We start from the raw sequence: 72,089 nt of genomic DNA, 5'->3' as shown, positions 1-72,089 counted from the left end.
ATTGTATAAGCGTCTAAAAGAAATTTTACTCTCATACTCCTTTTACTAATAAGATTATCAAAATTATCTCAGAATTAACAGTTTTCATCTTAAAGACATATTTATTATTCTGATTATATTTATCAGTATAGAATATTTAATAATATTTTACTAAAATCTCTATTTACTTACTTATACATATTTTAAATAGATATTATACGTACATGTATGAAGCAAGTTATAAGTACCTATGTCTTCAAATTTCATGAGCGTATTCCTGGATAAGAAGTAAGAACAATGTTTCTACAAATACTTTACTATTGAATTAATAGAATTAAATAAAGTCATTATTTTTTTATTACTGTATTTGTATTAATTATTTTGAAGCATTTGTGACCTAATGTTTATAGAAACATTTGTTCTTTTTTTTTATTCAGAATGACGCTCACGAAATTTTAACAGTCATCATGTATGCTTTCATGTTTCTCATTAAAATAAATGTTGCACAATTTCGATATAAGGTATGAAGACGGAAGTGCTTTTTGTTCCTTCCTTTTCTTGCTTTAAAAGTTGATCATTTTAAGTTATGCCAGTGTACATACATATTATGCACATTTACTATGCGTGAAGTAAATGAGAAACACGAACCTCTCTCTGCCTGAAAACACGGGCAAGGAAAAAGTGTGAGGTAAAAAGAGGTGAAAAGGGGTGAAGAGAACAATGTACTGCTTTTACCCGTAATTTATCTCAATTTGATTGTAGGAGACATCATAGCTTGGTTTAATCCCTACCTCTGTGAAGCTGGCTTCACCTTTTCAAAATTAAAAAAAAATAAGCAGAATTGTGGTTGGTCCCCAAAAAAAGTTCTGAAGTTCTGTATATCGATTTTTAACAAAATAAAAGATAAAGAAGTATAAGTCAAAGTTTCGGAATTGTGAAATTAGCGCCTCCGATACTTTGAAGTGTTTTCATCGACGCTTTAATCGACGGAACGTTTGTTAAAAACCGATGTATGTAGAACTGTAGAACTCTTAAGGGGGCAACCAGAGAACTTTACTTATATTTTCCAAATTTTGAAAAAGTGGGTTTGGCTTCACACAGAGGTTTAATCTTCCGTCTCTCTCTCTTCTTGCATGTAGCCGTCAAGTAAAATTATGATTTCCGTTACGAATATGCAGGTGTGTTGCGATATTGGCAGGACACCATTGGTAGCCCGATTAATTCGATTGATTGAGACATGCGTTAAATTATATCGCGGTTAATTCTACCTACCATGTTCTGCGGTGGTGCAATTTGCAATTTTCCCCGCGCAATCATGTGGATATGTGCACTTAATGGCAATGGGAAAATTAATGCGGTCGCATTGATCAATATACATTTCGATCAACTCCGCGTTACATTTCAATAATATAATTGAACTTATGGAAATGCTTAATTAGTTTAATTCTACAATTTTGTATTTTTATTCATTTCTTGTGCATCTTTTTTGACATTACACTGTGTTCCACTATGTAAGATAGTTGTTCAAACGCAGTTTATAATCGTTTCACAATGTAACATTAGAATTCATTGTTGTCTTCTATTCTTCTTCTTATGATTATATTTAGCATATCGATAATAGATTTATGATTTTAATTTACACTTGAGCTATAAATGTTTCAGAATTGACAGCTTTTGACGGTTTTACCACTAAATAAGTATGGCTATATCAAATAACTTTTTGAAAAGTTTGGTAACATTGACATGTTTTATATGCTCGTACTTAGCTTTTTACTGTTTCGAGCAGTGTGTAACACTGTATTACAGCTAAAACACTGTGTAAGATACACTGTGTCATCTGTGTACGTTGTGATTCTGCTTAGAATTGAGCCGTCAGATTTAGTATTTCCTAATCGACTGTGATTGGTTAATTTCTTACTCTTATACAGCCTAATCTGTTACTGCAGCTGTCATTGTAGACGGCTCATCAAACAGGAAATAGGAACCGGGAAGTAGGCGACTTGAGCCATTGTAGACGGCCCATGAAATAGGAAATAGGAACCGGGAAGGAGGCGACTAAGGATAAATCTTATAAAAAAAACTCGAGATATGTTTGAGATAATCGCGGGATTGCCGCGGGATTTTCCGTCGGGCTCGTTGTTGACGTCGTTCTTTCCCTCTCGATTTTGCTTGCGGCAGTCGCGGCACGCAACAAACGCGCGTAAGGAACCGCATACCAAGGCGCATCCGCTACGGTGACTTTGACGCGCGCATAAATCCAGGGGAGTCGTCCCGAGTGAGAGTATTGTGAGGCTCTTGTCAGACGCTCGTCTCGCGCCTTCTTTAGAAACGCCATTTCTCTGCGTCACGCGTTCCTCGTTTCGCGATGCGCTGAGCCCTCTCCGCGTTCCTTCCGCTCTCTTTCCACTTCTGATTATTCTGATCTCATTATGCCTAAGCAAAACCGGTGGTACAAGTCTTTTATTCTTTGTATTGTTGGATCAGGTCGGAAATAATCTCGCGAATGAACTTTGCAATTTGTTCTTTGTTAAGTTTAAGAAAACTCATACGATGTTATTCGACACGTTTGAATGATAGAAATTACCTATATTATAATATTACAAATTGTGTAAAATTTTATTCAAGAATAATATTCTATATATTTTTAGTGATCAATAATATAAATTTTATGTGTGTTGTGTTGTGTGTGTGTTGTGTGTGTGTTGTGTGTGTTGTGTTATTTAATAGTACTTATTTATATATTTTCATTTAAATACTATATCTCAGATTTTTTGATAAATTTAAATTGCATATTGTTATGTTAAATTTATCATATTAAAATATTAGAATACTTATAAATATCAAGTTTCTGTGAAGATATATTCGGATCTTATAAAAAAATTTAATATTATTTTATTAGATTCTTTATAATTCCTTATAAAAGCTTCTTTTCAATGCTAACAAGTTATTATACCTTGAAAGTTTCGTTAAGAAAGCGGTGCTGCTTAATTGAACCTTTCTCACCTTTCCTGAAGGAGCCCAGGAGGGCGTGGCCCCTAATATGGTGCCCGTGGCCAAGAATTAAGTTTTCCAAAGGATCCGCGCGACCCTCGCGATTATGCGGCCCGGAATACGATCGGTTCTTTACAGGGAGAGTCACGCGCTCCCCGAGGTGTAAAATTTTTAAGTCGCGTTGTACCGAGGCACGGCAGTCTCACCTTTGAATGGTGCGTTTTTAGGCGCGACGCGCCGCGCCGAACCGGGCCGGAGCGAGCCGTCTGTGCGAAGGTACGGTCGTATTTTGACACTGCTGACAGCGGGTCCTTATTCTCATGGTAATCCTGCGCCAACGACGCCTTTTCAGAAGCCCGCTTCCCTCCGCTGTGTCGTTGTCCTTGAGGCAACGAAAGATCTCCCAAGGATCTTCTCTCAACCCTCAACCGACGCCTCATCGCAAATTGTTAACCAGCGAGTTCGTTCGTTTAGTGAAGAATAATTGTCACCTTGTACGACTGAACAAAATTCCTTGCATCTCACTAATTTGTTAAAATTTATTATAAGGTAAATGTACCAGTTAGTGGACATGAATCAATTGTTGGACAAAGTGATGAGACACTTAAAATATTAAGCTTTTAATATATGTGTACAATTCTAAGTCGTTTATAAAAATTTAGTAACAAATTTATTTAAAATCGTATATATCATTAAAAGCTTAATATTTGTGTTGAAATGTTTTATCATATTGTCTATAACAAGTAGTTCATATTCATTAACTGGTAATTTATTTTATAGACGGAAATTACCATCGTGGCTTTATATGATGAGAAACGTACATACATGGTATGGCAACAAAGTTTGGTAAATGTTAGAAAACAAATGTCACTTAATATACAAATGATCTTTATTGATCTTTAAAGTAATCCCTTCTAAAGACAATACACTTTTGACAACGTTTATACAGTTTGCGGAAATTGTTTAAAATTATCTTTGAATAACGTCTTGTTGTCACTCGGTTCTCAATGTTCGAAATGTTTGTAATTTGAATTCTTTTTACCGTCTCCTTTTGTTTAGGGAACAAAAAGAAACCTGCTGGGAGAATGATTCAAATCAGTAATTCAACGCTCTCTCAAGGATTGCCGTACACGCTTTGAATCAGATGGAACAAAAAGAAACCTGCTGGGAGAATGATTCAAATCAGTAATTCAACGCTCTCTCAAGGATTACCGTACACGCTTTGAATCAGAACCCCCCAGGTAGGATACAGAGTTTGTAAGTCATAATCATATCATAGGATGTCATTTGAGATACATAAAAATAAATTCAACAATGAACTTATAACAAATAAGGTTAGGTGATGTGATGCCCTTACGATATTATTATGACTTTTTGTGTTCTATTTCAAACTGTATAAGACTTAAGTCCAATTGCACTAACGTTACTTTAACTTTAAACGAGACTCGAAACTCTTTCTCTCTCTCTGTTTTAAAAAGAGAAATGCAATCAAGAGTTTTAAGGCAATATCCAAAGATGACTTTTCACAGAGTTCTCGCAGATTGTACGATTCTACTTTTGTAGAGTTACTTTAAAAGACAGTAAAAGTCATTTGTATAGGTATTAATTAAGTGATACTTATTTTCTCGTAACATCTATTAAACTTTATTGCTACACTACGCATATCTCTTTAAATATGCATTTATGTATTTTTTTACGGAAAGATATTTTATATTTCATTTCTGTTATATATAGTATTTTGTATGTCAAGAGAGAGAGATTATATATATAATATTTATATTGAAGGAAAGAATGACTTTATTAGGCAATATGTGTTACATGAATTATTAAAGCAGAAAGTAATTTCTTAGTCGGGGTCGATAACCGTATTTAATGTGTGATATTATTTGGCCAGGATGAAAATGCGCCATGAAACCGTCGAGTGCCGTGTGCGAATTTGCCGGATCAGCGGGTTCCCCAATGTAATCGCACATGAGTTTACCTAGTCGATAAGTAGTTTTTTCTGCCACAAGCAAAATGAGATAAAAAGAAATATAAAAAATAATTAAAATTTTGTAAAAAATAAACGTTAGACTTATGAATACTGTTGTTGCGATAAAATAATATAAATTAAAGACAATTTCTTTGGCATTATAATTTATGAGAAATTTTTTTTAGACTAAATTTAAACAGTCTGTAAAAAAACTGATACACAGATTTTTTAATCGCATTTCATTTATTAATTTTTATATATACTCTTTAAAATTTTTTAAGTATTAAATTGTCACATTGAAGAGTGAAATCTCACTCTTAAAGATTAAAAATTGTGCTATTTTTTTTTCAAAATTGGCTCAATTTTCATTCTTTAGAGTAAGATTCTATTCCAAAGAATTTAAAGAGTACATATATATCTAGAAAACATGTGTATATAATATACAATGGAGAGAAATAAGTACACACACAATTTTAAATTTTTTTAATAAACTAACTGAAAATTTTTTTTTTAATGACATGACTGCAAAAGTCTTCTCTTCAGTTACAATACATGCGTTACTATTGATGAAAGACCTAGCAAGAGCGATAGCTCCACCAACCATTTCTCATCGTAGAAACTCTCAAATACATTGCACATCCAAATATATTCGTTCTCTCAGTCATGATTCGCCATAAAGACGGTCAAAGCGTTAAATGATATAAACGAACTGTCGAACGTCACAATAGGCGTCCGTAACTTCGTCGATATTTCACGGTCTCACAATCGACCCGAATGCTGTCGAGGACGTTTTATTTTGATAGCTGGCACAACCGCGCTGCCGCAAAGGTCGGCAAGAGAAAAGGGAAAGAGGGTGCCATTTTCGATTATTACGGGACATCACAATGGCGAAGGGGGGAGAATGTTGGCGCGTCTAGCAGACCTTTCGCTTCACGGTATGTACGGCGAACACTCGCATAGTGCGTTAGGAAGCGGAAGCACCCCGCGGGCAATGGCGTAGGTATATGTTATTCAATGGTACGTTCTATTCAAAGATAATTATAACTTGTAATATTTAAATCTGATATCTATAAGACTCAATGAATCTCTCGTGCATTCGTATGCATTTAGTGAGCCTCTTGTGAGATACATGGATGAATGTATCTGTATAATCAATCCCGTACATCCGACACTCTTCGGCGATTCAAACGTGCAATGCGTGAAAAATTAATTACTACGTATATAATATTGCTGATGTTTATCAACCAAAAAATTAAAATTACCTCTATTCCGATTAAGAACTCAAACTTCACGATGTCTCGTTTTACCTAACATTTGATTTTTAAGGAAAAGTAAGATAAAGAGCCTCTTATATAGTTTGCTGAGGTCGCAGTTCCATAATGTAGCGTTTTTCTTTGGCAATCATGGCGAAATTAAATTTTCTAAAGACGGAGAGCGTACGCTCGTTGATTACGTAAGATCTGCGCGAGCATTCAGCGTGAAATTATTTGGGCAGCGTCAACGCGAAATGAAATTTTAATGTGAACCTTTCCAACGCGAGTTATACACTCTACGATGGCGGGCTTTAAAAAAAAAAAAAAGAACCAGTGCGCCAAGTCTTTTAAAAGCTGCTCACAACCAACGACGGCCACGTCGCGACTCTGATTTATGGTTCTCTTCCGATTTCTTTTATGCCGCACGTGAACAACGAGCGACACGTACCGGCTTTACAAGTGCCAGGCGCTTTTCTACGATCGCGGATTACATGATTGTAATCTTGATCTATGTTACGCAACATAACTATACGGAGATACAGGTTTACGCGACGCATTGAATTGCGCTTTACTCGATTAAGTAGCGTTTGTCATAATGTATCCGACGTCGAATATATTTAATTTTTTTTTTAATTTCTTAAATTTATTAAAAATTTTATTTTTTATGCTCGTTTATATCTTCATTTCTCTTTTCAATTATTTCTTGCTGCAAGAAACACGATAATATTTTTTGTGTTTACGATTTTCTAATTTATTATAAATAAATGCTGTTATATCGATTTTGTCATAATATAAAATTTAAATATCGTAAAAAATTAACTCTCCGTCACTAGAGTCTTTAAAGACCATCGATATTTTAATATATATTGTGAATTTTGGTAGATAAATTCCAATCTATAAAAAGTAAGTAAAATATAATTTATTAACTTCTATAATAATAAAAACTTATTAAAACTTAGAAAATATATACTAAATTTTTTTAGATTTTTATATAATTTGGAATAATGAAAAATATTTCTTAAAAACCTCTATTGCTGACGGAAGAGTTAAAATTTATGTTGCTGACGAAGGGTTAATTTTACATTGTGCATAATTCCTTGGCACGCAAAGTAACTACGCAACTAAGTAACTTTACTTGAAATGATAATGTTAAACTTTTAGAAAATTAAAGACAAGATTTATTCAGTGTTAATTTAACGTTTAAATAAGACAATCATGAATATACGAGAATCACAGTGAGAATAATGTAGTTCGTTTGGATTTCTACAACATAATAAAATGTACAAATTATCTTTTTACTCGGTCAAACGATTCCGAGATAACCAAAGTGGATTTAGCTCGAGTGACTGTGAGCATAGAACTGAATAGTCGGAGTTGGTCAAGAATCGCTTTAGGGAACTGTCCACACCAGAGCCCGCGGCAAAACGGGGGTTTGAAGGCTTCTACATGAGGATCCATCGAGCACAAAGAGAGAGAGTACGCGGCTTAAAGTGGTTGTGGCGGACAACCCCGGTAAACTTTGGGTCAATTCACTGTTGCGGCTTCCTTCATCGCGTTAAACCAGGTTTTCCCCCGATGAAGGACGTTTCTCTTGAGTATCTAATCGCCAGGTACAACGGTGAAAGTTGCTAACGGCGACGAGGGGACCAACAACCGATCGACCATCAGGCATCGAAAACCTGCGATCCGTGGATTGACAAACGTGATTTTGTACTCAGTACTTTTTGTTGAAATCGGATTCGCGACAAAAGTTTAATTCGGTCTTCGAGTCAGTTAACTCTTTAAATGCACAAGTTTCTTTTTCGGCGAATCTCTCCCAAAACCTAAAGTAAATTTTAAAAGTACCTACACTCTAAAAAGTATGACTGTGGGTTTAACACCGTGCGATGTCTATATACATATAATTCTCATCGTGTTTGTGTTATAATATTAACACCAATATGATATGGATTTAATATCATAGGTTTTAAATCCACACCATGGATAGTGTTTTGACTATGTAATTAGTATTGACATCACATTGTTGGAAAAAATGTCGAATTTAACATAAGATGAATATGCTAGAAAATTATACAAACATTATGTAAGAAAACAAATATAAAAAAGATAAAGGATATATAAGAGTCATATGGATTATTTAACATATAAATCAAACGTTTCAATATATGTGTCTATATATTCTAGTTAAAATATAAATATTAAAAGATATGTTATATTTACTTATTTAATCATATTAATGATGCTAAATCTACACCAATATTTTTAATGTGTACAAAGGTAGGAAAGAAAAAAGATAAATATCTTGAATTACTAATATTTAAATGTAACACATGCACGTCGGAGTTCAGTAAGATACTTCAAAAGAATAAATCGATATTCCGATTTCCGTTCTTTACTAAAGAATTTTATTTTAAAGGATAATGACATGCGTAACACGTGTGTACACAATCACCTGTAACAGTCGATGAAAACTCCTAAAGAAAGTACTGCGACATGCATATCGAAACCGCGCATCAAATGCAATACGTTAACACGGATAAATAGTTAATGGGGGTTTACATGTAATTTACGGTGATCACGTTCCGCGCATAACGCGGATCACGCCCGGGGCGCATATTTAACGCGCTAATAGCCGCGGTCGAAAGCCCGCGCGGTCCATGCGCGGCGGAGCCGCCCGCGCCAGTGTTTTAAATAATCTCAATCGGTCACACGTTTCGTCACGGTACAGCCAGGCTAGAAATATGTTTTTATGTGCGACGAAACACAAATTCACCAACGCGATCGCCGATGCATTCATTCGGCCGGAAAATACGCGAATGTTACGCATGAATTGCCTTCATGCACCACCTCTCGTTTATGGATTTTATGATAAACTGCGGGTAGAGGCAAGTTTATCGTAATACAAATTAGATGGAAAAACTTTTTTAGCTTTTTTTTTTTTAAGTATTAGGTATTTTGAATATTGCGAATTAAGTTGATTAAAATGTGAAATTTTTTGTCATGTGTGAGGAAGATTTTAAACATCTAAAGGCAAGTTTTTCAAATTTTTTAGAGGAATAAGAAAACATCAATATATAGGAATAAAATTGTCTTATTATAATTTTATGGTATCACCGACTATTATTATTAAATGAGAGTTTTACACGATTGTTTTCAATAACAATAGAACAGTTATGTTAAATGAATAGGAAAAATATGCTGATGTTCAGTCTATTCCGTATAAAAAATTCTGAAAGCGCGCGAGATTTCTACGTGGTCGTCGATTTTTTTAGCCATTTAAATGCAAAGCTCGTGCTATACGAATATACCTTAAATTAAAAGGGCACTCGTACTTTTTTTCTGCTGAGCTGAATGAAAACCGTCCCTTTTTTCATCTCTTTTAAACTACTAGCTCTTCTTGTCATTTATTCGCGGTATATGATATATGATTTTTCATATTCTCTTTTTATTTTTCATCGTGGTGACATGCATACGGCTACAAATAATCCAAAAATACCATGCTCTGATAAGTCTGATATAAAAAGATGAGACACAACGCTTTACAGTAAATTCAATGCATGTAAGTGTGGCGTCGAGAAGGGAAACACACCACAATTATGCGCCGCTCTTGTAATTTTGTTTGTCAGGTTGGAAAAAAAGTTGACGTGCACGTTCAATGAATTCTAAATGCCGACTAATTATCGTTGTGCTGAAATTAACCACGTCATGTCAAGGCGCCTGCGGCCGGCGCGTAGGCACGGTTTTGTTTAAAGCTGTACCCCGAATGCATAATGACGGCTCGGTGATGTGCCGTTGGTGGGATGCCAATGTTGCGAATGCGGCGCCGCGTGTCAGTCTGCTTCTGACACACGCGGCTCGACCCGCTTTGTTTCGCGCCAGCCAGCCGTCTAGGAGAAATTGAAATTTCGTTTAGACATCGCGCCTGAGAGAGCAATGTCCCGATGACGCGTGTATAGAGGTTGATTAACCTCATCACTCGCCGCATATTTTATAATATAGTAGAAATTACGACGCATAACGACAACGATTTGTATCGTGTGGATTCCATGAAAATGGTTTGCAAAATTGCTTATCACATAAAGATATTCGATATCTTTTTATTACTTCTCAGGCGGTACACACAAAGAGAAATTTTATTTGTTTATTCCAATCAGATTTTTATCACGATGTGTGATTTTAATTATTGCAATTTAATATGCAATTTAATATGTAATGAAGGATTGAGATGAAATAATAAAGAAATACAAAAGTTGTCAAAAAAGTATCGACTTTGAATTCTAAAAATAAAAAAAAATCGTTAAAATTATAAAAAATGTTTGTTCTCTTGCTACCATGTATACTTTATGATTGGATTGAAATTGTGTATTCTTAGGTTTCTCCGCGGTTTTCCGGGAAAGAGTATGGAGAAACATAAGGGGACGCGGTGACTACAATAGCGTTCGATTTTATTGGTCCTCTCCCACGAGTGGTATATGCACGTTTCACACACACGTACGCACATACAGTTCCTTCTCTTTTCCCATACTGCGGGCGTTCGTTTTCACGAGGGACGCGTACCACGTAACCAGACACTTGCTCCAAATGGTTTCCGTACAGTGCACGTAGATTGCGGTTGCACCGTCGTCGTATACCGACGACAGTCAGCAGATCGAGCAGCGATCGAAGCAGCACTCTTCCACGATGTGTATCAGAATTTCACGATTGTTACAACGAAACGCTTGAAATTTCTACCAGACGCTCATATTTTCATGGAACATATATTTGACGCGCGTCTCAGACGCGCGGATAACTTACTCTCTAAAATTGTTTGAGTGAATTGTCTGAAGAGTGAAATCTCACTCTTAAAAATTAAAAATTGACACACTCTTTTTAAAGACTGGCTCAATTTTTACTCTTTAGAGTGAGATTCCGCTCGAATGAATTTAAAGAGTAATTTTTGGCAGAGAAAATGTTTTTTTTATAAATAATATTTTAGATTGAAACTTTATAAAGAATGAACTTTATAAGAAAACAAATAATAATTTGTATCGTGAAAATAAGCGAATTTTTTTTCAGCAATGTGAATTTTACAGTGGCAATATGAAATTTGATCGAATATATAGTTAAACAATGGAAAAATACGGATGCAATTTTCGACCCGATGCTATTTTGCGATGCAGCGCAACTTGTCTCTTTCCGTAAATTGCGCGGCTGTAGTCGCGTTGTAATTAAAAAAAAAAAGTATGTTCCTGTGATTCGCGCGGCTCGATTCGCATTCAGCCGAATACACGAAAAATATTCGTATGCACGTAACATTGAAATTAGAAGTCGTTAAAGGAGTTTTGGTGGCGGCACTCAACGACCTGTGAAATTTAACTTGAATCGTAATTCAAACCGACTATGTGTTGCAAAAATTTAATTATTATGATTTTTTCGACGCAACGCTGTTATTCGTAATAAATATTTCATGAATATGGAATTATTTAGAATCATTTCAGTAAATTCAATACGTTTAACGCAAATAACAAAAGTGTCAATAAAACATTGAGTTACTTTTTGAAAAATATAGAGCAATGCTCGTTCATATTTTATCTCTTCTCTGTGATGCTCAAATATTTCCGATTGTGTCCATTTTATTTTAGAGTTGCGATATCGATAAAATGACAATAAAATAAATGTCAAAAAGGAACTTGTGTGAAGAACGGAAAATACATTCAAGTTTTTAATCACATAAATGTACCACTTTCAATGATTACAGCGAGCATGTTAAAGCAGCGAATTTTGCAGCGATTTTCACGAGTGGTATGGTGAATCTCATTATATTTGCGATATCATCAACCCGTTAATTCAAAATGAAACCTGCGTTGACGACATTTGCCAACTGGTGTACATACGATGTAAACATAGAACGCACGTGCGGATGCGCGAAATACAGAGATGCCAGAATTGTGTACTTCCGACAATGTGCCGGACTGCATTGGCTAATGTTACACGTCAATAACGTTTATCAGAAATCCAAAATTATGACGTGAATAGAATTTTCCGATGAAGAATTTTATTTACAAAGAGATTACAATATAAATTCCTAATATAATATTCACGCAATATTTAATAATGCATAGCAAAAAGCGCGTGTTATTTATATTGAACAAAAGAATGTTTGAATATCTTTAAAAATACGTACAAATATACATATATTGTAATGATAATTATGTATTATATAATCATTTAATAACGATCAAAAAGTTTTTTTTTTGTAGTTATCTCTATAATATAACAAAAAAAAATATCTTTATTTTTATCCTGTATTTTTATATAAACGAAAATACATATGTCATGTAACAATTTACATATTTATTAAATAATAGAAAAGGAAATTTAAAGGAGAGTATTATACACGTAAGCTATAAAACAAGTGTTTAGGAGACTCGATTATCTTTTCTTTTCGACAGTCTGCTTGATTTCGCCTGACATCTGCGCTATTATCCGACAGCCAGTCACCGTTCGCCATTTTTACGACTCTTACCGGTACGTGGGACACGGAGTAAGTGCATGACGCGAGGATTCGAGATTACTGTCTTTATGAGTCCTAGGAGAACGTTTCTGTCAGCGACTGGCAGCAGCGGGATTAGTCACTCTCTCCTCTCGGTGTCCCGCGGTACTACTTTCGTATTAGACGAATCGTCATGGTGGAGAGAACGGGTGCGAGCGAAAGAGTGCAGGAACGGGCTTTCTGCGGCCGCAATCTCGTGGCGACAATTACGCGACGGTAACGAAACGGCTGCTCGACGCGTTGTAATATCACTGCAACGCTGATAGGCGAGATTAAAGCACGGCTTGCTTAATCAGAGAGAGAATCCTCGTTGAGGAAGATCAAAATTCTAATGTACTCTCCGCATTTTTAATATTTTAACCAGATTTGAAGATCTCTTCTATACTAATTATATGCGTGAAAATAAATTGTTGTCTTATCGTATTTTTCCGTGGAGGAATTCTATAAATAATTATGTAATCTTGTTAAATTATAAATGACGAAGGATTCTTCCGTATTTTTCTTTATTAAGTTTATGAAACACATAAAAGTGTCCGTGTTAGAATGGAAATATGATACAGTTTTAATATTTCCAGTATTGCGCCAGTAATGTTTTTAGTGAAATATGAATTCTGAAAACTAAATTTGATATTAAAAAAGAACTAAACGGAAGCACATAAATCCACCGCTGTTGTTTGCTACAAGTGCTTGATTTACAGAGCGCTTTGTCATTGATTGCGCGATCGGAAAATCTGCGTCGATAAATCGTGCATCTCCTACATATTTCATATATTAAAAACGTCACACGGCTTTGTCAATCAATATTACAATCTCGATGTAGAAGTAGAGATGGGAGCTCTGCGCGCTCGTTCGGTATTTGTCATATACCGCGCGCGTTTTTATTTTACATCGGCCAGAGATTTTTCGTATTTGTTTTGAGTGGATTTTTTATCGTGCGTTCGCCGAAAAACTCGCGGCGCAGACGAAATTCGAAGTTAAACGTCACTTTACAATCCGGGCGGGACGCATCGCAGATACACGGTGAATAAAATTCGTATTTTTCCCATATCAATATTTGCAAAACTTCTCTGTATCCGATCAAAATCCCGGCGTCGCAACCCATCTATGATAAAGCACGTACGAGAGGGGGAAACTGGCAAAAAAAAATTGTTATCATCGTTCCAGCGTGGCGATGGATCATATAATCAAATCGATAGTTTAATACAAGATTGTAATTCTGAAATTATTTTTGAAGTGTCAATCAATGGGAATATATGTTTCACAGTAATAAAATGAAGTTACATATCAAGTATGACATGTAAAAAGATAAGAATCTCTAGAACAGATTTGTGTTTTATATATTGGGATGGCATATTTATTATAATAGAAAATGTTTATACCCAAAAGTTTTCCAGTTTTGTTTCACGAAAATTTATCTTCCTTTAGTGGAAATGTTATATAAAAAAGATGTGAAAATATTTTTATTTTATTTAATTTTATAAAAAATGAAATTGCAAATTTTTTATTAAAGAAAAGTACGTATAGAATCTTCTCGCGCAATACTGAGAAATTTAATATTTTGAGTTACAACATTTTTGTAAGCCATCAACGTCTGATATGTGGCGGATAGATCAAGTTAGTCAATGGATCGAAAGGCGATGCTCGTGAGAGAGCAGGGAAAAGTTTAAATTTGTTCTTGGCATCCGCTCAGCTGACGTTGCGGGAGATATTGAAAGAGTGGATAATTTACTCGATTATTTAATAGCTTGGCTACGGCTGCGAGCCAAAAACTTTACACGTACAGTATACTACGAGACGACACGACGTGCGCCTGGACGTTGCCAACTTTTGTGAATGGAATTATGACATAACGTCGACAAAATTGCACTCTTTCGAAACCACGTTACGGTACGTCGCGTCGCCCAAGTAGGAAGTGCAAGATGCTTTTATACGTATTATACGTGTATAATTTGATTAATAGTTAAAACTATTTATTATTATTATATAAAATCTTTATTTTGCAGAATATTTATTAAATAATACTTTATATTGTACATTACAAAATTATATTAATTTACTATAAATGTAAAAGTACATTAAAATTTGTTTGCCTCTTCTTCCAAAATATTATACCAAAATAAATCTAATTTTCTACATTTAAAATATTTTATTTATAAAACGGAAAAAAGATTCGATTTTTGTTGTACACTAATATTTCTATATTTATCATTTATATATTTTTATTGCGTTAAAATAATTTTTAGAAAATACGACAGCTTATAAATATAATAGTTTCAATATTATTTGCATCAGTTCAATTATAACATGCTGAATAACGCCACGTGTACCGTCCCACACAGAATGGGATTCCATATTAAACCTCTTTCGCCGGTGGATTACTCATTACCGCGCTAACAACCTCGGGAACGTGCCGACCTTAATCACGATTCACAAATTAATCTCGCGGCACCGCCGACCGACGGTATCGTTTGTTGACGGCACCGTCTAGCCAAATATATTACCTACTAGGATCCGGAAGACGTGCGAGTAAGTTATGATTGTGTGCATGGAGATTACCCCTCCGACTTCGGCAAATATATCCGTTGTACCGCTTGTAATTTAATCGGCGGAATGTCGGGAATTCGATGCGTTAAACCTCTTGAATCTCCTGTGCACAGGAACGCTGAAAAAAATCGTCAAATTAATATAAAAATGATGATAAAGGGTGGAAACGCCACTAATATGTATTTCCAGAGAAATAAATTGTTAGTCAAGAATAATTTTAATTAAAGCACGTATGTTGCAATCAAATTTAGAATTATTTTTGTTTAGCTTATTCAATTAATTAATTCTCAATTGCTACAGTCAAAATGGCGTATAATCTATTATTACCGATATCTTATTAATAAATAAATAGCAATTATAATTTATATTTATATTTAACAAAATTGCTTTTAGCAGTTGGAAAAGTAATATAATGATTATATTAAATAATAATATATAGAAGAGTTTAATAATTCCATATTCTTTTCAATATTTTGCAAAATAAGGGTGTTCGGATAATATTTGATTATCGTAACTGATAATTAAGTTCTATTCAAATCAAATTGACCGGAAATGTGCACGAGAATTAATTTAATCCTTCAAGTAAGTTTGATCCACTCTCGATTTAACATCAATATTGAATCGACAACGGTTCGTTTCACGACGAACTTTATAAGGAACTATATAATCTTACCATAAAAGAACGTTAATTGCCGTTCTATTTAATACAAGAAAACGCAAAACTTCATTTAATGGCCATGGTCCCTGAAATTAAACAGTGGCAAGTAAAAAATTACAAAATCTCAAAAGATTTGTTTTTCTCTATTAAATTATACTACCATATTTTGTGATCAAAACGAAGAGAACGATTTGGCTGTTTGATTCATCTTTTTTTTCATTGTTTTTATATTTTTTATATTAAATTATGTTTTTATATTAAAATTATTATCTTACAATTAGTGTTAAAGAAAAAGAACATTTTGTGATACCCCCTGATGTGATACTTTTTCCTTAATAAATTAAGGCTGTAGATACAGAAATAGATACATATAATACATCTAGATACAATTATGTAACTATACAGATACAGAATTAATGAAAATTATTTTCTTACAGGTGGAAATGGCGATGTCGAGGATTCGGATACTGACGTGCAGGACTACAGTACGGACGAGGACTACAACGATGTTTTTGACTCAACCACAAACGGGTAAGCGTTGTATAGTTTGCAACCCCTACCGCCTTATCGTCTTATCGCAGGATTAAATACGAAACACATATCCATCTAACTAGCGCCGCGCTTAATTAGCAATTAAAATTGCTATTGATCGCGTCTATCTGCAATGACTGAATACTTCCTCTCCACGTCCGGACGAAATTGCCGAGACAAGCAAGAAACCGACCCGGAGAACCCTTTTTAATTGCGTTACGCTTTTACACATACACTCTCACTCTCATTCTTCCTTGTTTTTTTTTTTTCTATTGGCACTTTTCGTTACTAAAACGGCAGAGAAGACGGGATAAGAAAATCATTGGCCGCCGAACCACGTCAAAGTATTTTTTAGGATAATTGACTTATCCTAAAGAAAATACAAAGACTTTGATATGTGCATCAATATATTTTTTAACATAGATATATAATATATATTTGATTATAGTTTATTATGTATTAACACGCTTATTATTTCATTTACTATTATTTAATAAAATAAAATTAATATTTTCAATATTCGTATAAAAGTATTTATAATATACTCTATATTATAAAATAAATAAAAGGAAAATTTACTAGTAAATGTATATGTTTCGATGGAAGTCTAGAATATAACAATATTTTGGTTAGATAAAGATGAAATGTTTATCAGAAGAAAACATTGAAAAAAATATAATATATATAAATGATAACGATATTTATTTCGAATTTAGATCGAGAAAGTCCAAATTACTTTGGCATCCTTAATAGTTTGATTCAAAGTCGGTCAATACATGAAAAATTAAACATCAAAAACAGGCATGACAATCGCACAAAAAAGGAGAATTATATTGGGGAGAGACGGAAAGACTTTTCAGAGATTCGTTGCTGCCGTATGACGACAAATCGAGACAAGGACAAGGGAGAGAGGAACCCTGCAGGGCTTAATAAGGAAGCGACTTGATTGGTTCGATTCGAAAGCTAATAATGCCACTTCCCCGTGTAGGCAAACCCTGTTTGGAACTGCAAAGGCTGCCGCACGATTAAATTTGAATTCTGTGCCCCCCTTTCCACTCCCCACCTGCGAGTAAGCTAATTTGCGAAGAACGCGTCGATAGAGCCAATCGAAATTCCGCAGTTCGAATTTCATATCCGTGTTTTCCCCGGGCACAGCGACTAGCGAAGCAGGTCTCCGACAGGCTTCGCGTGCGCGGTATGAGTTTACAGCGAGATGAAAATATATTCGAAAATTCCCATCTCGGGGATGTCCCTTCGCGCCCGAGATCTCGAGAAGAAAAGTCGCGCAATTTCCGCGCCGTGTGCGCGTTTGCGACTCGCGCCATGCGATTTTCTCCCCCGAGGAATCGATATCGACGTCCCGTCGCAATAAATCAGTTTTGTCGTTACGCTGGAAAATTTAATATCGAAATCAACGTCAAGCAGAGAGAAAAAGTTCCAAATTTGTCGAACGTAGTACTTTCAATGTCACATTCGGCGGTTCCGGGCCATCCTTACAGTAGTAAAAATTGTAATATACTTTTTTAATTTCCCGTCAGCATTTCTCTGAGTTTTTATTTTATTAAATATAAAATCTCACAGTTTTTATATAGTTTGAAACTTTCCTACAATTTTTTCCTCTTCAAGGATTCGACGTCCTGTCGCAATAAATCAGTTTTGTTGATCAGAAAATTGAATATTAAAATCGATGTCGCGCAGGAAAGAAAGAGTGTACATCCTTTTTTCCTTAATTATAAGGCATCAATTATTTTTAATTAATAAGTGAAAAACAATCCCTTGATATTAACTGAATATATAACGCAATAAAATAATACCCTGTAATAACTATTTAAAAAAACTAATCAATATTTCCCGCATGCAAAAGTGATATGTGAATCGATATACGGAACACAGATTTACTGTAATATATACTTCAACACGATAATATACTCGTCCTTATTGAAATTACACGCCATAAAACGCGCATGTGACACCTTGCTTCCAAGACAGCGTATATATCTTTGGCCGTTTGGTAAAATTTATATCTTCCTTTCGCGCGTACGCAGGAAAAATATATTTCGAAGATCTATATGTACAGCTGTATATAATCTCTTAATGCTGCTGAATTTTCACTTATTTTGCGGTGATATTCATGAACTATTATCGCGAATAAAATATTTTTCAAATAGGAGAATTCGTAAAAATGTCAGAACATTCGTGATCATCGCGTAACATTCGTTGAAACATAAAAAATAAATATTAAGGAATATAGAATTTATATATAAATAAATTATGATTTTCTAAATATATAACGCAAATATATCGTAAATATACAATATTGTTATTATTATACAATTACATTTGATTGTTTCGTGTTTGCTAAATTCAAATTTGATATACGCACGAAATTTAATAGCAAGTAATTTAATATAATTCATGTCAGATAATGTGTTTGCGTGGTAAAATTATAATAATCGTCGTTATCGTTTATGACGATCAATTTTAATCGCATCAACCTGAAGCTATACTCAAGTTTGCTACCATAACTTTGGCTTTACATCGTATCACAAAATATTACATTTACGTGCTTGCATGGGAGAAGCATTAGTTTACATCATTACATCGTGACATAATGACACGGTAATGGGTACGACGCGATTGAAATTACGCGTCCTAGTCGATCGGTGGTGACACATTATGGTCGCGATACCGATAGGATGCGGGGCCACACACGCGACCCACTATGTATGATGCGTGCGTGCGTGCGTGCATGCTTTGTGTATGCGTATACCTATATACAATCTCAACGTACACTTATCCAATGCGATCACTATACATTATTCCGCCCTAAATGCGGCATAGCTCCATTAATATTGATGCTCGGTTGGCTTTGGGCTTCTACGAGTAGCCACATCTCTGTACGGGATGTTAAGCAAGAATAGATCTCCACCCCGGAGAAGCCCTCATAATCATACGATTATACCGTAGTTGCTTGGGGAAGATTCAATCCGTTCAAACTGGATTTGAATTTTCAAATACGTATGAAGTTACAAATACCGATAATATATTCTGAGGAAAAATTTAAGTTATCCTCAAAATTATATATACCGCAGGAAACATTTCTTTATCATAAATAGAAATTGGTAGTAACTTAATCTATTCTTATGGTTTGGATCACTACAATGATCTAAGAGCGATGACAACTATTAGTCTTTACACCACATCAATATAATTTGTTTAAACTAACCAAATAATCCAGTTATCATTATAACATTCATGGTTGAATGTTCAAGAAATAATTTGGTTGTAGCAACCAAATACTGTCATTACTACAACATAAATCATTCAACCATTGTGGTTCAAGCACAACACACACCACATAAATAGTTGCTCCATTATACTTTATTGTTCAATCTGGTTGGCATCACCAGATTTCTGTGGGGGGGGGGGGGGGGGGGGAAGGGAGAATAATTTTGAGGAAATATCTAAAAATTTAACAAATCAAAAAATAATTTTATTGGACTATATCAAAATAATTACATGGGACATTCAATACTTAAGTATTTTACATAATTCTTTTGTTGGTGTAAAAAAATATTTCCAGATTTGTATTGAGCTAAATTTTTAAATACTATAACAAGATTGTTCTTTCCGTACACAAATAAAGTTAATTGCGCGAGGGTAGTCAAGTGTCAATCGATTTGTCTATTAACGATTATTCGTACACGATTCGTAACGTACTTGTGTATAACCGCAGTTGAACTGGTAATAATCATTGGCACACGATATTGTTTACCTGTAATTTGAATGTAAATGTTACGGCGTATTATTGCTCCCCAATGAACATTAAGTACGCTAATGTTGCAGCAACATATGTTACTGGTCTGAAAATGACGTTCGATACTATTCTGCCTACAGTTTCCAATCATAGCGTAATAGAAACCATTATTTATATTGTATCATTATAGCAACATACATGATGTATAATAAATATAAATTGCTCAATGATTGTCATTTAATGTAATAATAATAATAACAAAATAATAATGTTATATATATATCAAGCGAAACGATATACGAGAAGAAATTACGAAATAAGCTCTGATGATTCATACTGCCACTACATGTTAAACGTCAAATATATCCGTTTTGTTCCGAGCTTTATTTATAACATAAAATTCTATTAGATTATTATATTTATGTAAAATTTTTTATTAATAATGTAATTTTCTAAATATTGAAGACAAATCATTGCCAATAAATAGTATGATCTGTTGTATTTTATTTACAATGAAAACGTTTCAATGTGAAATGTTCTTGTTATAAGCATATTAGAGAAGAATTTTAAAAACAGTTGTATCTAATGAAATCAAATTGAAGAAAATAGTAAAAATAATAATATCGACATAAAGTCAAAAAATTGTTTAATATTGGAATAAAAATACGCCTAATCTATTACGACTTTCCACTCTACAATTTGTACGTTTCCTTTCCGCATTAACTTTAACTTTCCAAGCAGGCGAGCGGGAAACAAGCACCGCCACTTAAAACGTTGTCTCCGACATTGGGGTGCGGGACTAGCTTGTCGTTGAGCAGTCGGAGGGGAGAGGGTGGGTTAAACGTTGCATTATTTATAGAAACCCTGCAACCTCCTAATCTCCGTCTGAGAAGGTCTTCTGCCTACTTGAAATGGCCAACGAAGAAAGTGACGTAATGTCGTCGGTGCGACGAAGTGTTAACGCTCCCCAACGCATTTCCCCTACAAATTTTCCACGTCTCTTCCGGGAATATCTTAAAGATTACATCTTACTTTAATACCGTATTCCGCATTTCAATTCTATGATATTTAATTATGTGAGATATTTGTAACGTGACGAAGAGTTACACACACTAAAAAAAAAAGATTATTATCTCCTTTTATATTTTTAGCTTATAAATAATTTTATCTGTTTTTATTTTTTTAATCTATAAAAATATTTAGATATGTCATTTTAATTGCATTTAAATACATATAAATAAAATATTTTTACTTTATATTTTGAACTATATATTTTTATTAAAAAAAAAGCTTTTACTCTCCGTATAATCAATTTCTGTTATTTCGTGAAATCTGCAAATTCAAATTTCAAGTTAAACGTAGGATTTCGAATTGGAGTTACAGAGTATCGATGAAACATAATTGATGATCACATGCCGATGATCGTGCTCATTTGGTACACAAGTGCACTACATATTCATGCAATATCTTCTGCATGGAACAAATATCATGACATTCATGACGTACATGACGAGGGATCGAACCACGTAATTAGCTGAGTCGTATATACTATTACATATCGCGAATACATGTCATGGGTGTTCCGTAAATCCCTTTGTCGATCTTTGTCGTCACCGCCCTTCGCCGCAGGGTAGAGCAAACTGTATATTTACTCTGATATTAATTATTTCCTGCCACGATCGATTAGTGTACATGACTCGATCAATAACAAATACTTACTTCTATAATTAGGTCTCGTCAAGCAAAGTCATCATTTCATAAAATTTTCTGTATTAAAAAAAATCGGTATTGATAAGTGATGATTCATTATGAAATACACATTGATTATACATATGTATTTCATGCATGTATCTTCATCATTTGTCGCTGATATTAAAAAAGGAATGTAGATAATCAGCACGTTATCGAATATTTTAAGAAAGATATTTCAATCACATAATATTCATATTGTCTCACACACAATAAGAGATTTTATATACTCTATAATATTTTATAAATAATTCTAATTTTTATTTCTGTTTTAATTATTTTTATAAGAATATCTATTTAATAAAATTAGGTATTTTATAAAAGTAATAAAATAAAAAGTATACAATTACAATATTTTGAAAAATTTTTTCGAAAATGTGAAATAAAAAAATTTGACAGTTATATTTACAATATATATCCAAAATTTAATACAAATATTATTATATATATGTCTCCAGCAAAACGTCATGAATAATAATGTAAAATTATTTGCAATAATAATTTCTAAATATGCGAATTATAAATTATATTTTAAAAGATAAAATATTTTGTATCAATTATTACTTTTTTATGTGTAGAATGATATACCGTAATTTTTTAAATATTATACATATATAAAGCTTCTAAAGATTTTAATCCTATACTCATGGTTGTATGTCGTCGTCTCCTAGAATTTTTCTGTATTATGACACGACGTGACAGCGCGACAAAATGTTGTCGTGATGGGCCGATAGATAAGCGTGTAGCGTTGCGTTTATACGTACCTACATAAATATATGCAGTTTTATGTATTATATATCGCGCGTCACGCTGAGTTAAGAATGCACGCGCGTGTCATCGCGTGGAGCGCGCCGAAAGTGGAAAGGGGGGCACGTTTCGTTTCAACCGACTGATAAACGCGGTGTCCGCTTCAAAATGCATAGAATTACTTTACATGGTTAGTAGATAAAGCGCAGTCAACTGGCGCGTTGTGCAACGCCACAGGCGGTATACGTATTTTCATCTTGCCCGTCTACACGCCGCTAATTTCATACGCGCCACCCGGCGTCGAAAACTGCGCGAGTCCCCACGGTCGTGACACACGTCGCCGTTGATTTTTATGCAATTTACGCTGGGCGCATTTATGCACACCGAGCTGCACCGACAAGTCTCCAGTTTTTAACGCATCCCAGAAATCAAATCCTTTCACTATTTAATTAGACATTTAAAGCAATTTTTTGAATTACATTCAGGTACAGGATGAGGTATAAAAAAAATATCAGGATTAGATTCGAAAATTCCTTAATAACATTTTGCGAAATTCATAATTTTGATATGTAAATGGAAAGAATGATTTTACTGTAATATCTAAAAATTTAGGTAGATAGAAATCTGAAATTAATTTTAATGGACTAATAAAAGATTTTAATATTTTAATAATCAGTTTACATGTTTTATATAATTAAGACAAGTAAATATGAAACGACCAAATGACAGTCAAGCAGGATTTTGGTTGCTAAATTAATGTGTGAATTTTATTTACTACATATGTAGTTCTCCCAATGCTTTAATGATCTAAACAAAATTATTTTCAGGTCTGCATTTAGTTAAATTTTTAGATATTTTAACAAAATTCTTCCTATATAAATATATCTATGTATATATATTTTTTTAATAAAATTTTATTTCTTGAATAAATTTTACTTCCGGAATTTAAAGATGTTAAGAAACTATTATATGTATTGTGAAAACACACACAAATATGTCTAAATTAATATTTGAAATAATATATATATATAGTAGAAAAAAATACAGATGTTAGTGACGGCGTACAAGATTTTATTAAATTTATCATATTAAGCGTGTGTGTTTTTAATTTCTCACTTGATAAAAAAATTTTATTTTTCTGTACACACTATGACTTGAAATACCAATTTTTGTAGACCTCTTGTGACGATTAACCATTTCCTAGGTACTCTGGTAAACGTTTGCATATCCACATTGTTTCGCCGCGAATGAGGCAAACTTCATGGCAGGCCTATACCAGCGCGATGACTTACTGATCATAGCTTGATTTATATTCAATAACCAGCGGTAAACGCGGGGTTAGTTACCCTCCCAGCCCCTTCTCTCTCCCCCCCTTCCCCCCGTACCCACGTGCAATCACGTCCTGCCACGTGCAAACGTGGCTGATGGTACGTACACAGACGTTCCTCGTATCCGTGTATCTAAGGGTTTGCACACGCATTCGCTTCTATGTGCGCACACACATGCATACACTTCTTGCCGACTTGCACGCACACAGACGGCAATGTAAACTCGATGATTGGCCCTCTGCGGAAGGATAGGGTCACCCTAACCGCCCTGTTCCTCCATTTGTGTTCCTTCGCATATCAGCCATCGCTTGAATTCGCATCGCAGCGAGAGCGGCTACCGACCAAGCAAAATTTAATGGAGGACTGTTTGTGAATGCATGAGGGATCTTTTTTCAAAGCTAGTTATTTGCAATAAAAAACGCAGATCAGATTAACAAAATGCAACGGAGTTCTAGCCTGCTAAAATAATTCACTCAATAGAATTATTTAAAAAAGAAACGAGAAAGATCGAAAATATGGGAACATATAATGTTCATTTGAATATAAAGAGACTTAGCAACTACATTGAGCTACTTTTGTATTTCCAGTAATAATGTGATAAAAAATGTACGCGCGCGTAAAATACAATACATAAATAACATTGTGATAAAGAAGAGCGTTCGGAGAAATATAGCTTTTTTTTAACTGAAATAATATTTTCATTGTATAAAAACTTATATTTATATATACTTATTTAAATATAATTATTTAATTAATGCCAAATTTTATTTGAACCAAAAATGCTTCGTATATTATTTTGCATTAGCCGACTATCAGAATTCCATTAAGCGTATATGGAAGTATCTTTTTTAAATTTATTTTCATTTTCCTGTTTCACAAGCAGCAACAATACAAGGCAACCACGGATAATAACCGCGTCTCAATGTTGTACAAACGTGTTGGCACCCGAACGACGCATATCTCTCGTTACAACGGTATACGTCGTAACATTACGGCTGTCGGCGGTCGTGAACGTCGCCATGTGAAATGCGGCTGCATCGGCGACATAATTAAAGTCGCCCTTTGTCCCGCGTACGCGTTTCGCTTGAATTATTCCCGTGACTTTCAGGAATTCAGTAGGAGGAGACGTGGAAGCGCCGCCGGGTCGTATCTTTGCGTGAATATACGGGATTTAAAAAATGTGCGGCGCACACTTCTGAAAATGTGCGCTCTGCTAAATGCGTTTTGTGACACTGTAGATCAAATCTTCCATGATAAAGGAGACTTGGCGCAATACGCCTTTACTCTCATGAATGGAGTAAAAGTAAAGAAAGGATTAAAATCGTACAATTTTCACTGTTAATGTATTTGTATTTAATATTGCATTCATGGTATTCGAGTCATTCTATTGGATTGGTACTGACTGACATGCAAGCGCGGCCATCTGATTGTCTCTACCCGCCGGAAGCTGTAATTGATTGCAGCATCTACATCTCTGAAGTGCGTTACGTTGAGTTGATACCAGCATCTCACAGTTATTGTGCCAATATGAATCACTGAGGACACGATACTGATTTATAAAAGAGTATCACATAATTTTACTTTTTAAAAAGTAATACAATGTTCAAGCCATGTATTATTATAAATGCGAGAAAGAATAAAATATTTTTAGAAAATAAATTTGACAGTTAATTTATATGTAGATAAATATAATACAAATTAATAAATATAAATAATTAACTTAGAAATAAATAATTTGTTTTTTGATTATGTCAATAATTACATTTTTTGTATATTATATAGTTATCATTCTGTTATTCTATATATTTTGAGTAAAAAATTAAAAATGTATTATTTATATTGTTTTTCGGAAGATCTAATAAAGTAATTTTTTAATCTATTCATGCTATGAGAAAGTTATACAAATGTAATCTGACGTTGATTCAACTAAAGTTCTTTGCAAGCTTAACAAGGTATAGAGCTTGCAAGCGATAAAGTTTATATACCTCAAGATACCTCGTTACAAAGTTACATTGTTATCTAGACCGCAGGTGGGATCACATGGATACGATCTATAGAGAGATATTTAAATGCATGTTATTTAATCTAATAACATTGACAAATGTAATGTATGATAAAATAAGAATTCAGGATGGCATAAAGCCATATAATATATATTTTCTTATTTATTTGGATGTATCACGCATAATCGAGTTAGAATTTTATAACTGCTAAATTTTTGCTTTTTATCTGCTATATATGTATATTTATATGACAAATGAATATATTTTTAAAACAGTTGTTTATATTTTACATTTTTGATTGTTAAATACACTGTAAAGTATACGTTTTATTTTTTTCGCAGGACTGACGTGGACGCTGCATCTGGCACGAAAAGTGGCACTTTAAAATTCGTAAGGACTCTGACAAATATCTCGAAAGATGCCGGCGGCGTTGCTCATATGCGATGCGAAGTCGTGGGCGATCCACCTCCAACAAAGATACGATGGTACAAGAATGAAGCGCCATTAGAAGAAAACCGACCGAAAATCACTATTAAGAAAATTCACGCGCAAGTACGTATAATTGTTAAATTACTATTAACTTGTATAATTATTAAACTTATTTTTAATGTGCAATTGCTCTTTAGAGTTTTGTGCTCGAGCGATTTTCTTTAACTCTTGAAATTTAATTTTCGATCTTTACAACGAAAAAAAAATTCAATATCATGTGTACATACACTGAGAAAAAAGTTGTTGTTTCAAAAAAATATTTGTTGATTCAACTAAATGCAGCGGTCACGGGTTGTTAAGTAAATATTTGTTAATTCAATCAAATAACATGTTGACATAACTCATGTATGTCTAACTTGAATATATAGATACTTATAAATAAAAACTAAATAATCATGACGAATTAAATGCATTTATAGTTAAGTTAACAGCTTTTCTCAGTGTATATAAACTTTTACATATTTTTTATTATAAAAAGAGCTATGTATTCTCTCATTTTCAACATTCTCTTTAATTCTCAAATTATTATTTAGTAAATACAAATGCAAGTACATGACATTTCAGATGCATGAACATGTGGCGCAGAACTTGGCAGGAAGTCGATTAAAAATCACAAATTTGGACGTTTCTGATATTGGTTTTTACACTTGTCGCGTCACCAACGGTAAAGATCAAATCCAGAGCGAAGGAACTCTACGAGTTGATTCCTCAAAGAAATGGCCAGGTAAGTAATTCAAAATTAACTTTTTATCAGCACCTTGCATTGTATTGCTCTACCTTAGTGATGGGAAGTTACTTTTACCATTACTTTTGCCGTTTCTTTTAAAAACAACAATTTGATAACGACGTTGTAATTTTTAACGATAACTAACTAAAAGTTAAGATTAGGAATGTAATAAAATAAGGAGAAAAAGCTTACATATACATATTTGTTAGAATAATGAACAATTATACGAGGTTGATTGTACTTGAAATATTTAATTACTTGATAAGCTCAATTAAAAGTTCTGTATTATTGAAATAATTGACTTTTTTATGATATTCTAATTTAAATTTGGCTGAAAAAGATTTTTTATACATACGTAGTGTAAAATTATGCTCGTAGTGTAGCAGTTACGTTAACGAACCTCGGTGTAACCATTAGGAAGGATAATCGTATCTCCTTCGTAGTTTTAAAGCCACGCAAAGCAGTTCGCCCCATAATTCGGGTAGTTTACATTTCGCTGGAATAATTAAACATGCGAGTTTTAAACACGCGGCCCGTAAAATTCAACGGGTATGATATTCTACGTCACCGTGGCGAGGGAACGGGTCTCGAAGGTGGGCTTTGCGGCCGTAACTCGCTACGGAACAACACCGTAAAAAATATTTGTAATGCGCGAGGTGAATCGTGACATTTTACCTCCACCGTCGCGACGAAAATTTTCGAGTAAACGCATTAAACGTTGGGGATAACGGTGTATGTTTGACGTGAGAGCATTATCATAAAACGCAAAACCGTCTGACTATATGGAAACGACTATACAACTTGGCTCTACACCAGCTGTATTGTTATCTTATGCTATGCAAAGGCGTAGGTAAAATCCTTTCAAAACTATCTTTGCTTTTCGTGGAATGAAATCGAATTCATTAAGAGAATTTTTTTTAATTTACTATGAAGAATTGTTTATTAAATTATTTTTATATAAACACTTGTATAATACATAAATTTATTTCAAAATTTCTGAATTAGTTTAAGATTTAGATTATCTAAAACTTATTACGCGCGAGATAAAATCTGTTAATAGTTTTACTAGCAAAAAATAATTTACTTTATAATATTATAATATTATAATTTATTTGATTTATTTTTACATTAGTTTAGTTTGATTTCTTTCTTCTTATTTTTTATTTATTTTGTCTATTTGCATTTTTTATACTGATTTAAAGTATCTTATATTTTCGTAACATTTTTCTTCCGCTGATTCTTATTTTGAAAATTGTAAGCTTCGATTCTTTTAAAAACACTCTTGCCTACATCCTTGTATTATCTTCCCTAATCTAATAGGTAGTTCACGTTTACGATGCACCACGCTTTCACCCAAGATCATTCCGGTTAATATGATATTAGAGTAAATATTTGAAGACTCTAACTAAGAGAACGTGCAATTATCAATAAATTGTCGAGTCATTTAAACTCTGAAGCTCTAAGATTATTTTACGAATTGAAATAATGTTATAACATTGTTTATTTTATCTTAGTATTTGTCAACGTATTCACAGCATATTCATAATTCTTGTAGCTATTTAAAAATATATTTTACATAAAGTAGAGTCACTTGTTTAAATAAGTAATTATCAAATAAATTTACGCGGTCGCAAAGCATTAGATATCTGGAGCAATTAAACGTTACGTTTATTTGTATAGCTGCGTCGTTTCGAGATTTTAAATAAATAATAAAAAGAACTGTGCTAATTGTAAGCTTTCCTAAATCGCACTCGACTTCAGAGTGAGAAGAAGCCGTAAAAGTAATTTTGCAAGTTGTACAAATATCACGGTCCTCGCCATAGTGAAAATCGAATTAACTTAAGAAGAAGTGAAAGTCAGATTCGTATGTTGTTGACGACCGAAGTGAAACGACAAAGAAAAGCTCTTTCGTACTTCGGCTTTAAGAGAGGCACAAAAATAAGAAACTTAACGTGGTCGTAAAACTGTCAATTTGGAACGAACTCACGATCGACATTTGTTACAAGAGTAAATGAGGGATAAGTTAGAGAAGAGTGTAATACCTATATAGAGAGCCATTTTATCGACATATAATACATTTGATATATATATTTTGTTTTTAACACGTTATCAGAATAATGATAGTTTGCGATGCGATGCTAGAATTTAAAATAACCACTAAAAGTTCAGCTTTATTTCAAATAACTGTTTAAAAAGATTAAATTACCAAAATTTCCAGGATCAAATTATCAGGATTTAAATTGTTAAAATAATAATTGTTAAACCCAAAATTATCTGATTAGTATGTCGTTACTCTACAATAATATTTATTATTGTTTGTTAATCAACATAACGTATTTATAATTATACACAACGAAAAAGTTATTATCTGCAATATTCTATATTTTGAAATCCGCCAGGAATTAATCATCCTGGCACTAAATTATTTATTGAGATTGTAATTTGTTTACTTCAACGAAGTAATATTTTATTTAACCGCGTTGGGAGTAATAATTCGCCGAACAGTAGTGTTTTACTCCGCGTGCGCAACACACGATACATTCTACTTTCCGAGGTCACAAATTTTTCTCTTGTGACACTCTGCTCCCAAGATCTCGGAGATGCACTTCAAGAACTTCATTATGCGTGGTGTAAATTAGTTTCAATTTATCGTAAGACGAAGGGCAAACTTCTTAAAGCCAAACTCCAAGCATTTCCTTGGGACGAAGTTATTGCACGACAGCTCTGACAAATTCTAATCCAGCTCCGTAGTGTTTCGCTTAATGCGTGAAGTACAGCAAGAACGAAGCAAACCTCGGTGAAGTGTACCTCGTGAAGATAGACAAACCGTACTGCTTCTTCTTCTGGAGGAGGAAAGTTTTGTTGTTAATACCGCGTGAGTAGAATTTGAAAGCTACTGCTTCAGAAAGCTGAACTTAAGTTTCAAGGATCTTCTGGGCTGAGGCATACTATTTGGTAATCAATTATAAGTTATAAATATTCGAAAAGATACGTATCAGTATTTTGCTATGAAAATTGTTAGTAATGACATCGAAATTTTCGCAATATAGATTGACTTTCTAAATATGTGTATCGTTGATTAACCATAAAAATTATTTGAAAGAATAACGATAATAAAAAATGTGAGGAAAAAGTATATCTGTGTGTCTATCATTAAGAAATTGTACAATTAAATAAAAATTAAATAATTGAAAACCTACAAATCTTGCATTTATAAATGTTTAATAGTGATGTAATAACATCTGTAAATGAAGAAGAGTGTTTAGGAATTAAGTATTCAGAAACTATTATAAAGTCTTACAAAGATATCACTTTTCCAAATGTCACAATTTATCTATCAAATTGTAAAAAAAATATGAATATCATCGTTTAATGTGAGAACTATTTCATTTTACAACATTTTGATTTTCGCGTGTTCCTCGTTGGAAATAAAATGTTATCGAAGTAAGATAACATTTACAATTCGAGACAGAGATAACAACGTGCAAACATTATAGGACAAAAGTCTCACGGCTTTTCCGGTCTGCTTCGATGGGTCGGTTCTAAAAACGTTGTACCTCGTCGCCTAGTAGCAGGGCAGCGTGTCCCAACGGAACTTCCTGTAATAAAGTTTCCGAAAAGCTCTCACGCCCGTGGGCGATGAAACAAAACTGGCGGCGTTCCTGGGACGAAGTTACCGCCGAAGAGACGCCCCTAACAAATTCTAATCTAATCCCGAGAGCCTCAGCTAATGCACGAGGCGCGGCAGGCACCTCTCTTCGTTCCGTGTCCCCGTTCCGAGGAAGGCCCTGGCCTTTTCCGTTCCCGGGCGGCACACGACGAACTTTAATATTAGCACTCTGCAAGTCAAACTCGACGTTGGAAAATTCAAACTTCTTTCCTTGCCGCGCTGGGTGTCCCTCCCTCTTCCCATCTCTCGGAGTTTAACACCGTAGGACGAGGGTAGAACGTTGGGATCGCGCAAGATCGGCGGAGGGAGACGTAGAAGATTGCGAAGGGTGCCACAAGGGGATCCGATCACCCACCACGACAGGAGACGGCTTCTTTTCGTGCAACGAGAAACCTAATCGTTCGATTTATCACCTTGTAAATCTTGACGTGTTAAAGTTAGTAACACATTATTCTCACTAGCAGCAGGGTAATCTTATGTTTAATTCCGAGAATGAAAATACGAATCAATTAATGTTGCAGATGTCGGGATTGTTCGGATTCGATCGATGCGTTTTAACCGTTAATTCGACCAATACGTAGCGAAATGAAAATGCACGATAAATTGCGATTTTATTACATTTGATTTAAAACGTTAATGTTATATTCATGTATATCGACGGTTCATGTCGAAATGCTAAAATAAAATTAATGAACAGAGCTACAAATAATGAAGTATGTCGTGTAGATGAACATTAAATATATGTAATATATTTATATACCATATATCTTTGAAAAATATTATTCTCAATAATCTAAAAATGTAGCGCACTTTGCTTTATATTGCAATTTCATGGAAACCGATCGTCGTATGGTACCTAAGATTTACTTTGCGCGTGTTTGCAAGCGATTGTTTCACGTGATACGGAAACCGACCAAATTCGCCGCACGTCGTCTACATCGTAAACTCCAGGCGCAATGAAATTCATATCGCAAACGTGGGGTACACTTGCTGAACATACACTCGAGTTTCAGACTGTCGTTGGTGATGTATCCTCTAAGCTTGGCAGTCTATCCGCAACTAAAATATAAAATATGTTTTCGTGCTTTTGAGTTTTTCTCGAATATAATTTGTATAATTCAACGAAGGATGCATCTCTTACATGAAACTCGTGTTAAAAGCTTTTCTATTATCGAATTAGTATATTTTTAATGATTAATAAGAATAAAATGTTGAAAAATTATGAGAGAAAAATGACGTTCTTACTAAAGACAAATAGACTTTTAATCATATATTCAAGTGGACAGTTTGCCAGCTTTCTTTTTTGTTGAAAGTGGATGTTTTCCATTTTGAAGAGCAATCGCTTTGAATAACCACGATATATCTTTCCTCTTTCCGTTCCGATAACGGCGAAATGATAACATTTCGCTCAGCAAACGTGTGACTCAGAAATAATAACTCGTTCACTTAGTACGATGTTCACGTTCCGCGGCTCTTTTTATTAGCACTGCCGAAGTACGAGGGGGGTGAGCAACACGTCGGCGGCGACGGAAAATTGGGAAAGGTAAATGGCCGCGTTAAAAGGGTGTCCGACCCGCACCTTCCTAATTCAGTTACCCCGTTGCCCTCGGGTTTTTAACCTGAAGAGGTAGAACACTTAGTTACCCCAAAGCCCGTCGTAGATTTCTCACGTACCCGCTTCGCACGCAGGTGGCAAAATATGAAATATCCATCCTCGTACATGAAACATTATTATTACGACCCTCTATGTCCAGAGAGCTTTTTGATAACGTAGGAAAAATAATGAAATCTCTTCAGTAATTTCATGCTCGCGCTTACACGGAGAAGCTATTTTATCTTAATTTTATCTACTTATTATATATTCTTTATTTCTTATACTTATATATTTACTTACTTTTTACTTGTACGATAATTTCGTATTTAATACAAGGAATTTTTAATTTATGTAAAATACATTATTAAAGGAAAGAGATAATATTATAACAAAATAGGGCCAATTTTTGTTTAACAAATGTAAATAAAAGGTATAATATTTTTTTAGATTTTAATCTTCTGTATCGCATCTCTTAATGAATCTAAAAGATCTCAAATTTATTTTAATATGTATCAAAAAGTTCTCAGCGAATAAAGTATTATAAAAAAATAAATATAGATATTTTTTGTAGTTGTTAAGTAATTTAGGAATAAAAAAATTAAATACACATCTATTCGTTCCAAAATTTGTCAAGGATCGCATACATGATCGCACACACATCTTACATTATTCTCATATCTACGTACCAGTATCTATCTTTTACTCATCTCTCGTTCTCTGCACGTTCAGGCAATTGCGCGTAATTAGACATCATCATTGATTAAATTATACGTTATTTATGAGGCGCATCTCAGCTGTTCCTTGCTTTTAATCACAGGATATCGGAACACTTTTAATATAGGTCGAGAATATTGACGTGAGGTGGAGTCCGTTCCACGGACCAGACACGTTTTATGCGTACATAATTGAAAAAGTTTAGCCGTATTCGCGACGACAGGCGTCCGTCTCTCTTTCTCTCCCTTCTTCCGCGCATTACGATTAGTATTCCGTGTAGCCACCGGCTGCGGTAATAGCCACGACGACGTGATATTTATGAGATTTTTTGTTGACTATATACACGAGACTGCATACTCGTTGTATCCGCATATTTCGCGGTTAGCTTTGGCTTTGCCGTGTTTGCGAATTTTTGCGGATCGACATAAAGCTTCCCTTTCTCGCCGAAAAACGACTCTTTATGAGCTGGTATATTAACTCATATAATGGTATATAAGTTTTAAAGTGAAAAGAACGGAGATTTTGAAGATAAAACTCCAAATTTTTGCATAAATTCTTGGTTAACATTCTTTTGCGATATTTGTATTAACATGTACATATATTTTGCAATTCATATGTCAATGAGCGCGCAATTTTTTAATTTAATATTCACAAGTAAACTTAAGTTTAAATTAATAATTTCTCTCTCTCTCTCTCTCTCTCTCTCTCTTTCTCTTGATAAATAACAGTTTAGAATTTTTCAGTTTTAATCTTGTTAGACTATCAAAAGAATTACATATATAGAACGTTCAACTAATTGTTAAGAGATCAAAATTTTTTGCAGCATTGTTTATCTAATAATGTAAATTCAAAAATAATTTAGTTAAACCATTAAAGTATTTATGTAATAAAGTATAATATTGCAAAAATTATGACATTCTATATAATTATTTTGATAATCAATCGAACAAAATTAAAAGATTACAAATCTGTTGTATCTAGCTAAATTTTTAAATACATCAACACACACAGAAACTTTTTTCCATGTATGATTGTATTTAATGCAATATGTAAGTAACTTTTGAATAAATTCTGTGAAAGTTAATCTAAAATTATAAACAATTTATTTTTGATCATGTAATTATTAATTTTAATATCAACTGCGATGAAATTTAATGAAATTAAAGTTAAATGAAATTAAAGGTATCTATAGATTAAAGAAAATGATTACTATATCTTGTTCAAACAACAGGTGAATCCTACCCACAATTATTGATTACAGGGTAATCATTAAAACCATCATTATGCCGCGATCCAAACCACCGACAAAACCGCACTATTTGACGAAAATCCCTCCGCCACGAGAGTGACCAATTTCGAATTCCTCCGTTGTTTTACATTATTAAAAACGTAAATATTGGACGACTATGGGGACGGATCGTTCAATCGCGAGAACGACTGATGGAACGGTGTTGTTGAAGCGATCGAAAAAGTTGCTTTTGCACACTCGCTAGACTCTTTGTCGCATGTGCATTAATATTCTGCGACACAACCGCGCCGTTGAATGCATCGAGGCGAAACGATGCGTCTGTATTCCGCACTACGAGATGTGCGCGCTACGTTTTGCAACGCGTTCGCCCCGCGTGTTACATGCTTCTCCCACGAGAAATCAACACCGCGTTATCCTTACTCGTGCAGAGGCTGTTCAATTTACGGCCAAGTTAGGATACACAAAGCGGCGGTACACTTCGGCAGAAGGGAACCGAGGGAATTTTGAACTACTGTATAGATAGGTATGTAATCGCGCACAGATAACCGTACATATACGCGAACGGAGGGGAAGCTAAGATCCTATCATTGCGGCAGCTGCGGCGTGTAAGAGAATGCCGCGATAATGAACGTCTACTCGCTCGTTGCTCGCCGATGCGCGAGTCGCACCGATTGCATTGCGAAAGTAGGAGTGATATGTTACACGAGCTTCAGAGTTTGTACGAGATTGTTTTATCGTGTGTGTTTTGTATTAGAATGTTGAACAGTCACGCCTTGTATTCGTAATAAGCGTGTTTCCTTATTCTTATCAGAGAATATAAAATGTTGATTATATATTTTATTTTATTCTATTTGTCACATTTACACTTTGTATCGTTTGTATTCAAGAAATTTCTCTAATTAGGACAAATAACCCATAATATAATACAATAAAATCTACAATAAGAGGATTTAAGTCAATAGAAATTAATGTACATAGATATTAGATGAATCTTATTTTAAAGAAAATTAATTTGAGTGAATTTTGAAACCTAATACTTTTTATTTTTATTCACTTATTTTTTCTTTATTATTATTTTTCTATTATCTTCTTTTTTATTATCTTTTTATATCGCATATGTTTTTATTGTTCGTTCATTTTAAGAATTCTGTGTACAAGTACTTCTATGTATAATAAGTAAACTTCAACTAATCAACGAATGAGTTACGGTCTTTAATGAGATATCATCGGATGCTTGTTAAGTCTGCCTTTCCTAAGTAAAGAGCGGTTTATGTTTACACAGTTATCGAAGTGGAATACGAGATGTGCAACTTTTCTCGATCGGCGGATGATGCATGTGGCGATACCCAGTTATTGAAATACGATATACGAGTGCCTTCACCGTATCCAGTCTGCATAATAATGTGTGGAGCATAAATTCAACTCGCGAAAAGTCTGACGACGTATATATAGACATAACGCTCGTCCACTTTTATACGATATCGCGTTCAAAAGTTGAATTTCATTTGCACGCAAAAACGGATAAATTGCGTAAAAAGGAGAGCGACGAATTTCTTTTTTTTTTTTTTTTAGAGAAAAAACTAATAATATATGTGGAACTTACAAAATACATTTTGTTCGAAATTGATAATTTTTAGAAAACGAAAAGTCATAAGGAAATCACAGGTCTCACAGAAAATAACATATGTAGCGAAATCTTATCACTTCATATCCATCTTATTTGCTCAAGAGAGAAGAAGAGAGAGAAAGAGAGAGACTATTATGCGAGTGTAACTTTGCGCGAAATATCGGCTGCGACGTTACGAACCGCGCGCCGCGCGATTTACAGTCAAGCACGATTAAGTAGCTTAACTGCAAACTCTCGACTGCGTTCGAAACTTCGTCTGGAAGTACCGCGCGCGTAACACAGGCAAGGGTTATAGTTACCTCTAGTAATTTGGACCATTAATCAACGAACTGTTTGGCGATGAGGTGAAACTGAACCGGCTATCATATATATATAATTATTGTTATTTGCTATTCTCTTCCCCTTACCAAATAAAAGCTAATGTAAAAAAAAGATAAAGCCATTTTTTCATCTAGATAATTTTATCTAAAAACGAAAAACATTGTTAATATAGTTTTGCTATTTTTGCATATATAATTGTTATGACACAAAGTAGTATTGACACATGTCAATTCGTTTAGATATATTATTGAAGCATCTTGGTAAAAAAAAACCCTAAAATATTAAACATTTTCTATTATATATTAAATATTCCACATTTAATATGTTTGCTTCTAATATTAAGCTTTTCTAACGTCAATTGTTTTATTATATTTTAGACTAGGAATCGATTAAAAATATTTACGAAAAAAAAAGAGATTTATAGAAAGATTATATTTTAAGTTTATAGTACTTTTACATATATATCACAATTTTTAATATTTTGGTTTTTAGTCTAATATTCGCGATTATACGAGTCGCGAAATTTATGAAAAAAAAAAATGTAATTTGTGGCGTGTAATCCTAACAGATTACGAAATAACCTTTGGGATACAGACATTATCTCTAGAATCTTAAAAGGGCAAATAAAGGGTGTGTAAGTAATCCCATTCCATCCTGTTAAAATTAAAGCTGTATATATACATAGGGTAGGATTTTGTTGCATTTTACCATAATTAAACAAGACAACGGTTCGTAAATTATATATTTAGCTTATACATATACATATTGACGAGTTATTTGCTGTCATAATATATTGATCTAATATACATGCATTAATTTTGTATAATATATTGATAATATTATTAACTAATAAAATAATAAAATGTGTGTATTTGTCAAAACATTAAAGAATTAATAATGATATTGAAACTAAACGATAAATTATATCATCAGACATATGACGTAATTAATTTCTCACAAGGATGATTGATCCATACAATCATTTTATTGTTTGCGAGTCCTGCAAATTCAGACTTCGTATTACACGTTTATCATTTAAGAAAAATGATAGCAAAATACACAGTCTAAGAAGAATAAGAAGATAAAGAATAAGAATACCAAAAATAAGAACAAGTCTTATATATACTTTAATATAGATGGAGCAAAAAAAAAATAGCGAAAACTAGAGATTTTTCCTTCTAGAAAAAAGATACAATTAGTTGATTGTCAATAAGCATCATTAGATGCAAATTAATTCATATTTTTGTCTCTCTTATTCGTTTAATTTTATTTTTTATGAAAGGTCTAAAATATTTAATATAATATCACACTTTGGACTTCAACCTATTATATGTATTATAATTGAATTAATTTTAATTGATTTATTTAATTTAGTGGAATTATAAAACATTTGGTTCTTTTTCTCTTTTTGTTTTAAATGCAAACTATTTACATTTCAATGATCTGGTATTTGACTTGTATATAATCAACATGCTTGTTGGAGATGTTGGGATTGAATCGATCGATTGGTCGCGAAACAAATCTTTGAAACACCGTATCGCTTAAACGGAACTTGTACTTGGTTGATACACGGGAATACATCCGCGTGTATCTTCCCACAAGCGAAATATAACTCACAACGTCTCTTTTTCCAACCGGTACAACTACGAACGGCTGTTTATTTCTCTCTCTCTCTCTCTCTCTCTCTCTCTCTCTCTCTCTCTCTCTGTCCCTTTCTCTTTCCCTCGAAGTACACAATTAACGATTGATCGATGGCTAGCAGTCTTTTTTATTTCGCTTTAAACGACGATCCCTTTCAACTACGCTGCGCTTAAGCCGAATTTACACGGTTCACTCTTGATGAGCATCCCGAATAAATCATCCGACGTGAGTACCTACATCTGGATGAATACGCGCTTTTGTTGAAGCGTACTGCCGGAAGAAAATCACCCGATGTTGCCAGAAGCGATTACAACCAGCATAATTTCGATGAATTTAATTATAATGTGCATAATTTATTACATAATTCACAGTTCAGTTGTCAAATTAATATTCCATGTTGTTGATGTTGCTTTACGCGGATTGTCGCGTTTCCAGTCTCACGAATAAATATTAGTAATCAACGATAATATCCCCATTCAACATCGAAAACCGAACTTATTACATTCACAATAGTATTATCTGTAATAGTATATGTATATATTATATTCTAAATTATTCGACAATACAAAATATCTTTATATATATTTTTATATAATTAATTTTAATTGTAAATAATTTTGTCCTTGAAATTTAAAATCTATATATTTCTTGTTTTCCCCAATTTTCTATACGATTTAAAATGTAAGTAACACCCGATTATTTGTCAGATATACATACGCGTACATTTATAATTTACATAACTATTAATTAATTTCCTCCTACTCTGCTCTATCCGAAATTATAATCGAAAATGCGTAAAGCCATTTTTAAATACATCCATGCGGTATTTCTCCGATCAACACGTATAATATTCTGATTCGTTGCCGCGGTTCGCAATTTACTGTACGATTAAGCGTGTTCGGCCGCGGAATCTCGTCTGCAGAATGACGATCTCGTACCATGCAGTGAGAGAGAAGAAGAAAGGAACAGAGAGAGAAGCAAAGATGAACATTGCAAATGCCAACATACGCCAAAGGTCGAGCTTATCTTGAATCGAGGGGTTAGTCACGCCTGCTTCTCTCTCTCGAAGATGCTTTCGCACCCCGCGGCGCGGCGCGGCTTTAACTTTGCACGAAAGTTAGGCACCGCTCACGCCAAAAGCCTCAATCTCGGGACACGTGCGGCCCTAACGAGATGGGTCTTGCCGACGGTCCCTTAATGAACTTGATCAACGTTTAAGCGTAAATTCAAACGGCCTCCCATGTTTAATGATATTGTACACACATTATTTTCCAGGGACAATATTATGATAATACTGTTTCCTCTGACACGCGAGGAAATATGATAACGCTGTTTTATATGATGTAATGGGAGACAAGATAAAGAGAACATAAGAATAGAAAAAAAGAACTAATTTTCATAGTTTTCTCCTTTTAAAATGAAATAAGATATGCAATATATTTTATAATAAAAATCAGTAGATTAAAAATAAAAGTATAAAATAAAAATATTATTTTTAAATAGAGATAAAAAAAATAATAAAAAATGTATAGCTTATTATTGAGTTACAAAAAAAACTAAAAAAGAGAGAATAAAATCATATCCAGTAAGTGCACAAAAGAATACGTTCTATATTTCGTTTAAGAATGCAGTCGGTGTAAATATATTAATATAAACATTAAATAGTAATATATACGAGAGAAGCTGCAAATTATGCGCACTAAAAATTAAATACATAATTATAGTATTTACATAATGGAGATGCAGAAAATCACTCAAGAACACGTGATGCAATCAACAATATTAACCGAATATACACCATCGTTTGGAGGATATGATATAACGAGCTCGCAGTTAAACTATAGCGGGCTGAATCGAAGCTGATGCGATTAATTGGTTGCATGTCCGTGTTCGTTGCACCTAGTGCCATCAACGAGACGGGCGCGGTGAAACGTAATTATCGTCGCTCGGTTGAAACAGCCTGTACTTGTTGCGGCGATATATACGCGTTATATACGATACTGGTGTACATAAACACACGAGGGGTATCCATATACACGCCTCACCCACTCGCGGCGAACGTGCAGCAGATGCATGTGCTTCGTGCACTCGCTAACACAAAACACGCCCTCAGCCCGGAGGCCCTACAAGGATAATTTGGGATAACCGCGCCGGTAAAATCTGCATATCAGGCTCGTGTGCTCGGAAAACTTGGAACCCACTTCGGATTGGAGTTAACGGAACTCGCGAGATCTTCTACTCTGGTCTCTCTCGCCATAGTTCCATATCGTGCTCGATTAATGCAAAGATTACCATAGTTCCCATAATTTGCATAAATTCAAGAGATGTATATTATCAACCTGAATAAGAAAACGTAATTCATCAAGAGTGGAATAATGAAAAAATTTGTAAAAGGTTAATAAATTTGTCTAGTTGAATAGAATCGCTGTATCAATAATACAATACGTAACAACATAAATGACTATTTCAAAATACAATATGTTTTTGTTTATGTAACGAATTGCATAATCATTCTTTTGTTTATAATTTGCATGTTTCCGCATGTTGATCGTATATTTACAGATACAATTTCCAAAATTTGTCACTCGTGATGTTTGTCAATCCTGTGTGGAGGCCATGGAAATCAGGTTTTCGAGAAACCATTTTCGGATTATTGTGTCCGCGGAAATGGTATTTCCGCTGTTTCGAACACGCTCTCATATAGCGGAAACTTCCACCGAGAATTTCGCGTTAGTTGCATGTGCGCGACTCATGTGAGACGCTTTTCATCTCAGAGATTACGCTTTCTTTATTGCTTTACTGTGTGCGCATTTCCATTAGGATAATTGAGATGTAATAACACGCCACGTTTCTTTTATTTATTGTTTAAGCTATTTTCATTTTTAAACCATTTTTACATGTGATTTTTGTTTGTTCTTACTTAAATGAATTGCATGTTGAAAATGCTTAGAGATGTAGAGTGCGCATAAAAATGTTTTTTTTTAGACATTAGTTAATAGAAAATTTAAAATTGATTCAAAATAGTATCGAATTGTACTGCAACTATACGGTAGTGTAAATTTCAATATTCAATATATATAGACGTCACGGTATCAGTTTTTCTACGGGTCTTCATCCATATTCACGAATATTAAAAAAAAAAAAGAAAAAGATGAATATGCAGTTTCGTACCGAGAAATCGAGAGTAGATATTTTATAACGACATGTTCGGTGTACTGTAATTAAAATCTGTCGTTTCCTCGTTTTCAAGATCTTCGTGAATTACCGTCCCTCGCAAGAAAGAACGTAAATGCGACATGTGGCGTGACACGGAAAAGCGAGTGCGTGCAGTAACGTGCAGCTCGTACATTCGCATTACGGCGGACCGCAAATTCTTCCCTTCTTTCTTACTTTTTTTTTTCCTTTTTACTGTTGCGGTTACAAGTACACGCTCGTGAAAACGCTCAATTTCGACCGGTTCTATTCGTTTCCGTCGCTAGTTCTCACAGCTGTATAAAGTTACACGCTCCTCCGATATCTAAGTGTACTCGGGTACATATACTTCAGACATCGCGAATGACGGACGGATCTCAAGACGAGTAAAGAAGGTAAAGAAGGAAGGAAGGTAAGAAGTAACGCGCACGCGAAGGTGCCGCAATTAAAGGCTCGAGGAAGAAACTTCGCGACAAATTTAAGTTGTTTTACTCCACTTGTGACTTCAAGAGCTTTTTATCAATGTTCCATGTAATTTATTGTTGTCAACAAGATAACAAAATATTCTACATTTATCTTTGTAGAGATATAAAATAAATGCAAAATTTTAAGTAGAGTACATTAGAATATATATGTTATATAAAATAACAAAATATTCTACGATTATTTTTGTAGAACAAAGATATAATATATATATAAATGCGAAATTTATTTTATATAAAGTATATGATAGAGTTCGTTGAGATATACACATATTATTAATAATATATATAATATACATATATATTATTTATTTTTATTTTTCACTTTTTTTTAGTTTTATCAAGTTTAAAATGTGTGTGAATTAATCATATACATTCGTTCGGCCATTGCTCTCAGAAATTTAATCCTCTTTCATCGGTGCTGCATGCCATGACTCTCTATAGTGTTACCGGTGTTATATTCCCGGGTATCGTTATCAGCCAATTCATTAAAAGGTCTCCCGACACTGTCGTGTTGCTTTTTCACTCTTGTTAGCAACCGGGCGCTTACGGATTCCTCTTTCCGACCAGTCTTATCTCTATCGCTAAGCTCCCGATGTCTCGTGTCTTTGTCTTCTTTTCGTCGTATTCTCGTTTCCTTCGTTTCTTTTTAGAGTATACCTCGTACCTGATAATCAACGCTTTTACCAATAGATGGATCGTGATTTTGTTCGGATTTAACTAGCTCGCGTTTTTACGAAATTCTATTTGGATTTTTCGATTTTATTACGTCTTGTATGTTATTCCTCCGATTTTTCGTAACATTTTTTGTTGATATATTGTTACCAGAAAATTATTGTTGATTAAATATAGAGTAGACCGAGGCTTTTTTGTCCATTTCTCGCAATAATTTCTATTTCTGAACAACACGTTTTAATTATTTAAAGGTTATACTTGTGCTCTTAAGAAGCAATCATGATTATATAATGTAATTATAAGCACGTCACTGCAAAGAGAGATTGTTATCGTAGATTTTTGTATTACTTTAAAGTTAAAACTGACAGAATAGTCCCGCCTTAACCTATATTAAAATGTATCTCTTTTTGAATTAGTTTTAAAATATATTTTTATCTTTTATAATTTTTGACATGTAAATTATCACGTGACGAAAGGAATACATTCCACTATATTGTGATTATATTCTAAATTTTTGCATTTTTCTGCATGAAGTTTCTGGCATGAACAAATCTATTTTACATTAAACGAAATAATAAGTAATAAATAATTAAAAATAATTTATTTTAAATTGATGAAAACTTTCTAAAAAGGTAACTATTAATATTGTAACAAATTTAGTTAGATGTGTGTGTGCACTAGTAAGCATTGATATTTATTAAAACTGTTATACACTATTTTAATCTAAGTAAAAGTGAAATGCAAATATTTTGAATTGTAAAATACATTTTATCTAACAGCACGCCCTAAAGTGTATTGAAGATTTTACGGTTTATATTTATGTTAAACTGTTAAACATCTTTATGTCAATTTGTGTACGACGGCTTAAGTACAGCAATGTGCACTGCATCCAATTGAATGTGCTATAAGTTTTCTTCACTTTGAAAACGTCAACATTTCTAGTCTCGCTTTCGTTGAGATTGCAACGCAATACGCCAAAACCCTGAAAGGGACAAGAAGTAAAATTTAGGTATAAACCGCATAACATAGAAACATAATCGACATCGTATATGAATAGCAATTTTTTCCCGTTCTACAAACGTATACACGGTAGATTCCAGTTTGGGCAATACGCAGCGGTAGATTTGTATTGTACATAGCGAACCGACGGTGCTAACACCCGTAGTCCCTCTAAAAGCCGGGATTAAAAGACTTAACAATCCGCGTTTCGCGTAATCTCGCATGTATCTTCATCATTTGCATTCCCATCGCGGCAACCTCGCACGCAGGATTCATGCGTTCTTAATCTCTCTAATATTACGCGCAAGTAAGTATATCGTATAAATGCGTGTACCGATCTTAATGTTGACAAACAAAAGACGAGAGATGAAGAGGGAAGCAAAAAGAGAGTTGTATAAGAGATGAAGTATTGTTGCAAAATAAGAGAGAAGAGATGAAAACGAAATTTTGGTTTCAAAGAACAATTTTATTAAGAAACATAAGAAATAATTACAATCACATTAAAAATTGCGATATAAAAGAAACAAAAGCTACAGGCTAAATGAATTTACGAATCAGAAATTAAATTAATTCACACGACAATGGATAAAGAAAGAGAGAATAGGAATTTCATTATGTATCGTGAAATGAAATCCCGGATAGAAGCGCTAAACAAAAAAAAAAAAATATACAAAGAAATGTAAATGGGCAAAAAAGGTAGTAGATGTTAACGTCAAACGTTTTGCCTGGATGTAACTAAAAAACGGATGAGGAGATTGAAGAACAGAAAAAGAATGGAAGAGGTTACGAGGATAGTTATGAAGAGAGAAATGGTTTTAGACGAAAGCAAAGAGAGAGAGAGAGAGACAGGAAGAGAAAAAGGAAAGAATTCTCTCTCTTTCTGCTTACTCTTGCCTGAGAGCCTTTCCTAAGTAGGAACATGAACGAGGACAGTGAAGGCTATTTACCCGCGTCACAGGATGTGGCACCGACAGTTGTACAACGTTCATATACGGATGGTCTGACCTTTTGCATGCTGTATCAGATCGCCCGAAGCGTTTATGATATACAGATAACGCGCCGAGACATGCACTTCATGGTCCACTGATCGGAAACCGCACAATTGAAAAAATAATGGCTATTGCAAATTATAATGCTTGTTCGCGTAGATCGCTTCAAGTGCATCAAGAGAAACGATCTTTTCAATAACAGAGAGAATGTCAAGTTCAGTGATCGCTGAATTCACATGTACATGCTTATCTTTCTGTGAAATATATAGCGATATATATAATATAATTTTATATATTGAGTTGGGAAAAAATCGTGACTCAAAATATATATATAATATATTTATGTCCATCGTAGTGAGAAGGTGAAAGAATTGCTATATCAGCAGCTTTTGTTAATTCAATCAATGTAGATTTTAACGTGAACACTGTCGACTCTTCTCACCGCAAGTTATGCTTGGCCGAGCACAGCTTGCCGATAATGGTTAGCACCGACTGAAATCAGCGATCGGATTTTGCGAGCTTGCAGCTGCATAGGTCCGGTTTATCGCGGCCGGCCCTTGTCACTTATCGAACCTATATCGGCCGACCCCCGCAGTAGCTATCGTCCGGATCGCAGGTATGCGACCGACACGGCGCCCGGGTTTCGACATCTGGCACCGCCCGCGCCATCGATATAACGGCGGTTAGGGGTAAATTCGAGAGAACGAACGGTAGCTCCGGTATGCGGCGCGGATTAAGCTCCGGTCGGGCAAGCGATCCGCGAGCTCTCTCGCCGCCGACAGATCTCGGCTGCTCCGCGATGCGTGAAATGGATACGCCGCACGCGAGCGACGCTTAGATCTAAACAATAAGCGGGATTATTAGAATTGTTCGAGCTACACTGCGACTACAGGTGCTGATCGATGTCATTCCAACATCGCTACGCCGCGTCGCGCCGCGAGAAGAGATCTGTCTACACGTTTTGTTCATATTTTCCATGTTATTTCGAATTTTTTATTAAATTAAACACTTGCTTAAAAAAGGAGAAAATTTAATACTCGAATATTTCGTTCAATGAATAGGTTGAAATTAAAAAAGAAACTATATAAAATTCGGCTAATACGGGCAATGAAAATATAAGTAAATATTAGGCACACAATCACTTTTTTATACTTCACTTTTAAATTTGATTTTGATTCACTTTTAAATAAAATGCAGGAGAACCGCACTATACTATCTTCTTGTATTTCATAAAAATTGACCCGACTATTTTTGGACACCCTGTGTGCATAGGTGCATCCGGTAAAACGGATAAAACGTAATGGCGCGGTGCACCCTTGTATCGACATTTCGGATAATCCCGGGGGTCGCGCAGCAGCGCGTAGAAACGTCGGACTGTGTAAACTATTGCCCGGCACCAGTCATGTATTTATTAAACACGGACCCATCCCATGATCGTCCACCCTACATCTCCCTTGCCCTCAGGAAATGATACACGGAATGAACACTGTCGGTTTATACTTCTCCACCGTCACCCGTCTCTCCGGTTCACAAAATACGCGGATGAAACGCGTGTGACAAATATGTCTCTCTTCAGTCAATGATCCATCGATACGTTTCTCGCTTTTCTCTCGTTCGCGTATATGCGACGCTCGATTTTCCCTTTTCTATTTCTTTCCCGAGAATATAATAAAAGTTTTAACGAGAGAGAGAGAGAAGAAACGTAAAGTTTTTGTCATTCACATTTATCGAACGTATTGTCTATTGTTATGAACTGTAACATATCGACAAGCTAGAGCAGATCAATTCCTTTCGAAATCAATTAAAAAAATGAAGCGAGCAGAACACGACGGTAATACGTTTTTATATTTTCAAAGGACTAAAAAATATTTGAGAAGGTGGTGTAGTGAACTTTATATGAAAATCGTAAAAAAAAGTTAAGTAAGTTTTAACTTCTTTCCGATTTTAGTATAAAGTCCACTACATCACACTTCCTAATTTTGCGTCTGCTTTAATTCTGTAAATGGATTTTTGATTCCGTTCAGAAAAAATCTGGAGATTTTTATACAACTATAATGTCGATAATTTAATCACTCTAGCACTTCCTAAAACCAACTTGAGATTATATATAATGATAATTAAAAATTGATGAAAAAAATATGAATGGCTACAAAAAATAGAATAAATATCGTAACATTTACATGTAACTCAACATTTAAACATGCAACAATATCTTATTTACATTGCTTTCTAAATTTTGACATATAATATACATATACATATATACTGTTTGTCGAATTTCACGGCATAATTATTTTTGAGATTACGCCGCAGTTAATGCGGGAGTGCGCGTTATTGTAATTTCTATTGTTGTAATCTCAATGGTGCATCTTACCGTCACGGCATTCAATGAATAGAACACGTTTTGTGCGTACAATAGAAGTCGAATAATCGATATCGAGTGTCGAACGTGCGAAATCAAACATTGGAGCTGTCCATTATGCTGCGTTGAATATCGAAGCGCATTGTACGATGTATAGAAAAGTGTTTGTATCGCATCGCACACGCCCACCGACGTGAATTAACATTAAAATTGAAAGCGTCAGAATAAAATCATTGTAACGGTACTCCTCATCGTCTTGAAACACTTGCACTCAAACTAGACTGACGTTTCAGAGTTTGGTGCGTAATAACAGGTACTGTATAGCACAATCGACTACAGCACAATCATAGAAAATTTTATCAACGATGCCTTTCGTTTGTTTCTTCTTCAAATAGATGCATGAAATAAATAATCAGATTTAAAGCAGACGTTTAAATAGTCAGGCTGACGTACTTTGTTAAAAAAACATGTTTTTTGTATGTTATATAATATATTCAAGACGTAATAATTAAAAAATATTCTTTTTGAAATAATGGTCTCTTTAAAATAAATACACTGTAAATACAAGTGTGTAAAAATGATTTCAATATGTGTTATTTAGTTTCCCGTATAAAAATAACATTATACATTTAAATGTATTAATTTATATTTGCATGCAATATAATGGCTTAGTTTTACACGGAAAAAAATCACACACATATATTAAAGATATTTTTTTAATACATTTTAATGTAATCACAATGATAGTTTGATATTCTACATTAAAAATTAATTCCAAATTAATAAGTAACCAATGAAGAATATGTATATAAAACATCACTGTAACAATAATAATATTTAAAAAATATATTAAGGATATTTGTATATATTATTCGTATTATACATTTACTTACCTTTTAAATGAATAAATAAATAATGCTTATTGTAGGTGTGTGAGTATATTAGATGAGTTGCTTTTTTCTTTTCGATATAAGTATGAAATAAATACAAAAAAATGTATTATTTTTATTTAAAAAAATCGTGTTTTATTTAGTGAGAAACAATCAAGATTTCCATCTCAATCTCTTGTTTTCTCGCTACGAGCGAATAAAATGCGAAATAACCATAATTCCTCGATACTGGTTGCGTTCCCAGGAAGTTTCGACACTTTAACGGCACAGCTTAAGACTTTGTTTTTACGTGGATTTCCACTTTCCGCGCTCTATCGCCGCTGTTGCCTATCGATTTACGATCGCCGAAAGGCAGAAACCAATTCCGAGCGGTCATTTGCTCCAGAAGCGGCGAGCCTGCACGAAAATTCTCTTTCTCTCTATTTTTTTTTCTCTTTGTTCCGCGAAATAAAAGCGAATAAAATTGCGCGTCGATATTTGCATAGGCTGCGCGAATATACGCGCAGTCGATTGAAAATCGCGCAAACATTCTATGCATATTTGATCCCGCAATGCAATGTATTCCGTTCAACTAGTGACAAAATCGCGATGACATGTTTCCGCTCCGCGAACGGGACCTCTGTTGATGAGGCAATTACGTATATTCGATTTGAGTGTACTTCATTACACGGTTGTTGTGTAAACTCACAGTGGATCCGACTAATCGTTTAACGCTACGGCTAAATTCTGATGTATTGTGCGTCAAGGATTGGTCATTAACTATAATGACTTATTATCCCCTAATCAAATTTTATTTTAATGGATCAGTTTAATTCTAACTGAAAAAAAGAAAATGATTAAATATTATAGATTTTTAAATATAAATATAGAGACGTTTTATCCGATAATATATCCTATAACTGCACGCGCTCAAAGAAAAAGATATTAATAATAAAAATATAAAGGTGACAACTATACAAGTTTTATAAAGAATTAATGTATTATACATAATTGAATATATTATTTTTTATAGTTATTGTAATTATAAAATGATTTATTTAGTATAGTTGCATATTTATAGTTTTTTTTTTTTTTAGTTTTTTTATATTTAAAGGTATTTGATTTTTAATATCTTAAAAATCAAATACTTTTTATAATATATTATCGGAAAATAAATTTTATATATTCTGATAATTATATTCACACATTTCTTGAGCTTAATATTTCGAAATTTCCATGTAACAGCAGCGGTTATTAAACCTTCACGGAGAGGATTTAGAGGTTTAGAGGATAGTATACAGATATGCAGTAAATCTCCGATTTTAAAGGACTTATGATAATCGACAAGTGTCGAGAACATGGTAGATTTTGCGCAGAGCAGCGAAACAGGTAATCTCCATGAAAACGCTTTCAACGCTTTCGATAATACCAAAAAGGGTCGACAAGATTATTATAGTGATCTCGAGACACATTCTCAGAGCTTCCCTTCGCAATTGATGTTAAATATACCTATACTGTGCAAGTAACATTGACGAGAAATTAATCCCTCGAACGTATCTTTGCATTATTATTATAATAATATGTGGGTGTTTGAATTATTATTTATCTTTATCTGCATAATCAGACACGAATCTATTTAGTAAATAATTAAAAAATTTCAAATTTATTTAATACACTTCGTTTGATTTTTAACTTATTTCGTGAAGTATGATTAGATGTGTATTATACCCTAAAATTCTTAAAAATTCTTGAAACGTTCAGCAGTTTATAAAAAAATTCAGATTTTTCAATAAGAAGGACTTCGGCATTGAAAGGATTGAAACTGATTTCAAGCCAGCTATTGTTCAGCGGTATCACAATGGCACATCTGTGGGATATCGCATTCAGAAATACTTCGAAATAAATGAGAGCTTTCAGATGAATCGATGAAAGGTCACAATCGCGCTATGGCGCCGCGGAAAGTGGCTTGTATGTGAGGCGGGTCTCAAAAGTTCCTCTATCAGTATTATATACGTGCCGCACCAACGATATTTCTCCAGAAAATCTACGGAGTCGATCTGACTCATTCTGAGATATGTTGCATTATTTGCCGGAGGAATATTCGACGTTATCTCTTGCAGTATGTATTGTATTATCCAATATACAATTTTTTAATATAAATTTAAAAAACGCGTATGTGTTATCCCTTAAAATCGTACAATATTTGATGAGCTATTTATGAATCGAATAATATAACATTAAAATCAATTTTAATCTTTAAAACGCTATCAACATTTATTTCTTTGTATTTTGTTCATATTGTATAATGTTACATTTTTATTTTATTTATTATATATTATTTGTATGTTATATATAAATAAATATAGATACATGAACTATTCATATATAAAAGATATATAGAGAATATTTTTGCAATAATATGAAATACCGAATATGATTTTGATCGACGCTTTCATTCCATCGTCGCCTCACGAAAATAAACGAGAAAAATGCAAATAATTCAGTAAAAAGGAAATAAAGGCTTATCGCGGCTTCAATGTGTCGGATCTGCTACTAGAAAACTGCTCGCGAATTCGAATCGAGCAAATATACGCGGCCGCGAAATGGCTCGATCGCCATCCAGTCAATTCCGATGCCAAACCACGATTCAGAATCCACGCAGCTATCGACATTCCGGGAGATTGAAAAATCCAAAAAATTACTTCACCTCGATGGTAAAATTTCCGTAATGTTGAAATTAATATACTAAAATTGGTGTTAACATTCTATTAACTTGCTGGAGCAGAGAATATTTGCATCGACATAAAAACTTGTCACTTTTTTACAATTATATTGTACCTTAAAAATTATCAGCCATATTAGAGACTCTCTCTCTATTAAAAACTTGCTAGATTTGAAATACTCTGAAAATCTTTTTATAAAGTGATGCGAAAAATATTCAACATTTCTACAACAGGATTACAAAAAAATTAAGTCTCTCTGTACTTAATATATTCTATAACTACTCCTGAATTAAATAATCCAACGAATATTTACTTATTGTTAGCATAAATCAAAGCTGGCACATGCCATACGTTTTATATCTTAATAAGTCCGTTTATTAAATATTTACAATAACTTAAATCAAATGCGAATTCATATAACATAAACATTTAACAGGGATTAATTAATAATCAGCTAGATGGACAACCGCAGACACGAGAAATTCAAGTTTCAACGGTGAGCACCTTGCGTATAATTTCGGGCTCGGCAATTTTCTCGCCTTCATCCTCGCGAAGCTTAACTCCCGCTCAAGCAGCGCGGCGCGCACGATTAAACGTAATCGTATATTATCGGGTTATATTGCGAGCGCCGGCCGGTGCTGACGCAGCAATGTCGGTGTTATATCAGAGCGAAACAATTTTCTCTCGGGTCCGCGTGCTGGAATCGGTGAAAAATATCGGAACACCTCTTCACGAGACGATAATCACGCCATTCATATAAAGTATATACTGTGATCGAAGATGCGCGCAACACAAAAAATAATACGTACACACATTAAGTTTTACGATAGTGATTTTATATAAAATATTATAAAAGATTTTAAATTTCACGAGTTATATATATTTCTCTTAAAGTTTTTGAACATGAACATTTATGAGAAATTTTATCTTGTATTAAGTACAACATTTGTATATTACATAATATTATATAATTTATGTATTATATAATGTTACATAATATTTTAATTTATTTATTTATTTTAATACAAACTATACTTAATTAATATAACGACTATAAAGTACAATATAATGTAAATATAATGTGTTATACATAGATACGTGTAGCAATATTAAATTTTTATCTTATCGATATTTAGTTCAAAACTCTCACGGTCCAATAAGATTTGAAATTATTTTATTAATTGCTACTATAATCATAAAAAATTTTAAAATAAAAAGTGTTTATCTGTTCTGTTTCTTTTATTTCAGTTAAAAATTATAAATGATGCTACATGATTTGATCTGTAACTTGAAACATATTATATATACGACAAAAATAATATCAAATGGCTTTGAATAAAATAATTTGTACGTTCCCAAGTGGGAATTGAATACCGGCGAGATACTGGCCCAGTACCAACTTTTATAGTATTCAGTACCGGCGTGATATCGGATGCCAGTATTGGTATTGTACTGATATAATACTGGGATGATAGCAACGGGCCAAGACTCGAAATACAGTACTCTTATGGTACGGGATTACGGTGTCGTAATGTTTCTAAACGTCGGTACCATTATAGGACGGTATTACAATACGGGATTACAGTACCACAATAATACCGAAAATCAGTACACATATTGTACCTAATGCAGTAACAATATTATACCAAAAATGGTTACCGAATCATAATGCTGCAGCAGTACTAACAATGAGAAGTCAACATACCTAAATGTGAATTTTGATAAAATCATTATTGCATTCGTTTGTCCACTGTTTGTCCACGTTTGTCCACCCGTTATTTTCATTTGTCCACTCTCCAAAAAAAAGTTATATAGAAAGAAAAATTGTAGTACCCCCACGTGATTATTTTTCACTATTATGAAAAATATAATAATAATAGGGTGGACAAACGAAAATAATGGGTAGACAAACGTGGACAAACATTGGACAAACGAATGCAATAATAATTTTATCAAAATTCACATTTAGGGATGCTGACTTCTCAGAGCAGCTCTGAGAAGTCGGCACCCCTAAATGCGAATTTTGATAAAATCATTATTGCATTCGTTTGTCCACTGTTTGTCCACGTTTGTCCACCCGTTATTTTCATTTGTCCACCCTCCAAAAAAAAGTTATACTCAAAAAAAATTGTAGTATCCCCAAGTGATTATTTTTCATTATTATGAAAAATATAATAATAATAGGGTGGACAAACGCGTGGACAAACAGTGGACAAACGAATGCAATAATGATTTTATCAAAATTTACATTTAGGGATGCTGACTTCTCACAATAAGTACCAGTACTAATTCTGTATTAATAATATATTATAACACACACAGTACTAGTATTGTATAAAAAATCCGTACTACTTTTCTTATATTAAAATAAATTTATCACAGCAAATATAAATCAATCGTAACAGATACGTTTTTCACTGTCTTTAAGCATGAGATGTTTTAGGTTAACTGTAAAATAATTGAAAAAAAATTATGATTAAAAATAAAATTATTCAATATAATTTAAAGTAATTATTAATAATATATAATACAATAATGAGCACTTTAATTATTATATATTATTTAAAAAAATTTACCTGATTATCGAAACGGGAAAATCATTGACTTTTATACTTGTAATTCAGAGATTATAGTTCGTTTAATAAAATTTTTGTTACTAGGAGACAAAGGACGAGTTCAATTCACCAATTTCTATACAAATATGGCACATATAATCCGCTGGCAATTTACCGTTTCAATGCTGACACCCGATACGTTACTTTTGACAATTTCATAGATATGCGGTACTGAAAATCTACCGGCAATGTACTGGTTCGGTACAGTGGCTTGACATGTTCCTTTTGCCAATTTCTATACAAATATGGCACAAATAATTCGCTGGTAATTTACCGTTTCAATACTGACACCCGATACGTTACTTTTGACAATTTTAATATAGATGCGGTTCTGAAAATCTACCGGCAATGTACTGGTTCGGTACAGTGGCTTGACATGTTCCTTTTGCCAATTTCTATACAAATATGGCACAGATAATCCGTTGGCAATGTACCGTTTCAATGCTGATACCCGATAAGTTACTTTTGACAATTTCAATATAGATGCGGTACTGCAAATCTACCAGCAATGTACTGGTTCGGTATTGTCGCTTGACATACTTCTTCTGTCAATTTCAGTACGAATATGATATCGATGATATATCGGCAATATACTGTTCCTGTTCTGATATGTAAAGACATTTCTTTATTAATTTCTGTACCGATATCATATCGAAAATTTACTAATAATATACTAGCTCGGTATTAATATTCAATACCGATTCACACGCTGGAAGAGTACCATAATGTTGTTTATTTAATACTGGCCCAATATAGAACTAGTACTGAAAAACGAAATCCGTTTTTCAGTACACAATCGGTACGTTGCCAGGAGTCAATGCTGGTTTATGGTATTCTGTTCCCACTTGGGTTACTGACGGAAAAGGTTACTATTGAGTATATTTTGAGCGAAGGTGGTTAGGCGGATTATGGCCTGTGAAATCGTGAAATTCGCGGGTTGTTTTCCCTTAATATTGCTTCACATTCCGCCGGGGTTAATCCCCATTAGCAAAATCACGGGTGAAATTATAATAAAGCCGAGCAGCGCGATTTAAGCTACGGCGTGTGTTCTTGGCGCGCGTATCTGCGCGAACCGCGGTCCGCGTGCGGAGTATGCAGATGAGGAGGACAGACAATTTTCTCGCAGTTATGGACGCACGGCATAGTGAGGTCCGCGTTAAATCTTAATGGAGGAAAGTAGCTTATAGCACGGAGCCACTATCGGACGCAGCGCTACTAGACGATCGGCGCCGCTCATTAGTCGCCGGTGGTGCATTAATATTAATGGACTATCGATACCCGCGCACGGGTAAAAGCTATTTAATAGCGCAGTTAATAGCATTGCGCACGGGGTTACCTCGACTACTAGGGTCCATTAGCGAAATTATGTGAAATCGCGGCGGAATCAGACAGTATTGTCTCGGACGGATGCTGCGGGATACATTTCCGCAATACACGTTAGCATCGACATTAAAAAATTGCGATAAAAAATCGTGCCTTCTAAGATTTCAGATATTTTTTATAATTATTGTTCCAAATAAAGATTTAATAATAATACATATTTCCGCAATTAAAAGTTGTTACAACTGCGGATGTTTCTTATTTTGAGAATGTTGTCTTCTAAGATTTGATATATTTTTTGTAGTTGCAAATTCAAGTAAAGATTTAATAATATGTACTATTTCTTATTGGTGTTAAGATTTCTACAAGAATATTATTAATAAAAACAAAAATATAAAAATATACAATCTAATTTATATTTAAGATTTCTATCTTATTTCTGTCATTTTTTAAATAAATATTTATATTTATAAATTGTTTTTCTAAATTTATTATTTAGATATTTGAAAGTATATTATCATATTTTGTATTAAAAAAATTACTATAAATGCAGCTAAAAAAAGGCTAAATGAATAAATGGCAAAATTTAATTATTATTTAATATTAATGAGAATTTTTTTTGTCTTGATAAAAGAATTTCAATATCATTATTGTGTAATATATCATCAGTTGATATTAATGCTTGTCGATGTTTACAACATAAAACCTGACATCACTTTCATTATCAGCAACCGCTTATCTCTCCCGCAAGTGCAGTTGAAACTCGAAGTTGCGTCTATCGATCATTCCTCGGAACTGACGAGAGAACAGCATCATAACTTTTCCAGGTCGATCAGCTTCCGCGCTCCTCTGGGAACTTGCTCGAAGCGATTAGCGGTTCTGCTCATCGATGAGACAGAACAGAAGCTCAACAATGCGCGAGAGGATAGAAAGACGGCAGAGGAAGAAAAATGGTTAAGAGAGAATAAGAGAGAACTTTGGTATTGAGATCTCCAAATACTCTACACAAATTCGGAAAACGCAATATAACGGAATTATATGTAAATGCTCACCAATTAGAAATGAGAAATAAACAAAATTTATATAAATAAGAAATAAAATTAAAAAACAATAAATAAACTCAGAATGGAACTGGAGATTCACAATTGAATACTTATTATATTAAAAACAGAATAATGGATAGTCTTGCACACACTTTGTATTACGATTATATACACGTGTATAATAATATGTAAAAAAACAAGAAACGTTTGAGCCGATTATCTCTACCGTGAAAGACTCGAGAATGATATCAGATAGCCAACATTTATGATAAGTGGCAACAAGATTCTTATGCGTGCATATTTTAAAATTATAATTGTCTTATTCGCTTCTCATTCTCTGATCTTTAGTTGCATGATAAACAATAAGATACGTCATCTGCTTTTATATGAAAGATAAAGGAGGAAGATCCTGTCGTACGTTTGTGTGTCCAGCAGGAGGCAAATCACGTACAACGTTCTTCGCGGACTACCGAATTGAATTTCGGACAACACTTACGACGGCAGTCTCATGAATAATGCACCGGTCGCGATCGGCCGCCGCGGGTGTCGCACCCGGAAAAGTGTTGACCTCTTCGACCAAGATGGATGGGACATTCGTTGATTATCAAAGACAAACGCTCTTTCTCTCTCTCTCTCTCTCTCTCTCTCTCTCTCACAACTCTTTTTTCTGTTTCTCGTTGCGTGCGTGTGCAAGGTCGCAGGCTCCGGGGGTCACATACGTGACCCCTCAGAATGGCGTGCCGCGAACGTTCCACTGATAATTTACAAGGACGATAGAGAACCTGAGTAACGACGCTCTGTTGGTGTAAACGCGACCTCCCATGAGGACGCTTCGTTTGCTAAATTAAAAGCAAATGCATCTGTATAGTAAGAATGTATACACATGGTAGAAACAGAGCCTTTTTACAATATTATCTTCCATAACGCTAATTATAAAAATCATTTTCATAAAGTTTTATTCTCTAAATGTAGAAAAACTACCCCCAGAGTTTTTACATCAATTGCGATATAAATTATAAAAATGGCATTAAATATTAGAGTATTTTGTCTTTATGCGTTTTAAACACAAGAAAGCATCTTTTTTTATTGGATATGTTGTAATTATCTAATTTTAATTGTGCAATAGAACTTTATTTGGTAAATTAATTAATTTTTTCCTTTGACTTTATCATTTTTTTAGTTTAAATGCCGAATGTTATTGTTGATTAACGTAAAAAATTTCGAAACAAAAAAGATTCGAAACGCACGAGATTTGCTCTCGCGCACAGAGGCCCACCGATGCAACGTAATACCTGGCCACATGCAAAATAAGGTGATACATCGTGGCCGCTATTACATTTCATTGCACGACATTAGACGAGATTACGTTGCTTCTCATAATGTTACGCTGAACCTCGTGACTTAATGGCTTATTTCATCATCGTTCCACCGAGTATATGATACGTCCTTTTCCTTTGAAAACGAGTCTATTTTTAAGATATCTCACGGTGAATCTCGTTGAATTGGAGATTGTACTGAATAAGTATTAAGTTCGTGGTAAATCGTGAAAAGAAGAATTGATAAGTCTGCAACAGCGAATCGATGTCTTACTCAGCGTTTCGCAGAGGAAGACTATATAACGGCTGAAATTTGCTTCGAATCCGCTCGGTTCCTGATTTCCACGCAGACGAGAGTGGTGCACGTGCACGGGCATCATTAATCTTGCCTGACCAATGATCAACGACCTCTCTCATTGACTACGGCGTACGAACATGCGAGGCGTACGTGTGCGGTCCCTTGAACGACTATCGAAGAGTGCACGCGACTCTTCTTATCGTTAGTCTTCTTCGTTTACGAAAGTCTATTTCTAACAAATGTGTTTGCACGCACTATGAACCATAATGAGTATTTTAATTGAAGAACTAATTAAAATGTATAAATATATAATAATAAAACGCGTTCTCGGATATATTGATATCTTTTCCTCAGATATTCCATTGCATAATTTTCAGATACACTCTAAACTTCGTGGAGTATGAAATATTTTCACTCCAAGAGAGAGTGAAAATATTTCACTTTTTTTCACTTTTTAGAGTGTAATGCCATTTTACAACGATAGATACATTCTAATTATATATTGAGTTATATCTCACAAAATATATATTTTTGATTAGATAGTATATATGTTAAAGTAATATTTTTTGCTTATTTTTCTTCTTCTTGTAATGCCAGTTTTTAATTTAAAATTAAGCTCATGATTGCCCACATTGTTATTGGCAATAAATCACGCTTGGTAACAAAGATCGAGTTTTAAATGCGCCACGTTGAACGTGACATTACACGTGGAGCTATTACACGGCGAGAATTCTAATTGCAACAAATTTATCTCTCTCAATAAAACGCAATAGGCCATTGTCCGCCGAGGCACCTAATTAGATCGGAAATGTAATAGCACGTGGAATAAACTCCTGATATCCGCCCACGCACACATGAATGCACGCGTGCCTTGGTAAATAATGAACGGTCGTATATACTGGATGTTCAAAAGAATCCGTATAATAATTATAAGGCAATATTCTCTATCAAAATTTCTATGTTAAATTATGTTTCCAATTTGCAACATTAAATATGTCAATGATTCAAAATATAGGTATATTTATCGACAAACGCATCGAAATTTATCTATTAGAATATTAAATCAATATTAAGTCCGTGTTTAGTTAAGATATGCTATCAGTTATCTTCATAGATTTTCGAGATTAAATCAGACCTCGCTTTTAAGCAGAGAAATATTCTTTTAGAAAAACACATTATTCATGTACATCTTCATAGATTTTCGAGAGAAATATTCTTAAGGAGAGAAATTTCTTTTAGAAAAACATTCATATACATCTTCATAGATTTTCGAGATTAAATCAGACCTCGGCTTTTAAGGAGAAATATATTCTTCTAGAAAAACGTTACTTTGTCTTCACGCATTATTGGAAGGTCTCTCGCAGACACCCGGTATAACTGCCCTGTAAAATGGTGTCACCGCCGCGCGCCATTGGGATCGTAGGGATGCGAGCTGTTTTGCGAGTAGGCGGGGATTATTAATGACCACGAGCAGCCTTATCTTTTCCACTTCCTGTTCGAGATACATAATACGTGGGCCGCCTCGCGCGCGCAGTAGTTGCATCGCGTCGCAACATTGTGCGTACGGCTTCTTGGAGGCCTGCTCTCGTCTCATTGTATGTGCCCCTCGCGTAACCGCGACGCTGCGCATGCACCCGCGTATTTATCATCGCCTGGAATCGCACCCGCGTCGCGCGGCAAGGAATGACTTGAGAGGAACGATTAATCGTCGTTATCCTCGATCGCGGAAAATTTTATTGCCGTTGCTGCAGCACATAATATCGAACGGAATGTCTCGGCGCGACGTTGTACAATTATATTTCAAATTTAGCATATTCTTTTTTTTTCCAAAATTAATTTCTTATGAATATTATATATAGTTCATTTAAGCAATTTTAATTATTTTTATCCTTTAAGATTTGAGGAGATGGCAGCCCCCTGCCATATCTCTAACTCTATGCATGGATTATTGGGTCATCATAACAAACTATTTGGTGTACTAAAAGTTTCAAAAACTAAGGTACTGTAAACCGGCATTTTTTGCCGAGGCTCTTTGAAAGTGATTGTAACAAATTGTAATGTGTTTATAAGTTCGATAGAAAGTATACCATTTTATTATTTACAAAGAAATGTGTTGCATTGTAATGTGTAAAGTGTCATAAATATTTTATATGCTACTTTATTTATATCTTTCCTTGAGTTTTACTTTAAAAAGAAATGAGAAATGTATTAAAAATACTGCTCTCTATACATCGAACACCGTTTCTTCTTTCTGAAAAAGTAAGCCCGAGAGGGGTTTTAAGGGAGTCTGCTGGAAAAGAATATATAAAAGCAACCCCCTGGAGGAATGGACGTTGCGGCTTCTCTTATTGGCGAAATTAAAGAGCACGTAGAAATGCAATTGGCGACTCTTTATGCAACTTCTTAAGGGACATCACGGGTCCTTGCTTTTACTAAGAGCAATTCATGGATTTACAGGTCCGATGAGAAAGAGGTCGAAACCCTCGCATGCGAGTTCTCGAGGGGTAGACTCAGATTTTCGATATTATTTGCTTTGTACTGCGCTATAGGGAGAAGAGAAAGATATATAGAAAGAGAAGGGACGAGAAACTGTGCAAATCCTCGGTAACAGGAGGCGAGCACGAGGCCCCTCCATCCCGTTATTCCTCCGGAAAATCGCTTCGCCTATAATAAGCCAAAACGATTGCTTCGCGAAATTGCTTTTCTTCAAACAGAGGCGTTTGATGTCGCATCTCCTTTTTGACGGATCGTAATCGCGCGCGTGTTAGTACGCTCCGAGCTGTCGAGCTTCGCTGCTGGAAAGAAGGAAAGATCTCTTTGGAGATCTTTAGCCGACGTTTCCTATTTCGTATTCATGGGCAAATGGGCGATGCAGAATATTTGCTGTGTGTGAACAATTTGCAAAAAATGCAGTAGTACCGTTATCTCCCGATATTAAATACCATAATGTATATTAATATTAATGTAAATATGTAGAGCGTGTAAAACATAATGTATGATTCGGCAAACGTAATTTGTATTAACAAATACGCGTAACTTTTTATACTTGGCAACAACAATTTTGCTGAAATATCTAAAAAAAGAAGGTAAATACAGGTCTGACAATAATTTTATGGATATTAGCAAGATAATTATATGTAGAAAACTCAAGCATATAATGAGCAAAATGCGCTGCAAAAAGTATTGATATTATAGCAACCGCAATCTGTGCATAATTTTAATAGTCCACCAAAATTATTTTCAAATCTGTATCTAGTTATATTTTTAAATTTGATATTTCAACAAAAAAAACTGTCTTTTCATATACATATATTCTTAAGAATTAGACAATAATTATCGATATCGAACAGATGAAAGAAGTATAAGTATGGTATATCTATGTATTATATATTATGTATCATGTATCGAGTTATTTTTTTAGATATATTCAGTGAACGCGTTGTACATACATTGAAATGTATATAATTAAATTTTAATAAACATTTCAATAGTACTAACTGTACATTTATTAAAAATGTAAACATATACATATATTTATTTAATACAAGAATCATTAATTTAATTTAACTATTATATTTATTAAGTAATGTTTATTTTTACTGTAAAATAAACGTGAACGTAAAATATTATTTTGAAAAATATGTATGATATTAAAATTCACAATAACTTTTTTTTCAATATATGTAAATGCTTTTAATGTTTTCCCTAAAAAAACTTTGATAAATTTATTATAATAGAAAAAAATTATCTGCGCTTTAAGTTATAGCATACACATCAAGCTTTTTAGCTTTCGCACTTACGTTGATGTTTGTGGAGTTTAATCTGATATTGTTTTTTCTTTTGCAGCTCCTATACATCCAGAACATCCTATGGGACATCCGTCAGGTGACAAATTTTCGGGAATGTCAGGACCAGGTTTCATGGACGGGTGAGAACCAAATTTCTTTTTTACCTGGAAACACAACACGTAGGACAAAATTCATTGGAAATTAATTTCTTATAATACTCTTGTTCAATCTTAGATATTTTTGAAAAAAATAACATTTCTTTTACACATCTAAGATAAGATATAGATCTAATCTATAATCTTAATAATCTAGATGAAGATAAGATAAAGCCATTTCTTCATTCAGATGATTATCTAGATAATTTTATCGAGATAATGAAAAACACTGGCGATAACTCGCAAACCTTCTGGTATCTTTGAATTATAATTTATTTTTGCGTTAAAAGGAAACTGTTCCGCTTCTAAAGCTAAAATTTTTTTTTTTTACAAAGCAGTTATGAAATTTTGTGTGTGGAAGGAAAAATAATTGTCGCACCAGGAAAACTCGATCGTGAAATTTTGAGAGGATTTTGAGGATCTTGCACACTATCGATATGTTTTTACCGTTTTACCATTTATTCATACTATTTCTATAAAAGTCCTCTGCTAATATTATTATTTCACTTACTTGGTTTTAATTTTGTTGTTCTTTTGACTCGATCAATTCGGAGGGAAGAAGATTTAAGATAATTTCATTGTAAAGCTCATGATCAAACTAAATTTGAATTTTTACTCATGACGCGAGGGATTTAGCGGCAAGTGTCCACAAAATTGTCGTCCGTGGCGCCATCTGTCGGGGATTTGGTTTATCGATGTTTTCAAGAATGTGTGCCGTTAGCCGTTAGTTTACTACAGTTTACAAATGGTTGACGCCGGGTGTGGTGTCAAATGACACAAACTCCTAAACATCAAGCCAAATGTTTTGATAATTGCTCTACGAATTATGAAGCTACTCTTGTACCTAGCATTGTTGCAGAATACGTGTATTTTTGTACGAGCCAGAAATAACGCCGGGAATACGACGGAGCCGAGGTAATACTCCGCGCAGCTTTGTCTCGCGAGGTTACGTGAAGCCGCAAATATTTTTTCTAGATAACACGGTCTTTCACACATGAAGTCAATTGATAAATAGCCAGACAACGACTGATAATGACTGATTTTATTTTGCCCATTCATCTCGAAATGTGACGAACGATATTTAGAGATCCAACTTTCCTATGATTTTATTGAGGTTATGTTTTATAATAATAACGCGTCTGTTCCAGTCCGAATCATCACATAAAAATATCACGTACAATCATTGTTTTTCTATTTGTCAACGTAGTTTTGTTTTATCTACTTATAACTCTTTAAATAAGTTTATGTGAAATCTAAACCACGAAAATTCTATGAGAAGAAAAATATCCTTACCAGAGTATTTTTTATATTAATAAACAAACACGTAAAGATAAGAATACATATAAACTCTGTTATCTTTTTTTTGTAACAGCATGGGACATGAAGACATGTTAGACATCTCTGGAATTGGAATGTCTACGCCTCATATCTCTCACTTGGCATCTGCGAATCCGTTTAATATACTTTCGCCGAGTCCACAGCCAACCAGCTCACAATCCAGCACCATGGATTTCAATACACTCAGCGGCCTTACTAATGGCAATATACAATTCCCTCCTAATATGAATTTCGATGAAATGTCGAGTATAAGTTCAGTTTCAGGCAGAAAGGACAATCATAAAGGAACCTGCGAGGTTTGTACTCAAGTACAAGAATAAACTTGAATTTAAAATTAATGATATAATAGAAGAAGTTACAAGATTGTTGAATTTTTACAGGTATATATAGGAAAAACCTGTGCACAATTTGTAGGAAACCAATCGGTTTATATTATATATCCCATGACACAGAAAATGCTTGAGGAGAAATTAATGAAGGCCTTTCAAGTTATCAACTTCTCAAAGTACGTTTTTTGAAGTTTCAGAAAATATTGAAATAAAATTTATATATAATATACAAGATAATATTAATATCACGGTATTAAGTAAGATGAAAAAGTCTAAAATATTTTCAACTGTTTTATCACACAGCGAGCTCTCATCAAATTGTGAAGGATATGCGAAGCCGTCCCTTTGCTATTCAGCCTTTCCAATTTGCCGCGACCCTAATACTCAAAAACCGAAGAACTCGGAAGCGAGCACGCAGCTCTTCAATCTGTTGAATTCCAAGCAAGATGATTTTTTAGACGACGGTGATCGCGATGACGCAGATGATTTTTCGAGACTGCATAGTGTTCCCAAACGTAGTCCTACTTTGGGCCCAGTTTTCAACTTTATGCCCAGTGAAGATGGGAAATCGAGCAACAAGAAGATAATTAATCAGAGTTACGGCGACGCACGAGCATCCAGTAGAAATGAGATCAATCGTAAATTACGAAGGATATGTCGGGAGGAGTGTGAAATGCTGGAGAATGAGTTATGTAGAAAGGAATATGCGATAGCGAAGAGGCATCCATTGATTGGGCATCAAGTGCCTTTGGTTGAATGTTCTGATTTACCACTGGAAGGGACAACTGAGGCTCGTGATTGCTTAACACTTGGGTTATCCGTGGTAAACAACGTACAAGAAAGTATGTATTTTTTTTTTATATTAATTTTTAATTGAAATTTAACGTTGTTATTAAAATAAACATTTTTTAATACATCATATACATTGTATATCTCGTCAAGATTTACACATTAAAGAGAATGCATCTTTGTGAATTGAGATTTTAGCTTTCAATTCTATCCCTTGCACATTCAAGTTACAATCCAAAACTGACTCGTGAAGAAATACAAATCAACATAAATTCTTGATTCCAAATAAATAAATAAATAAATGTGTATGATGATCTTGTAAAATTTGCTCAGCTAATAAAAGAAGTGAAATTTTTAATTTACTGGCGTGTTTATTATCAAATACTACTACATTTAGAATTGAATTGAAAAATACTATACAAATACATGTTAAAAATATAAATTATTTTTTTATTTTTTAGTTATTAGCTATATATTATAAGATAAATAAATATGAAATATTAAGTAGATAGAAATCTTAAAAATTGCGTACAATTTTAACATTTTCTTGCAGATGATTATTGCTATTGGGGTAGTGGAAAATCCTATCGAGGAACTGTAAAAACGAGCGTTAGTGGAAGAATGTGTTTGCGATGGTCTCATCACGTTAATCTTCCGATTTCTGATTATCCCGAATTAGCTGGACGTCATTCTTATTGCCGGAATCCTGGCGGTAAAGAAATTCAGCCATGGTGTTATGTTGATGTCAATAACAGAATGCAAAAAGAATTTTGCAGTATACCTAAATGTGGTAAGAGTTTGTAGAATACACAATTAAAAATATATTTCATCTATTATATTATACGTGTACTTAATAAAAAAACATTTCTATTACTTTCAGTTGAGAATTTATGGATTTATGCGGTCGTTGGTTTTGTACTAACAGGAGGATTTGTTATTATATTAATTTGTTATTGCTGCTGCTACAGAAGTAGGAAATCCAGAAGACAAATGAATCATTTACCATCCAATAAAGTAAATATATTTGTATATACACAAATTTTTTATTTATTATAAAGTAGAAAATCATGTCGATATTTTTCAATTACATGTCGCAAGCAAATGATATCATTAACAATACTTTATTTTTAATAGATGTTAACTAGTATCCAGTGTGATAAAAACATATATGATGGAAGGAGGAGTACAACACAACCCATGGAAATGAGTTCTCTTTTGGCAGGGCCTGGTAATACAACGCCGGGCACTGGAACTTTAAGCAGTGGCAGTAGTAGAACATCTAATAATAGGATACCGCAATTTACTACAAATAATATTGTACTATTGCAAGAACTTGGTGAAGGCGCTTTTGGTAAATAGAAAATTATTTTTGTTATGTAAATTCAATAAATGATTTTACTCAAAAATTAATATTGATTATAATTTTAGGAAAAGTTTATAAGGGCGAATTGCAAACGGGAAATAAATGTGAACCACCCATTTATGTAGCAGTAAAAACACTGAAGGAAAATGCGACGCCCAAGACTCAAAGCGATTTTAAAAGAGAAGTCGAATTGATGACAGATCTACGACATCCAAATATTATTTGTCTGCTCGGTGTAATACTAAAAGGGGAACCAATGTGTATGCTCTTTGAGTACATGACTCAGGGAGATTTGCATGAGTTTCTAATATGTCATTCTCCGAGATCGGATGTTCCATTAAATAATAGTGGCGGAAAAATTCTGGAGCAACCGGAGTTTTTGCATATTGCTTTACAAATTGCTTCCGGTAGATATTGATTTATCTTATGATTAAGTTGACATAATTTTGTTACATACAATAATTATCGTTTTTCTTAGGCATGGAATATTTGGCTAGTCATCATTACGTTCACCGTGATTTGGCAGCGAGAAATTGTCTAGTAGGTGATAATCTAACAGTCAAAATTTCAGACTTTGGTCTGTCGCGAGATATATATAGCAGCGACTACTACAGAGTACAATCTAAGAGTTTACTCCCTGTTCGATGGATGCCACCCGAGTCGATTCTTTATGGTAAATTCACTACCGAGTCAGATGTATGGAGTTTTGGAGTTGTACTCTGGGAAATTTATAGCTATGGCTTGCAGGTAAAATTAAAGTTACCATCAAAGTGAAAGTAATAATAATGAATTTTTTAATATTTTCTTACAATTTATGCATGTATTTCTGTGTAGCCATATTATGGATACAATAATCAAGAAGTCATAGATATGATTCGCTCACGGCAACTATTACCGTGTCCTGAAGATTGCCCAACGATGATTTACAGTCTGATGATTGAATGCTGGCACGAGGTAGCGAATCGTAGGCCTCAATTTCCGGAAATACATCACCGACTACATAATTGGTATATAAACCAAACCTACTTGAGCGATTTCTGCAACGAATCTATCACCAGTTATTCCGGCAGCAGTCACAAGAGTACGAACAAGACCAATTCGACACAACTGTCAGCGCCGATATATAAAAGTGATCAAAAAACAGGCACGGAACCGGTAAACATGTGTAATCTTAATGATCACAATAACGTAATAAAAATGCTACCACCAACTAATACTTTTCCGAATTCTAATTGCGTTGAGCAGAGACCAAATTGCGGTTTTAGCACGGAGCATGGCACGCCGATAAAAACGTCTAATTACCAGAATCCTACTACGAATGTCAATCTGAACGATGTCTACGACGATAAACAGTGTTGCTCGCCTAAATTAAGTGGCGCAAAGAAAGTTTTACCTGCGGTAGTACCTCAGGCGGGTATACCCAAGCCGAACGTGCCTAGTAACGGCTCAAGACCGATGCAAAACGGTGCGCAATTAGTTGTCAGGTTACCAGATCCCAGTAAAGTTATGACTGAAACAAGGGTATCAAAATGAACGACTTCATTCGCGACCACGAATGATTAATTTTTTATCAAATAAAACGCAGCTTCTGATTTTCAACGAAAACATTAGCTCCTTACCATTCTCAACTTTAAGAATTTGAAATTTGATAACTATATATATATATAAATACATATATATATATATATATATATATATATATACTCAGGTTTGTCATCGAAACAGGCACTGCCAGTTTTTTCTTATCAAAAAGAGGAAAAGAAGCTGTCATGAATGTGTACGTTGCTCGTATATTTGTCGTGATAATTTGTCAGCGTCAATGAAAACGTATGTCATTTTTGCGATACTATTGGATACTTCTTTTTTGATAGTATTATAAACGAATAGGGGAGATACATCGTAAGATCATGTGTGAATATTTTAAATATATTATTTTTAAAACGGGGGCTTATAATATATATATATATATATATAAATACATATATATATATATATATATATATATATACTCAGGTTTGTCATCGAAACAGGCACTGCCAGTTTTTTCTTATCAAAAAGAGGAAAAGAAGCTGTCATGAATGTGTACGTTGCTCGTATATTTGTCGTGATAATTTGTCAGCGTCAATGAAAACGTATGTCATTTTTGCGATACTATTGGATACTTCTTTTTTGATAGTATTATAAACGAATAGGGGAGATACAAAGAGCTGCTAACTAATCATTGCCATATACATACATTTATTTATTTTTACAAATATACACCTATTTTATATTGCCTCTTATTTTGGATAACGTATAAAATAGTTTTCTCTTACGACCTATTACATTTTTTTTTTGGATTTGGTATCGAACACACAAAATAGACACAAAGAGTAGCTACAATACTTAATCACTGCCATATAATATATATATGCATTTATTTATTGTTATAAATATACACGTATTTTATAATATATAACATTACCATTTATTTTGGATGATATATATACATATATATCTGTAATGTTTATATTTAATTTAATATAATCTAATTTAATACGTACATATATGGGATATAGAACTGAACGTTATGCTCTATAATGATTCCATTTGTGATTATAATAATGCGACATAATAAAACGAAATGTTTAATACGTGTTTTTATTTTTTACTAAAAGATAGATATCCATTGAAGCATTAAACTAGCAAATATATGTATAATTTATACGTTTATTCATAAAATATATAAGACGGGCGAGAAATAATTCTATTTCACAAAGAAGAAAAATAAATTTTCTCTTACAAAATACAATATCAACGAATGTTGATAGCTTATATTAAAACAAGTGTTTAATCATGTGCATGCTCTGTCCAAAGAGTATAATATGTATGGAATATATTGTTATGCTCTATATAAAACATACCCCTTATGAATCATGTTTTCAAATAATCTTTACGGAACTGTTCAAAAAGATTCGTATGTGTGGGCAATCGGATATATATTGTAATAAGCGAAAATAAAAAACAAGAGCGATAGAGAAATGATTGTGTGCGTGAATGTATGTGTGTATTTTGTGAATATATATTAAGACGTTTTCTAAAAAGCAATTTTTATAATCATCATATGCCAAAACCCGGAGATAGCAAATATTGATTGTTAATAAAAAAAAAATATTCAATTTGTACATTTTTATGATAATCATATGTATCTTTTATCTGTAAATCTTTGAAGTCACTCTTTTAGCTGAAAATAATTCATTGCTGCAATTGTACTATATGAATTCAGATTGCGTTCTATCTGTGAAAAATCATAATATAATGAAAAATAAGAATAAATTTATTTGCTATATTGTTTATGGCTTTCCTATGTCAATATATTCGCGTATTGTCAATATATTCACAGTTACTTAATGTGTTAACGTAATTGTATCACCGTTAGCAAGAGAATTTACACTAAATTTTTTTAATATTTACTATTTTTTCTTTAATATTTTTTGACTTCAAAGACGCAAACGACTGAGATTTAATACCCACAAACACTCAGCAATGTTGGATGGAAAATTTTATCAGCGTTCGTGTATAAATTATATGTTACTCGTATATGGAGCGTATAATATACAATTTATATATATATATACAATACAACAAGCGCTAAAACATTATTGTTTGATATCGGATCGAGCAACATCATACGATGAATCTTGCGAAATTAATGTCCATTTTAAATTGAGGTAGTAAATTAGCGCAGAACGATTAGAGAGAATGGAAACGTAGAATTAAAGGGAGAGACTGTATTATACTTTTTATAATTTTGTATTAATGAAAAAAGAAACATGAAGAGCGTGTTCCGTTTGTTGGAGAAAAAAAGAAGGAAGATTGGATTTAAGACGTAACACACATCCGGTGATTTTTACTCCGACGTCCGTTAACTAGACGGATAATAATTGGAGAGTGCGCGAAAGTGCTATTAATTTAAACAAGACTTTTAGAATTGACGAACCTCCGAATCGAAATTTATATGTATTGTAATCCCGACCGTCTCGAAGGTTTGTCACAGAAACTTAGGTTTAAGTTAATTTATGTAAACTCCAGCGAAGAATTATACATATTTAAGACCTTTATATATTCAGTCAAATATAAATATACAATTCATGTTTTTCGTACATTACGCTTGGTCTTATTCCCTTCTACATTTCAAAAATATATTAATAGAAATGACCCACAATGAAGATGTTTTATATAATTTGCAAAAAGTTATTGGTAGTTATATCCAATATAGAAAAGCCTTCTTTTATTTGACCTTGATATGTATGTTGTTAAGATCATAATTTTGAATAACCTTCGACAGATTTTAGTCGTCGCTCATTATTTGTTAAAAAGATATTAATACAAAAAGTTTGTAAAATAACGTCAGATTTCTGCTGTACATATACAATATAAGTATTATCTTATAACTTTCCATGCGAACCCATTTTCACCCCTTCTTTTCCCTCGTATCTCAGGCTCAGGACATACGATTCGCTTCGCGTGGAAGTTGTGTGTCCTTAGGCAGAAAGGGATGTTTGGTGGATCTTATTTTACTTGAAGTAAAATAACTTTAATTCGCTATTATCTCTATATATACATGTATATTAAATGCGTTTTTTAAAATTACGATAATTTGAATTCTTTCCATTCTAAAAAGCTTCATGTTATGGCACAATAATGATCCAATTTATTCCATCTGATTTAAATATTAAGTTATAAAATCACAAATTCTTTACTCCAAAAACAAATTTTCTATTTTAAAAATATACAAAAAATAATGTTTTCAAAGAAAATTTTTATTTTGAAAACAGAATTTTCGTTTTAAATAGTGGAAAAGATACGTTATTTCTTAAATTTATTTTGTTAATAACTTTTTAACGGACAATGAGTGACGGCTAAAACCTGTTGGAAGTTACTTAGGGTAATGATCTTGGCAACACATCAAGATCAATATCATCGGGGTTGAGCAGTGAGCTTCCCGAAATTCGATCTATTTTCTACATTATCATTATGCATTTAGCAATTTGCATAAGTCATTTTAATTAATTCATAAAAAATGATTAATAAATATTTAATAATGATTTTTTCTGCTTTGTTTATAATTTATGCAGTGTGTTTTGCAATTTAAATATTTATATATAATATTAATATTATAAGCGAAAATGCATTATTTGTAATCTATATAAATCACATTTATCACTGTAACAGTATAATTAACATTTAACTGTCTACAAACATACGTATATCGCATGCGTTCTATAAAGTTATGAAAGTTATTTATTTAATTATTATTTATTAAATTGTTTCCATTCCAAAAAGCTTTATGTTTTATGGCACAATATAATAACGATCCAATTTATTCCATCTGATTCAAATGTTAAATAACAGTACATGTTAGCTTTAAATTATCTTTTTATTTATAATCTGTAATAGATTTCAAAGATATCCATAACATGTAATTACAATTACTAATTTACATGTTTTACTCATAGTGAATTGATGACGTATATGAATTTGACCTCGATCATATCAGTATTCGCATTAACTTCGTTTGATAAATCGACATGCTATCAAGGTATATCGAGCAATTTAGTTCGAAAAAGACATGCACATATTTATTCTGTAAATCTTGATAACGACTAAAATCGATTTACTCATGTATGAATAACGTAAGTAAAATATATCGCAGGAAATCTCTATGTTAAAATTATTACAATGCAGATTTATTTAATTCACATTACATATTTCTGCATACTGTAAAATAAATATTTACCTTCATTGTTAAATGAAGCTCTGCTTAAAGCATAAATTATTGATGGATGAATTGATTAATGCAATTAATATCCGTTTTCTTTTAGCTATAAAGATAATTGCTTTAAATTAAATTGACTTACGCGTAAAGAAGAATTTTAGAAGAAATTATCTAAATCCTAAAGTAATACATAAAACCCTTACTAAAAGTAAAAATTGAAGTGTAAGTCGAATGTGTGTGTAAGAGGAGAGTAAAGCTAGAAACACAATGAAAAGCACAGGTAATAAGAATAGGGAATAAGAAGAGATTTCAACCTATCGGAAAGCGTCCATTTTATTATATATGATTTCTGATAGGTTTCCGGGTTAACAGAAGCTTTGTTTAAGCTTTCTGCTATTCTCCTCTTACATTCGACTTATCCTCCGATTTCTGTTTTCTCCAAGGACACTGCTAATCTCATTTATCTATCGTTCAGTTATATTTTTCATTACATTGCGTACAATACGATCGAGGCTATGATAATCATAATTTCCGTAATTATACTGCGCAACAAAATTACATATCATCATCGGCGTAAGTCAACAAAGCACGTTACAAAGTGTTTTTGTTAGACGAACGTTATTTTGATTACATTGAACATCGCGCTATCGTCTCTGAAACGATGAACGGCGTGATCTGGAGCAAAACACAGAAAACTTTTGTTCCAATTTCCAGCGTTCCAGTATTTGCCATGATGCAACAAGAACGTCTGAGACAAAGTCGAGCATTGGAAATCCACAATTTCCAATTACAGAATTTGACTGTAACATCCTTCCAGGTAATTGCCTTCATGAAATGCAAATGATTAATTGTAAGTTTATTATACATATCCTCCATGATATCTCCTCTTAAAGTGTGAAAATTAATTTGTTAATATTTGATAATTATTAATGAATAGCTTTTATTTGAAAATCTTTACATTATAGAAAATTTATATATTTGGAATTGTCCATTGAAAATATTTAATTTTTCTGACATTTTCATGTAATTTCAATTTAGTGTAACAGAAATAAAAAAAAATAAAATTAAGTAATTAATAGTATTAATATAGGTAGTAGTAAATTAAGTAGCAAAAAAATATAGTATTTTTTTAACATATAATAACAATAAAATTATACGAGAGAAAAACATTTTTTCTATATTTTGATAAAAGATTTTAAATAATTAAATAATGAATTATTTTTTCCATTTAAAATAACTTAATAAATAATTGAAAACTGAAAAATATTAATTGATTGCAAAAACTGGATAATATAATTTATTAATTTCTTTGATTATATATTTTAGGAATCGCATTTTTTCGAATTTTATGATAACGATACGAAAGTTAGAGGACTTTGTGGTCAATTATGGAATCTTCTCTCTGAAAAATTGAATTTTACGTAAGATTGAACTGTAATTTAATCAAATCACAGTCTATTTGTATGGGATTAATTGCTAACGAAGCTAACGGAAAACAATTATAATCAAAGAATACTGCATATTAGATTACAGGCAATAAGATCAAATGAAATTAGCGTAGGTGTATCAGAAAAAAACCGAACCGTTTTTAATACAGGATTATTAGGCAT

General features: G+C 33.5%; 2 protein-coding genes across 2 annotated transcripts in view; both read left to right on the top strand.

The window, feature by feature from the left end:
* Nucleotides 1-16,421: 16,421 nt before the first annotated feature.
* On the top strand, nt 16,422-66,263 carry Ror (tyrosine-protein kinase transmembrane receptor Ror). Its single transcript, XM_018543808.1, has 13 exons — nt 16,422-16,460; nt 26,386-26,596; nt 27,098-27,257; nt 60,806-60,887; nt 62,275-62,536; nt 62,621-62,745; nt 62,873-63,411; nt 63,912-64,148; nt 64,239-64,372; nt 64,493-64,709; nt 64,787-65,128; nt 65,200-65,468; nt 65,556-66,263. Exons 2-13 carry the CDS (start codon nt 26,483-26,485, stop codon nt 66,252-66,254), a joined length of 3,180 nt encoding a protein of 1,059 aa, XP_018399310.1. The 5' UTR covers nt 16,422-16,460; nt 26,386-26,482; the 3' UTR covers nt 66,255-66,263.
* A 4,877-nt stretch (nt 66,264-71,140) lies between these two features.
* The window catches only part of LOC108777015 (uncharacterized), a 3,645-nt gene continuing 2,696 nt past the window's right edge, over nt 71,141-72,089 (top strand). Inside the window, exons 1-3 of the mRNA XM_018543796.1 lie at nt 71,141-71,296; nt 71,827-71,900; nt 72,006-72,089. The exon at nt 72,006-72,089 is cut by the window's right edge and continues 96 nt beyond it. Of these exons, the coding sequence (XP_018399298.1) occupies nt 71,141-71,296; nt 71,827-71,900; nt 72,006-72,089 (314 nt within the window). The remainder of the gene's footprint in view (nt 71,297-71,826; nt 71,901-72,005) is intronic.

Source organism: Cyphomyrmex costatus, unplaced genomic scaffold, assembly GCF_001594065.2.
Source record: "Cyphomyrmex costatus isolate MS0001 unplaced genomic scaffold, Ccosl1.0 scaffold4, whole genome shotgun sequence".
In the NCBI taxonomy this organism is placed as follows: domain Eukaryota; kingdom Metazoa; phylum Arthropoda; class Insecta; order Hymenoptera; family Formicidae; genus Cyphomyrmex; species Cyphomyrmex costatus.
This window is presented reverse-complemented; position numbering and strand designations above follow the sequence as displayed.

Coding starts and splice junctions, on each gene's coding strand:
- Ror (XM_018543808.1), top strand. CDS start 26,483: ATGCGATGCGAAGTCGTGGGCGATCCACCTCCAACAAAGATACGATGG. Junction 26,597..27,097: donor TTAAGAAAATTCACGCGCAA/GTACGTATAATT, acceptor ATGACATTTCAG/ATGCATGAACATGTGGCGCA. Junction 65,129..65,199: donor TGCTTTACAAATTGCTTCCG/GTAGATATTGAT, acceptor CGTTTTTCTTAG/GCATGGAATATTTGGCTAGT.